Genomic DNA, 72,089 nt, shown 5'->3' on the forward strand with positions numbered 1-72,089 from the left:
ATGCTAGAGGGGGCGGAGCCAACTGCCGATCAAGCCAGACGCACACTGTGGGAGCTCCGGACCGATAGCCCTGCCAAAGGCTGTAATTGGCCGTCAGAAACACAACCGGTGCCCGGAGACAGGATTTACCTGCACCTCACACTATGGGGAAACGCTCCAAAAAACTTCGGGCAGATAGGAGCCCAGGAACCCGAGATGTCGGCATGTTCCTGCAGCAGCCGACCAGGCCCGCACCAGCAAAGATGGCACCGGCGGCGGCCTCCACCTCCGTCTCATCTGATGCAGAGAGCTTACCGGAGGAACTATCCACCTACCCAGAGGTACTTACTACCACCCACCAGCCCCCAAAAGAGGGAGATACTGCCCCCTCGACTAAAGCAGACATCAAAGCCCTTTTGCATGAGATAAGGGTCATGTTCCAAGCAGATGTGGCTGGGGTGAGGGAAGAAGTGGCCACCCTCACTGACAGGATTATCAGATTGGAGGATGACATGGACACGATGAAAGTGGCCCAAACAGCCACAGATGGTGCCCTAGGCTCACTGCGGAAGAGCAATGAGGACGTGCTCAACCGCCTGGCCAATATGGAGGACAGGATGAAAGCAAGTAACGTGAGAATTAGGGGAGTCCCTGAGACCATAACTGCGGGTGAACTGCCACATTTCATCCGGAGACTCCTTGCTACACTGCTCCCCCCAAAGCATGCGAAACAAGTTGTTATGGATCACTGCTTCCGCCTACCTAAGGCCCCCAGAGCCCCTCCAGAGTCAAAACAAGATATTCTTGTAAAGCTGGTCCGGGACTCAGACAGAGGTGCTATTCTAACAGCAACCAAAGATACCCCCAGCACTACCTTTGAGGGGCACCAACTGACATTTTATAGGGACATATCCCGCCATACCATCACATGGCGACGGTCACTACGCCAACTCACTCAGCACCTCCAGGAAAACAAAGTACCATATAAATGGGGAATACACAAGCTGACGGTAGAAAGAGGGGGCAAGACACACTCACTCACCTATCTGAATCCCACCGCTTCCTACGGGACCTGGGACTGCCCGTGAGCACCTTTCCCTTGCCGCAACAACCCTCCTGGTCAGTAGACCACATTACTCCGTTTGTCCCAGGAGAGGCCGCGACCCGCCACCATGAAGAGGACTAACGCAACAGCTCGTCCATCTCACCACACAAGCTCCTTGCGAGCTCACCTTCTCTCCAGGTGTTAGCATGGACACTGAATATTGTTTGTTGGTTTTATGGTTTTATGGTTGTTACATTTAAATTTTTTATCTATGCTTTTAAGATCTTAATCTAAATTGGCTCCGTTAGTAGTAGCTACACGAGTTCTGCAGAGTTGTATAACCCCCCCCCCACACTAACATACCCACCATGCCTAATACGACCAGTAGCTCCCACCAACAGGCAGACGCTGCGTGACACAGGCCGACAGCAACCACTTTTCATATTAGTTCTGATTTTGATTTTATTATTCATTACCAATGACGGCAGACTGAGGACGAGAATACAGTTATGACCACGGCAGTATATCATAGGTACCCCAAGCAATCCCCCTCCCCCCTCCCCTATTAACCCAGAAGTCTGTAGGTTTTAACACCCTTTGAATACGGCTGTCTACCCTTTCTGTACTGTACAAGTGAGATTATCATACACATTATAAAACGTGCTGTATAACTGATATGTTCTGTTACAATGCAATGACCAATGTTACACTGTTGATGACATGTCTTATGGCAAGTTGGGCACCTTACAAAGCACAACAAAAATAAAGAATTAAAAAAAAACATGTTTGGTCGGCCCTCCTACTTCAAATTTGGGGCACTGCGCGTGCAATCTAATGTGCCACCAGATAGGAGTGGTGTGTTAAGTAGTACTATTCTTATTAGTTTAATCCCTGTTACGTCCCCCCAGTATCTCCCTCTTTTGGGGACTGGTGGGTGGTAGTAAGTACCTCTGGGTAGGTGGATAGTTCCTCCGGTAAGCTCTCTGCATCAGATGAGACGGAGGTGGAGGCCGCCGCCGGCGCCATCTTTGCTGGTGCGGGCCTGGTCGGCTGCTGCAGGAACATGCCGATATCTCGGGTTCCTGGGCTCCTATCTGCCCGAAGTTTTTTGGAGCGTTTCTCCAACGCACACTCGTGAAGGAAACTGACTGCTATTATATTACAGTCCAAAACTTTTTTTTTTGTTAAATGCAAGCTATTGTGACACCAGTGAGTGAGTGGTGGCACTGGGCAAGTGGGCACAGTATACGCTGCGAGCTTGACACACACGCTGGCAGACAACTAACTGCTATTCAATCTATTACAGTCAAAAAAAAAATTTTGTGTACACTACTGTTACACCAGATATGAGTTGCACTGGTGTGACACTGTGCCCTGGCAGACCCTGAAACGCACACTAGTGAAGGAAACTGACTGCTATTATATTACAGTCCAAAAATGCAAGCTATTGTGACACCAGTGAGTGAGTGGTGGCCCTGGGCAGGCCCTGAAACGCACACTAGTAAAGGAAACTGACTGCTATTATACTACATTAAAAAAAAAGTTTTTTTTTTGTTTAAATGCAAGCTATTGTGACACCAGTGAGTGAGTGGTGGCACTGGGCAAATGGGCACAGTATATGCTGTGAGCCTGACACACAGGCTGGCTGGCAGGCAGGCAACTGCAATTACATTACACAAAAAAAAAAAAAAAGCAGACTGATGTTCTAGCCCTAAAAATGGCTTTTTGGGGTGCTGTCCTTACAGCAGAGATCAGATGAGTCCTTCAGGACTGTAGTGGACACTTAATACACTTAATACACTAGCCTAACTATCAATGTCCCTATCAAATCAGCAGCAGCTACACTGTCCCTAATCTCACTAAGAATGCAGCTTCAAAATGAATGTAAAAATGGATGCTGTCCAGGAGGTGGGAGGGTCTGGGAGGGAGGGTCTGCTGCTGATTGGCTGGAATGTGTCTGGTGACTGTGAGGTACAGGCAGGGTCAAAGTTTACTCAATGATGACGAATTATATATACACATACGGCTATATACATAGACTGTGACTAAGTGGCTTCTGAAAAAGACTGGACATAACCCATTATAAATACCCTGGGTAATTTTTATTCCTGGGCTGCCATACAGTCTCAAAGGCAACATAGGCCCGCAAACCAATCTGTCAAATTTCAATGTATAAAAACTGAAAAGGGGTAAGCTATTTATTTGACCCTGTAACTTTTTAAAACCACATAGAACCTGGACATAAGTGGTACTGTTTTATTTGTGAGACATTGCTGAAGAGAAATATGTGTATTTTATTGTAGCAAAAGGTAACAGTATTATGACATTCACAGTTAAAATACCATGCAGAACTAAGAAAATAACATTTCTCAATTTTTCAAACATTTTTATATTTTATTTATATTAAATTATGTTTCATAGCTAAATATTTGATGTTAAATGAAAGCCCTGTTTCCCCTGAAAAAAATGATATGTAATAAGTATGGGTGCCCTTAATATGAAAGAGGTAAATTATGATTGAACAGATATATAGCTCAAATTCCAGGTTTTGTTTTGGTCAGAACATGTTCAATTGCCTCTGTCCCTAAGCGATTAAACCCCCAATAGTGCAAGTTTCATATTTGGGGTTTTTCAGCTTGACATACAGGTGAAAGACGAACAAAAAGTAAATCTTAATAAACTCCTTTAGCCACAATATGGTACTAACAGTTGCCACTAGTTCTTTTTGGAATGTAGTAAATTCAAGAGATTGTGCTGAGGCTCAGATGTTTGCAAAGTGGACTCACTTGTGCAACCCTGCATATATTTGAAGAGTATAACACATAGCAAACATTTGATATATTTTGCATTGGAAAAGGCTGCTGTCCAAAATGTTTGCCTTTAGTTATGCTCTTTAAATAAATATAGGGCTCCATTAGAGAATCCACTTTGTAAACCATTTGCGCGTTTTCTCTTGAATTCATCATATTTACAGTACTGTTCTGTAACAAATTCCAGAGCATTTTCTGCAGCATTTAACAATTGTTTTACCTTTTAAATAATGTCTGTCAATTTCATGGGGAGTAAAAAAAACAAAAAACCCTTATTATCACAGCGAACAGAAACCCAGAATATTTTTTTCCATTAAATGGTGTTAACTTAATGAGTGAACAATATAATTGTTTTTACAAATGTTAGCTTTGTTTTTGTTTCCCAGTAGAACACAGTTTTCCTATGATAAATTTGATTATTTTTACAGCAATGTATATGAAAAGAACAAAACAGATGGTAATAAATAAGATGACGTCCAACAGAAATTGCTGGTACCACGGCTGTTGGAAAGAATAGGGGTGTAGGTGACTGCCTCCTCCAGACTGGATGATGTGCTCCACCCAACGCACTAATTTCTGGTCTGGGGGAAATGGTTGAGACTTGCGGATCACACTGAGCTTCATTGCTGAGGACTTGTAGCTGTTGATACATATGGAAATAAGATTAAATGAAAGAATGACTGTTACCGTGAAAATCATGTTTTCTATACTAAACTCTGTGTACCAACTAATAATATTTATTACTACCCATGAAAATATAATTTATCAATCCCTTTTGTAGTACGGACTTTATGTTTAATACAAAATTGTCAGAGGCATAGGGCCACGGTGCACACACATACATACAGACACACACATACATACAAACACACACACAGACATACATACACACACATACATACAAACACACACACAGACATACATACAATCACACACACATACAGACACACATACACACAGAGACACATATATACAGACAGACACACATACATACAGACACACACACACACACACACACAGAGACACATATATACAGACATACACACATACAGATACAGACACACATACAGACAGAGACACATACACAAACACACACACACACTTATACACACAGACACATACATACAGACACACACACACACATATAGAGACATACATACAGACACACATACACTAACACACACATGCAACATGTTTAAGTCACCCTCCTGTTTCCTACCTTTTAGGTGTAGGAGGGTGACTTTCCCTGGGGTCCAGTGGCTCAGGTTGCTGGGAGTCAGAGTTCCCACTCTGACTCCCTCCTCTCCTTCCTCCTCCCACACGGATCCCGGTGGTTGCGGGGAGAAAGTGACCGGGGCAGTCACTTTCTCCCTGCTCGCTGATGTCATCAAAGGGGCCCCGGTCGCGCTTTTAAAGTGCCACAGCGCTGACTGGGCCCCCTGGAAATTAATTTCCATCGGGTGGCCCGACAGGCTGAGACCCCTGCGACTAAGGTAGTTCTGCCACTGAACATTGTTAGATGGTGAGGCAATGACACCAAATCCTAAAACAACTCCTTAATCCAAAGTGACCTTAGTGTCATACAATTTCATGCATTTATGGGTTATTAATAGGAAATAAAATCTGCTTCCTACAAATCAGTAGGGGTACAATGATTCCAGATCACATTTAAGATCTCTTCTCACTTAGAGCGAGACCTGTCTATCAGAGCATTGTGATTGCTTGGCTTCTAAGCGCCTCTAGTCTAGGAAAGCAGTGCTAGAGATGTATTTCACCCTACAATAGAAACATTGCAATTTCTACAAAACTGCAATTTATTTATTTATACATATTTTGCATTGCAGGGTTAAAGCTACAGGGCCCTTGCACCCAGATCACTTCATTGAGATGAGATGCAGTTGGGATCCTTCAACTACAGGTTTTTATTTTCTTATTTTATAATATAGTTGATTTGTATTTTCTATCTATGTCTATAGTTATGGAGTGTAAAGAAGCTCAAGCGCTGTGCAATGAGTTCTAGAAAAAATAAAATCACTGAGTCGAGGCAACAACGATTTAAGAATTAAAAACCAAGGTGCTCCAATTCCCCAAGTTAAAGGGAATCTCCAGTGCCAGGAAAACAATCCGTTTTCCTGGCACTGTAGGTCCCCTTTCCCTCCCACCCCCCAATCCTCAGTTGCTGAAGGGGTGAGCGACATGTCCCACGTCGCTGCCTGCTCCTCCCCCGCCGCTCCTCCTTCTTACTCCGTCGGCCGGTGGGCGAGACTGATCCCGCCCACCGGCCGAGGAGACCTAATGCGCATGAGCGCACCCCATAGGAAAGCATTGAAAACGATTTTCAATGCTTTCCTATGGGGAATTGAGCAACGCTAGAGGTCCGCACACAGCGTGAGGACGTCCAGCAACGCTCTAACAAAGAAAATCTTTGCTATGGACCAGGAAGTGCCCTTTAGTGGCTGTCTAGTAGACAGCCAGTAGAGGTGGAGTTAACCCTGCAAGGTAATTATTGCAGTTTATAAAAAACTGCAATAATTACAGTTGCAGGGTTAAGGGTAGTGGGAGTTGGCACCCAGACGACTCCAATGGGCAGAAGTGGTCTGGGTGCCTGGAGTGTCCCTTTAACCCCTTAAGGACACATGACATGTGTGACATGTCATGATTCCATTTTATTCCAGAAGTTTGGTCCTTAAGGGGTTAAGCAGGAGCTCAAACTCATGTATCCTGACCCCAGGTTCTCAGTATACTGTGGTGATAAAGGAAAATATGTTGTATATTTGATCACTATTGTATTATTAATTTAACCCTTTGTGGTCCAATACATTTTCACTATGTTTTTAAGCAAGTCTTTATTTTTCGAAAAAAACAAAAAAAACTTATACTTTTATAAAACAGTTTTTTTTTGTTATAAATACAAACCAATTAAAAATTACTATTTTAAAACTTACAATTTTAGGTTAGTCTTTATATTTTTTCATTGCATTAAACTTTTTAAAACATACACCTAAGTGTTAGACAGGTTTTCTTGGGCAAGTTTCACAGTATTAGGCAGTTTCTCGTCTTTGACCTTTGATTTTTCTGTTATTATATACTGCACAATCTTTGGTACTATTTTTTTTTTATAATTTAGCCTGTGTTCAGTGTTTTGTGTTGATGGCCTTTCTGGTTTTCGTGAATTGGTATTTTGAACTTGCCAAAGAGCTGCTCAATCAATGCCATTCTAAATGTTTTGTGTGTTACTACTTTCGTTTTTCTGTGCTTTCGTTCTAGATTGTATAGCATAAAGCTGTTTACTATTGCTAAAAAAAAAACAATAAATTAAAATGGCGCAAATAATTAAAAAATAAATAAATGTTATCACCTTAAGGAAACTCTAAGCAACGGTATGTATGCAGCAACCCACAAGGAAACCTGATAGAATATCCCAAAAAAACGTAAAAAAAACAAAGATATGCAAGGAATATTTAAATTGTCAGTGCATAGAGAGTAGGATATACAATATATCAATATCCCAGAGATGTTTACAATTGCTACTTCAAGTAGTCAAAAGAACATTTTCCTCCACCATTTCACCAACTTTCGCAGATTGGCATAACGTCCGCAGTATTGGTCTGCTCTGTCTACAGCACCTATGTACTTGGTGTATTCAGAAAAAACAACTGACATTGGAATTGTTACTAATGTGCCTTTGGCAACTACTCGTTGAATTTCCTGTGTCTGCAGTGTACACCGTTGAACACATGGATACAATTCTTTTGTCTTTCTATTGAAGAGCAATTATTTTATTATCCTTCTGGTACGCATTGACCTTGTACACTTTTATTGTTTTGCTCTTCATTTCCTGTGGCAAACCTTTTCAGTTGGTCATAACAGTGCCAGTGGTGTGAATCCCAAGGATCAATAATTCTTTTTCAAAGTTGAGGTCCTGTGTAAAATTGGTCGGTAAACACATGATAACCTGTTCCTCGAGGTACTGAAAGTAACCTATCGCACAAATGAAGGACAATTTACTGGTAAATGGAAGGTCATGGTAAACTAACCTCTGTAGTAGTTTTGCCAAAATATGGAACAAATACTACTAGGTAACACGTTTCACTATACCATAAGCAGTAAACTCGACGTCCCCATTTGGTGGGCTTCTGTGGATTGTAACATTTCCACTGTACTCTGCCCTTGAATCCAACAGTGCTATCAGTCACCTATTGCTATATTCACCCCAGGTATAAATAGTTCACTGCACGTTTGCTTTATGTAGTCTGCCACACTTTTTATTTTACTCCTTCCAGGTCTAGCCATCATTGGCTGCTGCGGTGGTGGAGGGCATAAATGGAGCATGCAAAAAATGTGTAAGAATCTATTTCTTAGATTGAGCTACTTTTGGGAGAAAAAAACTCTTTAAACTCTGATTTTGAATTTAGAGACTTTCATTATAACGCCCAGAAAAGTTTTTATTTCAGTCAAAATCACCTCCTTCCCAAGTATTCTAATTGCAATATTGAGGCAGGGGAGTACATTTTTGTATTTTTTCCTGTCTCATATTTGTTCGTTTGGATGACAATTTGATTTAGTAACTGGTTAGTTCAAAACTGACAAAAAAAAAAACTATTTTCCTTTCACACCATTTCCGATTTGAATTCCTGGTTTGGGAACTGTAAAAGGGTGTGTTTGAAAATTAGGACCATTAGTAAGGTACCTTTCCCAATTATTTATTTTATTTGTCACATTTTCAGCAGGTACATGTTTATCCTCAACATGTTTATTTTCATCCGAAACATTTTCATCACTGAAATTTGTATCATATCTGTCCCTTGAATCCAAATTACTGGGGTTATAATCATCTTCATCATTGAAATCATTGTCAGAATTACTCTGTTCTAATATTCTGGCTAATTCTTCCTCAGAATAAAACTTTAGTTGAGTAATTTCTCTGACTTTCCATATTAATTCAGGTTTGCATGTGTGCTGTTCACCTCACTAATATTCCCTAGCATTTGCACTTGTGTGAATGCGAGTGATGCAAACAGGCACGTTCGAGCACTTTGGGCGCCCGGTGTTTGGCACTATCACGCACTTTCGGAGGTACTTTTCTGGGAAAATCCTGCGTTGAACCACAAGACGTAAAGTATGTTGTCAGATAATTCTGACATAGTACCGGAAAGGGTTAAACATACTCACATTTGTTAATATGAGGCTTAAACATGAAAGTAATAATTTTAGTTGAGATGTAGCTCTTAATAATTTTATCATATATGAACATCTATGAAAACATATATTTCACATATCTCATAATGCCACACACTAGATTTTCTCATGTGGTGATAACACAGGTAGTCTGAGTGCATGTTATAGAGCAGTGATGGTGAACCTTTTTGAGCCTGAGTGCCCAAACCGCAATACATGCCAATTTTTTTCCTTAAAGTGCCAACACAGCAATTAAACCTGAATATTGAGGTTTAAGTTTAGAAAAAACAACTCGTGCTGTTGTCCGAACTAATTAACAACTTTCGTTTTAAAAGAACACAACAACAGAGAATTCAATGATACAAATTTTAAATAATGATATAAATAGATACAATTAAGCTTATATGTATTAGTATCTCCAACAAATGCAATACATACACACACAGACTGTTGAATACATACACACAGTCTGCTGAAAACACACACACACACACACACAAGACTGCTGAATATAGAGACTGATGAATACACATACAGACAGTCTGCTGAATACACATACAGACAGTCTGCTGAGTACACACAGACAGACTGCTGAGTACACACACAGAGACTGCTGAATACATACACACACTGCTGAATACACACACACACACAGACTGCTGAATACACGCACACAGACTGCTGAATACACGCACACACACAGACTGCTGAATACACACACATACTGCATTGAGGGGTGTAGTGTATGTGTTTGTGTGAGGGGTGCTGTGTGTGTGTGTGAGGGTTGCTGTGTGTGAGGGTTGCTGTGTGGTAGGGGTGTTGTGTGTGAGGGGTGCTGTGTGTGTGTGAGGGGTGCTGTGTGTGTGGGGGGGTGCTGTGCTGTGTGTGAGGAGTGCTGTGCGTGTGTGTGAGGGGTGCTGTGTGTGTGGGGGGGTGCTGTGTGGGTGTGTGTGAGGAGTGCTGTGTGTGTGTATGAGGGGTGCTGTGTGTGTGTGTGAGGGGTGGTGTGTGTGAGGGGTGGAGTGTGTGTGAAGTGTGGTGTGTGTGTGTGTATGAGGGGTGCTGTGTGTGTGAGAGAGGGGTGCAGTGCTGTGTGGGGAGGTAGGGGTGCTGTGTGTGGGGGGTAGGGGTGCTGTGTGGGGGGGTAGAGGTGTTGTGTGGAGGGGTAGAGGTACTGTGTGTGGGGGGTAAGGGGGAGGGGAGGGATGCTGGGTGTGGGGGAGGGGAAGGGTGCTGTGTGGGGGGTAGGGGTACTGTGTGTGTGGGGGGTAGGGGTACTATGTGTGGGGGGTAGGGGTACTGTGTGTGGGGGGTAGGGGTACTGCTGGGGGGTAGGGGTACTGTTTGTGTGGGGGGAGGGGTACTGCTGGGGGGCAGTGCTGTGTGTGTGGGGGGGTAGGGGTACTGCTGGGGGGTAGGGGTGCTGTGTGTGGGGGGTAGGGGTACTGCTGGGGGGTAGGGATGCTGTGTGTGTGGGGATGGGGTGTGGGGGGGTAAACGTTTAAAAAAAAAAAAAAGTATATTAAATTATCTTCTCCCCCCACCCCCTTCTTACCTTTAATGAAGGAGGGGGGGGACACAGTCGTCCCTGGTGGTCCGGTGGTGGCAAGTACTGCTTCCGGTTCGGGAGGCAGGGGAGAGATCTTTGAAGCAGCTACCCTGTCCTACCGCGCGATGCTGTGTGGAGCGTTGCCATGGTAATGCGCGGCAACGCTCCACACAGCTTGCTCGCGGGAGGACAGGGGAGCTGCTTCAAAGATCCCTCCCCTGCCTCCCCCTGCCTCCCGAACCAGAAGCAGAGTAGGGCAGGCAGGTGCCTACTCTGCAGACTGCAGTGATGGCAAACCTATGGCCGCGTGCCCACAGAAAGGGCCCGGTGTGCCACCTGTGGCACGCGTGCCATAGGTTCGCCATCACTGTTATAGAGGAACAGACAGAGTTAATCACTAACCCAGAATTGTTGGTAATTGGTTGAGGAATTTCAATTGTTGGGCTAAAATAGCTGCAATAGAACATTATCCAACTCAAACATTTTCTTTCTTGACTTATTTCAATCTAAACTTTGAAATGAAAATACAGAGTCACAGCGTGTTACCCAAATGGATACCAAAAACACTCAAAACACCCGTGTGGTAACCTCTCTATCCACACTAAAAATCACAGCAAGTCATATACATACAGTGGGTGGAATGTTGCGGTTCAGGATTAAATATGATGGTATTGAGGTAGATGAAGTAAAATTTTGGAGGCAAGTCCTTTGTGTAAAGTCTTTAAAGTGCAAAATGCGTTTCACATCTACCAGTGGCTTCCTCAGTTGCAACTGAGGAAGCCACTGGACGATGTGAAACGCATTTTGCACTTTAAAGACTTTACACAAAGGACTTGCCTCCAAAATTTTACTTCATCTACCTCAATACCATCATATTTAATCCTGAACCACAACATTCCACCCACTGTATGTATATGACTAAACTTTGAAATGCACTGGTTAGACCTCATCAGTGTTTATAATCCATCACAAGAATAGATAGAGATTGGTATATTTCTGATTCAGCATTTTACATCATTAGGTCCATTCTAAGACAAACATATTCAGGGATCATCCTCCCAAATAATCATAAACCTACTCAATAAATTCCTCACACCTGGCATCATGACCCCTTAATCTCCATCATGCCAGTTTCAATACGTACTGAATAAACAAAGTACCATGTTGTATCATGAAGCAACTATCTTTTAAGTTTGTTGTGCAATTCATATTAAACCATACAGGGAAAGCTAAAACCGTTGATTTGTTGATTTGAATAAATTCACACAAAAGGAACAATGAGATGAATAAGATCAGAAGTTATATCAAGAGACCTACCTTGGGTTTTCTATTATATGTCTGATAGTGTTTGCCAAATGTTCTGCCTTAATTTCAATAACTGGAATAAAAGTTCCCATCTGTTTGGCCTTTACTCGAACCATATTATCAGACTGATCTCCAAAAAGAGGAATTCCCAACACCGGAACACCATGATATATAGCTTCCATCAAACTATTCATTCCTCCATGAGTTACCAGAAGACGTGCTTTAGGATGCCCTGTAAATGACCAGCAAAAGAAAAATTACTGGGTTGTTTAAACATCAAATGTAAGGACGCATTTGGCCACATATTTCATGTAGTTTATCTGATTCACTAAATGTTTTGTTTTCTGTATTTTGTAATATGACATTTAATATATAAAGCTTCACTCGCCCTCATTTATACTCTAAAAATAATATCAGAAGCCATTAGTCACTGATATATATCCTTCAAATTTGCTGAAAATGTCAGTTCACTCCCTGCTTCCAAACAGGACAGGAAGTTTCAATAAGTCATCTCATTCCTACAGTCAGGGAGGATGAGGAGTGAATGGACTATTTCACTGTTAGCATTACAATAGCATTCCAGAGATTATTAAAGATTACTGTTGTAGTTTCACATACCTTTACTTTACAAATATAAGATTTAACAGTGTTAACTGTAAGTGGCATTATGCATAAACATTCTTTTTACATTCTGTTGACATTTTTAGTATGTTGCACTGCTAGTAATTCCTTCAGGGTCCTTGCAAATGCCTAAAAGCAAGGTATATGACCATGTTTGCTTATTTTGTCTGTTGTCACCACTACTGTAAGTGACAAGGATGCAATTTTGCATTTATACTAACATTTCTGACCCTGTTTAAAATATTACAAGATAAGGAACATTGCATGCAGTCTAAAGCTTTTTATTTCCCTGCAATCAAACTTAATACAATTGTTTTATTTGTGTCCATTTCTTAATAATGTCCCACTCTGGATTACTGCAACATTCAATATGACAGGTATTCCTCTGAATTTCATACTTTGTTCAAACTAAGCTGTCCTGACATTCAAATCCTAACAGTGTTAAAGGAACACTCTGGGCACCATAACAACTTCATCAAAATTATGTCTCACCTTCAGGAGTTAAACCGTACTCGAAGGGTTTAACCCCAAAGTCTGTGTTCCATTGCCGAATCTCCCTGCCTCTCTGTCCTTCCATTTTGTCAAAATTGAAAAACCGGAGATTTCACACTGGAAGATAGACTTTTGGGTTAAACCATTCGAGTGTGGGGGCTTCAGAAAAGAGATCTACAGCTTCTGCAAACTGTTTTAGATACACCCCCAATGAAAAATGCATAATTAAATGCATGCATTGGGAGGGTAGCAACTAAACATTTATTTTTTTTATTTAGGCTGTGAAGTATCCCTTTAACCCCTTAAGGACCAAACTTCTGGAATAAAAGGGAATCATGACGTGTCACACATGTCATGTGTCCTTAAGGGGTTAAGGGACTCTATAGGCATTCCCATCACTTAGTCTGACAAGTACTAGAGGACCTTCTGCCCCAATAGCTAAGACAAATAGATGTTATCACAGAGACCATTTCATGCTCTCTCAGCATGACATTTTGACACTCATGTGACTAGCCGCTTAATGTTTCCCTATGGAGAAACATTGGATTGGCGGAAATAATCTACAGAGATGATATGGCATGGTGAGGGCTAAAAGGTATTAAAGCCATCACATATTATTTAAAGTCACTTATCTCAGGTAACCTGTATAAATAGATTTAAAGTTTGTCACATGAAGCTGCTTCTTAATGTGTTATGTTTGTGAATACACCCTGCATTTTCTTATACAAGAGATCCATAAAGTACTTTGATTTGTTGTGTTTTGTACAGTAATATTATTGTCTGCATTATTCCTCACCTACAAGATCGTTCTGGGAAATCCACTCCATGAGCTTAACATTTGGGGCAATTTCCAAGTCATTGGGCCACAGTGACTTTTTATATCTCCAAATAACTTTTTGAGGAATTCGCGCAAAACCTTTGTTCATTTCCTTTAAAAGTTCCTCCACCGGACATGAATCTAACATTGATCCCATGGACACAACAATAAAGCCAGATTCACCAGATTGGGAAATAAAGTCTTCCAATTCCTACAGAAAACATAAAAATAAGGAAAAACATGGAACCCATAAAATGCCTTAGGTTGCACAGAGCTTAATCTTTATTTATTTATATATTTATAATTCTTTATTTGGAATTTTAATTTGATATTGCATCCAAAAACATCATAAAGAAAACATAATGAAATAAGTACAAAGAGAAAGGGAAATGGCTCATAAAATCCCACCCGGTAAAGATAGTGAAATACAATAGGTCATCAGGTTAACAAACCATAAGTAATGATCACAGGTTTCAGGTCAAAAGTCCTGACCTGTGGTTACATAGAAGATAGGCTAAGGTTAATGAGTTTACCAGGTGAGTATGTAGGAGGGCATCATCCAGGAAAGGAAGGGGAAATACAAAGGAGGAGAAATACCACTAGACCTCTGCAGCAATAATAGAAGCTGAGTAAGTTCTAAGCATTGCTACATAATTAGGTATTTAAGGAAAACTGTGCCAAAACTGGGTGATGCCTGTCACCTATGCTTTACTATGCATCAATTTATTTTCCGGACACCTTTAATTGTACTATATTGTCATTGCAGTATAAAACAATAAGGCAGATTTAGAGTATTTTGAGGTTTGTCAAGCTTTTCTTGAGCTACAATGGCAGTAACAAATGAAGTCTAATTGCTAGTGTAAGGGACAATGTGTCAATAGGTAATAGTGATTTTTTTTGCCATTTGGGTTATTGCCAAATGTGTTTTTGGAAGTTACACAGACGCTATGCTCTTATAAGACTCCACTCTATCACATGCAATCTTTTTGTTTTGCCTCTAGGCGGTGAATTCTGCCAGTGGGCTGAAGGTGGCCATAGAAACATAGAATGTGACAGCAGATAAAAACCATTCTGCTCATCTAGTCTGCCCAATTTTCTAAATACGGTATTTCAATTAGTCCCTGGCCTTAGCTTGTATCTAGGGTAGCCTTATGCCTATCCCACGCATGTTTGAACTCCTTCACTGTGTTAACCTCTACCACTTCAGCTGGAAGGCTATTCCATGCATCCACTACTCTCTCAGAAAAGTAATACTTCCTGATATTATTTTTAAACCTTTGCCCCTCTAATTTAAGACTATGTCCTCTTGTTGTGGTAGTTTTTCTTCTTTTAAATATAGTCTCCTCCTTTACTGTGCTGATTCCCTTTATGTATTTAAATGTTTCTATCATATCCCCCCTGTCTCGTCTTTCCTCCAAGCTATACATGTTAAGATCCTTTAACCTTTCCTGGTAAGTTTTATCCTACAATCCATGAACTAGTTTAGTAGCCCTTCTCTGAACTCTCTCTAAGGTATCAATATCCTTCTGGAGATATGGTCTCCAGTACTACGTACAATACTCCAAGTGAGGTCTCACCATATATATTTAAATGTTTCTATCATATACTTTCTGGCTTGTATTTCCTCCAAGTTTTCCATGTTAAGATCCCTTAACTTTTCCTGGTAAGTTTTACCCATGAACCAGTTTTGTAGCCTGTAGTGGAGCTCTAGTCTTGACAAGGACTTTCAACACTGAATCCTTCACGAACTGGAACTCTGGAACAAGGCGCTGAAAAGTAAATAGCTCTATTCCTCCCCAGTAACTGGACGACACAGAGTTCTGGGAGTACAACTGATTTGAATGAGCCAAACTCAGCCTTTTATGCACAGACCCCAGCAGGGGGTCTCCATACAACATAATACAAGCCCCTCCCAGGCGTCTCTGTGACTGGAAGATAATCGAGTTAAGGATTGGAAAGTTAATTATCTCCCAGATACACACAGCCAAACATAAAAACATAACAGCAACCCGAAACATAATAAAAACATACAATAAGCCCACATGCCCTATATCCCCAAGCAGCCCTTATCTGAGGCACCCAAGTTGTCCAAATAGCGCTCAGATCCATGCAGTGTAGGGGAATTGCCACCAGGGCAAAGTTCTGGCTAGACGCACACATGGTCCTATGCCCAAAATAGTTCCAGAGCGATGTGTGCTTTGGCCAGTCAACTTTTGGGATCCGCTGTCCAAATATGGGGTGCTCCACCTGGCTCTCAGGGAGAGTTTGTTCCTCTTAGTCTCACCTTCCCTCCAAAAAGTGATCTCCTGGCGGGTCCACAAGTGGCTCAAACTAACTAAAACAAGATGACCAAGAACCATGAAGTCCTCATGCCTAAAAGAGTTCCATAGCGGTCACGGCTAAGTAACACTGGGGAACGTTAATGGGTTTGTTTGTGCGAACGGCCAACAGGGAGCTAGCGTTCTGTTCAATTCGGGAGAGGGAAAGTGCCGAACCAGGGACACAGTGGGAAAGTCGCTGGTGAGTGCTGGGCAGGTTAACTCCCAAACAGGGTCTCAGCACCTGAACCATAGTCGGTGGGAAGGAGGCCAGTTTTCACTCTCCTTCAAGAGTTTGTGGCAAACGTTTGTGGAGGACAGTGTTTGTCACATAGCCCTGCTCTGAACTTTTTCCATAGTATCAATATCCGTCTGGAGATACAATCTCCAGTACTGCGTACAATACTCCAAGTGAGGTCTCACCAGTGTACAGTGGCATGAGCACTTCCCTCTTTATATTGCTAAAACCTCTCCCTAGACAACCAAACATTCTTCTAGGATTTCCTGCTGCTCTATTACATTGTCTGCCAATCTTTAAGTCATCTTAAATAATTACTCCTAAACCCCTTTCTTTAGATGTTAAGGTTAGGGCTGTATCAAATATTCTATACTCTGCCCGTGGATTTTTACGCCCAAGATGCATTATCTTGCACCTATTGACATTAAATGTCAGTTGCCACAGCTCTTACCATTTTTCTAGATTATCTAAGTAATTTGCCATTTGGCTTATCCCTCCTGGAACGTCAACACTGCTGCAAATAACTTACCATTGAGATAATGATTGCCCCTGGTATTAAATAACTTTATAAACGGATAGTCTACACTTGATCTGCTACAGATAAATTAGCGACTCACCTGTGAAACTGGCTCTGCTGGTTTTGCCATCAAGCCACCAATGTAATGAACATGAGGCAGAAGCGGGCGTGCAAATTCAATGGTAAAATCCACATTGTAAAACCATAGCTCAGCTTTCAAGTATAGATCAGAAATAACCGGCCTGGATCCAACAGGAAAATGTTCATTAATGACATCCTCAAATATTGCTTCAATTTTTTTGTGAACCACATGAGAACCAAGAAACATGAAAATATTCTTAATACGTTGAAAGAAGTCCATGCGGTCACTGAGTTGAGACTGATATAAAGGAACGAAGGACAATGGAGTTGGCAATCCAACTTGTGGAGCATTGGCAAAAATTCCAGGGAAAAAAGCAATGTACGGTAGTCCTAACTTCTCTGAGATAAGAAATGTACATGGATTGAATGCATCTATTAAAGCAATATCAAACTTTTCATCCCTTAGTGATTTCATAATATTCAACTGGTTTAGTGAGAGTTTGCACTGATACGATAACTGTTCCATAAATTTTAAGTAATTCTGGATCCCACTCCTGAAAAAAAAATGGGACAACATATCACCAAGTATGAAAGCAGATATGCTATTAACATAAAAGATAAACAATTGTGTAAAATTATTCCATATTAAAAATCAATTTTAGAAAGACTAAAAAAAAAGAAACGACATAAACATACAGAATTCATTACCTTCCAAGACCCTAAGTCTACACAACACAAGTTAATAGTAAGTGTTAAGGAGCCCAATAATCTGGCTAAGTGCCTCCATCTGTATTACCTTCCTCCTGGAGAAAATCGTACATCAGTGATTATATCCCTTCACCAAACACTAGACAAAACATAGTGTAGGATACAACAACAACAGTTTATTTTCACCAAACAGCTGTAATAACAATAGGTTACAGCCCCGTCAGACACACACACACACAGAGACACACACACACACATACAGAGACACACACACACACACATGCATACAAATACACACACATACATACATACAGAGACACACACACATACATTAAGACACACACACACAATCACACATGAACAATGCTTTAGTCACCCTCCTGTTTCCTTCCTTTTAGGTGCAGTGGGGTGACTTCCCTGGGGTCCAATGGCTCAGGCTGATGGGAGTCAGAGTTCCCACTCTGACTCCCTCCTATCCTCCTCTTCCTTCCACGCGGGTTCTGTGTAAGCTGGGAGGAGTGACCAGGGCAGTCACTTCCTTCCAGCTCAGATTGACATCATCACAGGGGGCCCAGTAGTGCTGTTAAAGCGCCAGCATAAGCCACCTGATGGGCCCCTTAATGTGCAGCCCCAGCTCTACCACACGGGCCGGGCCACAACACATGGTCGGTTGGACAACGCAGTAGCAGAGGTCCACAGGGCAGCCGGGCCTGGTTGCAGCTACGACCCCTGCGACCGCGGTAGTTTCACCAGTGAATGTGTCCAATAAGTGCCCGGATTGGATGGGATGTACCTAGCCCAAGAAATCGGTGAGTGAAGTTTGATCCGACTAAGGTTACACCCTGATCCGACTCCAGGCTGCTACCGGTCAGCAAAAACGTCCCTTCTGGCTTATGAAAGAGGAATCCCCCTGGCTGGGGCTCCTCCTGGATTGTAGGCTGTCCTCTTCCCTACCTCCCCTCCAAAAAACACTCTCCGGTGTTTTAAAATGCAGATGTAGGAGCAGCCATTAGCTTCACTGAGCTGTCTCCTACAGCAGTCTCAGAGACTTGGAGAATGAGCGCTCAGCACAGTAAGGAAGTGGAGAGGGCAGGGAAAAGCCAGTAGGTAATTAACCCATTTGCAGATGTTATAAGTTAAGAGTCCTGCACCAGTTAATCCTGGTGCAGGCTCCGCCACAGTAAGAGACTAAGAATGGGCAAATAAACAGCCTTTGGGAAACAAAGCAGAAAGGACCACTTTTAATTTTAAAATATTATTTTAGTTTTATGGATTTATAAATTACCAAATAATGATCAATCATTCAGATTTTCAAAACATAGATTAAAATTGAAAGCCAAACCTGCCCGCGAAGAATTCTTGTATATGTTTCTTGTGAAAATCATTTAATTGTTTAAGATAGTCCTCATCCAGAGACCAAGTAGTGATTGGATATGGGCTTGACTGCTGCTTGTAACCTAAAAAAAAAATGTTATAAAAAATGTGTAAATAATGTGTGTGTGTGTGTGTGTGTGAGGGGTGCAATGTGTGTGAGGGGAACAATGTGTGTGTTAGGGGTGCAGTGTGTGTGAGGGATGCAGTTTGTGTGAGAGGTACAATGTGTGTGAGGGGTTCAGTGTGTGTGAGAGGTACAATGTGTGTGTGAGGGGCACAATGTGTGTGGGGGGTGCAGTGTGTGTGAAGGGTGCATTATGTGTGTAAGGGATGCAGTGTAAAGGGAACACTGTGTGTATAGGGGTACAATGTGTGTGTATAAGGGTACAATGTGTGCGTAAGAGATGCAATGTGTGTGTAAGAGATGCAATGTGTGTGTGAGGTGTACAATGTTGGTGTGGGATACAATGTGAGTGAAGTGTATATTGTAAGTCCTGGTGGTCTGGTGGTGAGTGAACTCTTGTCAGGGATACTCTGCTGTTTTAAACAGTACCCCTTCCTTACTCTGTGTTGGTGCTATTCAGCTGCTTTTAATGATCAGCTCCTTACTGTTGCCATGGTTATTCACCTGGTTGTTAGTAGCCAGCCCTGTTGCTAATTAGTGCCGCCTATTTAAGCAGCAAGTCCCAGAACCTCCTTGCCCTTGCGTGGTTTACTGTTTCGGAGAAGATTTCCTGTGTATTCCTGGTTCCTGACTTCTGGCCTGGTTCCTGACTCCGCTGCTCTCCGTTCTCCTGATTCCGGCTCATCTGACTACTCTATAAATACAAACCCTTCTCTTCTGGCCTGAGTCATCTATTAATATCCAGGCATTACTCGATTCTGGGTTTGCAGGCTTGTTCATAGACAGTGCCTTAGCATCGGAGCACTCTATACCCTTACAGCCTCCCACCTCTCTGCTAGCTTTCGAAGCCATGGATGGCAGACCACTACAGCCTACCCACATAACCCATAAGAATATACCCATATATTTGGCTGTAGGGGCTCAACTCCAGGTGATTTTCTCTCCATATTACCTGGTTGTTTTGGGATACCCATGGGTACAGAAGCATAACCACAAATTCAATTCGCACAAATCTGAGATATTATCTTGGTCTCAGCAATGTACATTTACTTGTTTCCGGAAACTGGTCAAAGTTTTGTGTACATCGTCGGCCTCTTTCTTGCACACTGAGTACCAAGAATTCCATGATGTATTTGGTCAGGCCAGCGTTCTGCCGCCACACCATCTTTATGACTGTGCTATTGAACTCCAACCTGATTACATTCCACCTCAAGGCCGGATTGACCCACTGTCTGTAGCAGAGAATCAAGCCATGGAGGAATCAAGCCAGCGGTTTGCCAGGAATTCATTAATGTTGTCCAGCGAGATATGCTGCAGCAATATGTGGTGGTTTATCTCAATGATATTCTAATCTATTTCACATATCTCGAGAACCATCACGCAGACATCTCTCGTGTCCTAGAGGGACTCAGAGAAAATAATCTCTTCTGTAAAATAGAGAAATGTGAGTTCAACCGCAAACAGGTTACATTTTTGGGCAAAATTTCTATGGCTGGATTCTCTATGGATCCAGAGAAACTTTCCACTATACTACAATGGACTCGACTTACGGGCCTTCGCTCTATACAGCGTTTTCTTGGATTTGACAATCATTGTAAGTTCATATGCAACTTTTCTTCCTTGGTTAAACTTCTCAAGGACATGACCAGGAGAGAAGGTAATCAACAACATTGGTCACAGAAGGCCATTACTGCCTTTGAATCTTTCAAAGTCGCCTTTGATGCAGCTCCGATACTGGCATACCCTAACCCTGCCTGACCATTCATTCTCAAAGTCGATGCGTCTGAGACAGGAGTAGGCTCCCTCCTGTCTCAACGTCCTAACCTCGAGAGCTCCATGCATCCGTGCGGGTATTTCTCAAAGAAATTGAACCTGGCGGAATGCAATTACCAAATTGGTGACAGAGAACTCCTAGCTATAATTAAAGCTCTCAAAGAACCTTCTTGAGGGTACTTTAGTGACAATTCTCATTCTCACGGACCACAAGAATCTTACATATCTCTCTGAAGCTAAACAACTTTCCCCTCGGCAAGCTAGATGGGCTCTATACCTACCCAGATTCAATTATGTGGTTTCTTATTTGCCTGGTACTAAAAACATCTATCTACAGAGGAGATAACTCCTGTGATTCCTCCGGACCGAATACTAGCCACTATCCGTATTAACCTCACCTCACCCCTAGGCGAGGAAATTCTGTCTGCACAAGTTAACTCTCCTCCAGAGAAACCTAGTGGTAGTTGCTTTGTACCTGTTCATCTCCACACTAAATTATAAGGTACATATCACAACTCCAAAGCAGTCGGACATCCAGGCAAAAAACTGTTAATCTGGTCAGTCTCTCGACAATTTGATGGCATAGTCTCCGTACGGATGTGACTGCTTTTGTCGCTGCCTGTCCTGTGTGCACTTAAAATAAAACACCACTCCACCTCTCCAGTGGGTTTCCTGCAAACTATACCTAATGGTGAATGACCCTGAACTCACTTGTTCATGGATTTTATTGTAGATCTTCCGCTCCGTGTTCCCTCACAAAATCCGGCACCCGCTACGTTGGACCATTTTGTATACGTCGAAGGGTTAACTCTGTAGCTTATGGACTTGACCTTCCTCCTGGCATGTGCATCTCTAACGTATGCCATGTTTCCCTCTTGAAACCCTTAGTGTGTAATCGCTACACCACCTTGGTGCCACATCCATATCCTGTTCTGGTTGATAATCATGTGGAATATGAAATAGGCAGCATCACTGATTCATGAGTGTTCAGAGGACAGATCCAATACTTGGTGCACTGTGAAGAGTACAGTCCAGAGGAACACTCCTGGGTTTCAGCCTCTGATGTCCATGCCCCATCCCTCCTTTGTTCCTTTCAGCCTGTCAGAGCATTGCCATGGTAACCTCAGCAACACTCCAAGTTCGCGAGAGGAACTTCCCAGACCGAGCGGAACTGCAGGTCAGAACCCCCAGGTCCTTTCCACTCTTCGGATTTAAGTTCCAATGGGTTGGCGAGGGAGATCATTGATCTCCCCATGAGCACTCATGACACACAGCAGGGCCGGCGCTGGGATAGTGCTAATCCAGCATGGGCCAGCAAGGGAGATCCTCTGATCTGCCCTGTTGGCCTCAGAACATGGCCATCGCGGCACAACTGACCTTTGCCCGATGGCAAGTCTGAGCCTGCTTAACTACAGTATTTCCTCATAGCAATGGACTCTTTTGTAGAATAATTCATCCTGCCACACTGCAAACATTGTTCAGGAAGGGCTTGAAGAACATGTTAAAGAGTTCAAGGTGTTTCGTTGGCCTCCAAATTCCCCAAAACTGAATCCAAGTGAGCATCTGTAGGATGGAATAACAAATCCAATACATGGAGACCCCACTTTGCATCTTGCAGTACTCAAAGGATCTGCTGCTAATGCCTTGGTGACAGATGCCACAGGACACGTTCAGAGGTCTGGTGGGGTCCTTTCCTCAATGCATCAGAGCTGTTATGGCAAAATGAAGGGGGCCTACATGTTGATATTAATGTTGTGGGTGATCATTAAATATTTAAACTTACAGAGATCCTTTAACATCCTTTTACAACCCTACAAAACAATAGACTAGCAGGTTGCCCACCCTCACATACTGGGCATATCCTTGCCCCCAATATTTTGCAGTTAATCATTATGTATTAATCCCATATTGGGGTTACATTTATAAGCCTGGGAGACTGAGCATCTCCTGGGTCCGGTTGTGCTTACTGTTTACTGAACATTGGGTGAAAGATGGAGGAGGGGGTAACTCACTGGGCCCCTAATTGGTATTATTTTTTTATTTTATTTTTTTAATTTAAAGGGACACTATAGTCACCAGAACAACTACAGCTTATTGAATTTGTTCTGGTGAGTAGAATTATTACCTTCAGGCTTTTTACTGTGAACACTGTCTTTTCAGAGAAAATGCAGTGTTTACATTACAGTCTGGTGATAACTTCACTGGCCACTCCTCAAATAGCTGTTAGAGATCCCTCCTGGGTCATGGCTGCCAAAAATGCATCCAAACATTCAGTGTCTCTTCCCTCTGCATGCAGACACTGAAATTTCCTCATAGAGATTCATTATTATTATTATTATTATGTTATTTATATAGCGCAATCAAATTCCGCAGCGCTTGGGTGGACGAACAGACATGTAGTTGTAACCAAACAAGTTGGACGCACAGGAACAGAGGGGTTGAGGGCCCTGCTCAATGAGCTTTCATGCTAGAGGGAGTGGGGTAAAATGACACAAAAAGGTAAGGAAAGCATTTGACTAGTGACAGTTGTAGAAGAGGAATCAGACAGGAGCTATTAACAGTTTAATTGATACGCTTTTATGAAGAAGTGGGTTTTTAACGATTTTTTGAAGGAGTGGAGACTGGGTGAGCATCTAACAGAAGAGGGAAGCAAGTTCCACAGGAACGGTGCAGCCCTCGAGAAATCTTGAAGGCGAGCATCAGAGGTGGGAGTACGGACAGAAGATAGACGCAAGTCTTCAGCAGATCATAAGGGCCTAGACAGGACATACTTGTGTATAAGGGAGGATAGATAGGTGGGAGCAGCATTATGTGGAGATTTGAAAGCAAGAACCAGAATTTTTAATTGAGCTCTATATCTTATAGGAAGTTAATGTAGGGACTGACAGAAGGGTGAGGCATGGGAGGTGCGGGCGGACAGGATGAGCCGCGCCCCCCCGCATTAATTATGGACTGTAATGGCGCAAGTTGGGAGCATGTAAGACCACTGAGAAGCGGATTACAGTAGTCAAGGCGAGAAAGGACAGTGGAATGGACCAGCACCTTAGTCACATCTGGGATTAAGTAGGGGTGGATGCCTCATAGAGATGAATTGATTCAATTCATCTCTATGAGGAGATGCTGATTGGCCAGGGGTGTGTTTGAATCATGCTGGCTCTGCCCCTGATCTGCCTCTTTGTCAGTCTCAGCTAAACGCGGTCAGCGGTGTTTTGCCGTCGAGTTCATGGAACTAAAATCGGATACTCGACGGCACGAACACCGCTGAAGTTTTACCTTCTTTTGGAACTCTTATACTTCGAATAGAGTCGAACAGTGTTCGACAATTCAAACACCACATTAACATTGCTATTTTCACGAATGGCACCCGTTCGTGCATTCGAATGATATTTGAACTGGGATGAATAGAACTGCCGCACAGCCCAAATCTTTGGAACTGTTTTGGGCATGAAAGTGTGCGTGCGGTCAGTCAAAAAAAAGGACTTCCCGCTAACTCCCGAACGGCTGAATTGATTCGAATGAATTTTGGATATGTTGTTCCCATTTTATGCAAATGTGATGTATAGTTTTAAAGTTATGGAAAATGTGTAAAAAGTATATTTTTTTGCCTGTGGTAATTACATTAGTCCATTGTGTTGAGGTAGTTGTATCACAGGCAGAGGGGAGGGTTTGTGTGCATTAGCTGGGAGTGTCTGACTGCACTGTACGTTGTTGATTGGCTGTTGCAACTTTATGTCCTGTATTCCACAAGGTTCACATGGGTGGTAACCTTGTGGAGAAATGTGTATAAAAGAAACAATGAAGCCCCAGCTCAGTCTGTTCCTGCTTACACTCCAAAACTGTGTGTCGTCCTGTTATTGGAGGGAAAGAAGGCTTGCTCCTGTGTCTGCTGTTCCAGCTTGCAGGAGATTCAACGGGGAAAGTCCTTGTAAGGACTAGAGCTAATTCCCCATTCAGCTACAGGAAGGAGCGGTTCCAGGGCCCCAGTGCAGCCACAGCGACTGTGGGCAGAAGTGCTGCCGTTTGTCCCCTGTTCCAGCTAGGAAGCGGTACTTTGGCGGGAGCTCCGCTACAAGTGGTGGCAGCGGTGGATCGGCTTCCTAGCCCTGGGACAGACAGCACTACTGCAGTATGGAAGGCAATTACTGCCGGGCAGTATCCAGCATCGACGCCAGGCTCCAGCAGCAACTTCAGGATGTGTGGCGCAGTATGGCGCACCCTCTCCCAGAGGATGGAGAGACAGAGTGGAGGGTGATGCTTCGCATTGATCTCTGGAAAGAGGACCTCGACAAAATTCGACGCTTCCAGAGATGGGAAATCTTGACCACCAACCAGAGCCAAGCCGAACAGCTAGAACTGCGAATGTCATTCCTGGGAAACCAGCCCTCAGCGGAATGGCTAAGAGAATTGGAGAACCTTGTCATGACTGAAGTATATTTGGATGACTCATACCAGGCCTTGCAGTGGCATGCATCCCTCTGTTACCCGGAGCAGGTCTATCTCCAACGGATCAAAGGAGAAGACTACGATGGCCCTGGTCTTTTGTGGGAGGTTTTTGAAGATGGTATAGCGTTAGGACACCCTGACAGTTCCCGCTTCTGGTGCAGGAAGATAGCTTGGGCCTTATGGAGATAGCAGAAATGCAACCAGAGTTGTCTTATCTAGGCAACCAAGAATGAGAGCTCGAGCAGGACTATGCTCGCCTATTTAGCCGGGTGGCGCCGCCTGCCTCTGACCTGATGAGCCTGTATACTATGCCTCTGACCTTATGGACTGTATACCATCGGGAGCGTTGAGTTTCGTCCCTCCTCCCCAGCAACTAAGCCTGTCATCAGGGGACCTGGGTACTGTACCACCTACGTTCTAACCAGCTACAGAGATGGAAGACCTTATTGACTTGTCCTGGGAAGACACCCAGCTGGCAGGTGGAGATGGGACCGAGGTCTCTTCACCGGCCCTACAGGGATGCTGGGCAGCCGGCACAGAACTCCAACCCCAGATGGATATGTTAGGAGTGGGGACAGTCGGTCCCTCTCCACAGCGGCAGTATGCATCACAGGGAGAGAAGTGTGTCGTCCTTCCCCCTCAGTGGCAGAGAATATCATTTGGAGAGGAGAAAGTCGCTCTCCCTCCCAGCAGCCAAGTGTGTTACAGGGAGTGGAGACAATCAGTCTCACTCCCCAGTGGCAGAGTGAATCCCAGGGAGCTGAAGGTGTCGTCCTTCCTCCCCAGCAGCAGTGTGTATCCTTGGGAGAGGAGACAGTCGGTCTCTCTCCCCAGCAGCCAAGTGTGTTACAGGGAGTGGAGGGTGTCGTCCTTCCTCCCCAGTGGCAGAGTGAGTTTCAGGGAGAGGAGACAACGGGTCTCTCTCCCCAGTGGCAGTGTGCAGCCCAGGGAGCTGATGGTGTCATCCTTCCTCTCCAGCAGCAGTGTAAAGGGCAGGGAGAGACAGAGTGGAGGGTGATGCTTCGCACTGATCTCTGGAAAGAGGACCTCGACAAAATTCGATGCTTCCAGAGAGGGTAAATCTTGACCACCAACCAGAGCCAAGCCGAACAGCTAGAACTGCGAATGCCATTCCTGGGAAACCAGCCCTCAGCGGAATGGGTAAGAGAATTGGAGAACCTTGTCATGACTGAAGTATATTTGGATGACTCTTACCGGGCCTTGCAGCTGGCCTCCCTCCCCAGCGGCAGTGTCCCCTACAAGGAGTGGAGACAATCGGTCTCACTCCCCAGCAGCAAAGTGAGTTTCAGGGAGAGGTGACAACCGGTCTCTCTCCCCAGCAGCATTGTGCACCCCAGGGGGCCAAAGGTGTAGTCCTTCCGCACTATTTACACATTATTCAGATGTCTTTATTCGTCATGGTTTATATTGCGCATGCGCTATGTGGCGCATGCGCGATACAATCATGCCCCATTGCGCTTGCGCGGCATTGTGATGCCCGGCTACGAATGCGTTGTCTCACACTTTTATGGCTTGATGGGATATGACTTCATGTGACTTACGGGATGGGATATGACTTCATGTGACTTACGCAGTCAATCGCGTTTTATACGCTAGATGTGATCAAATGGTTAAATCCATGTGACTAAACCCGGAAATGTGAGTACTCAATCTTTCTTCTTTTTCTCTAACCTCATTAATAGTAATTCGAAACAAGTAATGTATAATTAAACAATTTTATATAATTATTATTGAACTCAGTTCCTATTGGCTGTGTTATCCTGTGCTTTCTAACACCCCCTATATGTGAGATTATGATTGGAGAGACTATCATGTTTTTACTATTGGATTGATTATGTTACTAATTAATTGTAATTAAATAACATGTTTTTCCATTTTGTAATGGTTACATACACCTATATTGTTTGTACTGTGTGTGCATTATCAGCTTGACAAAGGCCCTTAGGGGTTAAAAAACGTTGCTTTTTGGTTTCTTGTTCCAATAAAAATTGCCTCTATTTTGGAATTCACTGGAGTGCCTGGATTATTTTCTATATTCAATTCTACAATTGGTCCTTTTTGTTACTGGGACTTATCCATGGAGCACCCTGAATCCCATGACGAAGGATTGAGTGCACTTCTATGACCTACATAGACCCACAAATACAATCACAGACCTACACAAACAATCACATACATAAACAAACATAATCACAACACACACACTTAACCACAGAGATTCACACACAATCATCAAATACATACACACATTTAATAAGAGGTCCTCCCAACCTTCCTACCTTGATCTGGGAGGGCTGGAGTGGAGGGCTGGTGGTCAGTGGTTGCTGCTCGGATCTCTGTGCTCTTCCTGCACAGGTCCCTCGCATGCACTGTAATGACACCAATGCAGGGGTGATGTCATGACAGTCACAGGCAGTCACAGGCAGACACTCACACACACAGTCACACATACAGTCACAGGTAGACAGTTACACATACAGTCACACATACACAGTGACAGGCAGACAGTCACGCACACACACACACACACACAGTCACACAGGGCCGTCTTTAACATTGATTGGACCCTGGGCAAGCATTTTCTTGGGGACCCTGAATCCTTCACTCCCCACCCTCTCCCTACACATCCACCCCCTGGCATGCACTCATGCCCTCCACCCCAACACAGGTGGCAGAAATAATGTAGAAAGGGCTCTGGTGCAAGAAATTTGTTGGGCCTCCCCTCTAGTGCAAGAGTGGAAAAAAGGTAGATCCTTATCTGTCGTACAACTTCCACGATACTAATCCAGCTGGGGATCTACCATTTGGCCATTCTTGTGGGGCTGTATTTGAGAGCAGCGGGTTTGTGCTTATGAATGTGAGCACGTTTTTGTATAGAGTATGTGTGTGCATGTAGGGTGTAGTATTGGTGTTTGAGTAAAGTTTCTGTATTTATATATACTTTTTAAGTTTGAATTCAGGGGTATGTCTGTATGTAATGTTTGTGTTTGCAGGGGTGTGTTTGCATGTTGTGTTTGATTGCTGAGATGTATGCACATTAGCACGTAGATACACACAAACACACTGATGCACGAACACACCTGGACACATGAACACACTGACACAAATACATTGGCGTATACACACACTAGCACCTACACATACACTCAGATACACACAGATACAGACACATACACACACACACACTTTGATACACAGACTGGTGCACACACACAGAGATAAAAACACTGGCACATCCACACACAGAGATACACACTTTTATACTTTATGTCTTTTATACTTTATGCACATCTTTCTACATTTCATTCTGGATGCATTTTATTTTCCATGTAATTGAGATCTGGAAGACCAGACATTGGAAGCAAGGAATTGCCTGAGATCTACATTGATTTCTGATATGCCCTGTTCTAACAGTTAAAGTGTGAGTGACCCATTGGCACATATCATCATTATACCAGTATTATACGGAGTTGCACTATGTTATTTTTTATTTCCCTCTAGTTGGACCCTATTATTTGTATCTATGTATTTGTGGAAGATTCGAGGAGATCTTTGGGTTTAGATCTACAACTAAAAGGGAAGTTCTTATATATATACCATTTGTGGTCTATCAAACACTCAATATTCACCTAAACACTGTGATAGAGTGAAAGAATTTGCACTTTAATTTATATTAATATTGTTTTTGTATTTTATTGTACCCTATTGTATCAATGCAATGCTTTGTGGGCACAGGACATACTTGAAAACGAGAGAAATCTCAATGTATCCTTCCAGGTAAAATATTTCATAAATAAATAAGAAGCAGGTACAGTGCCTACAGTGTCCCTTTAGGTCCCTGCTTTTGAGAATGTGTGCACCTTCAACACAGGTTACATGCCTGGTAGTAGTCCTTCTCCCATTTGAAGGAACATTCTCACTTCATGGCCATTTCTGTGCAGGATGCGAGAAACCTCATCCATCAGGAGGTAATGACTTCCACCTAATAAAGATAAAATCAATAGGATAGTTCAGGAAATTACTTTAAATAAAAAACGTCCACATTAAATGCATGCTGGTCTCTGCTTTAACTGTTGTTTGTAACTTTTTTAATATAACAACGTTACTTAAACACAGTTATTGACATTGGTTTGTCATTATGATTATACATTTCAGTGTATCTTGTACTTAATGCTCTGTATATTTTGTTGTTTTCAATATACTTTAAACTCGCAGGTCACTGGAATGTAGTATGACATTTAGAAGAAAAGCTGCAAAGGTATGAACATTGACTGCTTTGTAACTTAAAGGAGCAGGCCCCTGGGCATTCCTTGTATCATAACCACGACAACATGCTTGGAGTGGTCCTTTAAAGATTTTGTTTCAGATAGTGTCTTTATTAAAAGCTGATATAGACCTAAATCAGGTGATATGCATGAGGTAGAGTATGGGCTCCAGATCCTTCAAGTCACTATAATAAGTTTGCTCAGTACATGCACACTCCATTAGCAAAGCAAGTTGTCCTTACTGTTTCCATACAGCTAACTTTGTCAAATTTCACAATTTTCTATTGAAAACGAATTATACCATGTTTATTGGTAGTCTGTAAAAAGATTACTCCAACCATCTGACAGGTGCCAATAGGCAATGTCACACACAAATCAATCAGACAATCAAGCTGTGATACATTGTATATAATTACTTATACAATTTTCTACATTTCAGTTCCTGTCTGATACTTAGCCAATTTTAACTGTTGTGGTGGATTTTTGTAATAATTCCCCATACCATATTTTTCCTATTGTTACCCTATTAAAGATTTATAATTTTTTCATTCATTTTTGTAGTGACTTATGCCAATTGGCACCTGTCAGACACTATTGTAAGTTGGTTGTTTTTGCAAATCAGGTACCCCATTATGTAAGCCTCTTATTAGTTCTCACTTTGGTAGAACTTTTTCTATATGTCAACCTGTGACAGAACCATCTGTCTATGGATTACTTTTATTTTCCCTCCATTCGTCTGTTTGTTCGGCTATTTCCCTGTCTGTACAGTCCCCCTGTTATTCCCTTGTTTCTACCGAACAAACTACCGAAAGACAGGCCACCTAGCAGGGAAGTGTGCTGCTTGTTGTTGACCTCTTGGCCCCATCAGAACGTTGAGGTTAACCGCAGACACTTTCTAATTATCAAGAGCAGACCGGGTGGTCATCGTTCGTATGCCGACCACTAGGAGGCGGCCATCTTGACTATACGAATGATCAGCGGTGTTCTTCGATGAGTTCATGGAACTAAAAACGGATACTATTTCTCCTGAACATCGCGGAAGCTGCCGACCTCCCTTCTTCTGACTTCCAACATACGAACGTCGGTCCGTTCGGCACTTTCTCCACAAATGGACTTACCCCAGATAGCCATCCCATGGAGCCCCTTCTTATACCGAAAGACAATGTGAAAGACTTTGGTTCCATGGCGATTGAACTGTGGGTATAGGATCTGAGCACCATTCGGTAATAATGTGCGCTCAGATCTAAGCTATCTGGGGATACGTTAATTGCATATAATCCATTCAGTATCTATTATGTATTTTTATGTCTTTTTATTATCCCATTTAAAATGGCGTTTTGCCTCTATCCTTGGAGATAATTGGATTACTTCCCAATTATCTCCAGGATAGAGAGGAGGGTCTACCTGGTGTAAAGGGGAGTGTTTATAGCCAAAGTGTGCACATTGGCTACTGTATTACTTTTGTCCCAGTCTTCCATCTGGTCCCCTCGGGGAGTGTCCACCAGATGGGAGACCGGCATAAATACCGGGCAGGTAGCCCACATTAAACCAGATTCCTGTTTTACCCTCAATACTGAGCCTCGTCTCGTACTTGGGGGGGAATTGCTACTGTGGATTATTCTTTTACCTGTTCCAGGAGAGAAGGATTTCGTATGTTTCCAGTTCGGTGGGTTTGAGTGTTCGTGAGTTGCTGCTCCCTTCGAAAGGTGAATCTCCCGAACGGTATTAACCCTTACTACACCGGGTTATACCGTAACACAACCATCATAGCAACCATTATACAATGGTTCCTCTCTTACCTCAGTCACCACCGGGCTCTGGGACTCCTGTTTAGCTGGCTTGTGATATCCGACTTCTGTAGAACTGCACAAGCTGGATACCGATTCCACTGGCCATTCATTGGGTGAGAGCATCAGCGTCGCTCTTAGCCAATGAATGCTCCTCTGTGCATAGAAATATGTACAGGAACTCTAGCTACAGGCTGCCTAATGATTCCCCAATGATGGTAGCAAAGGTGTGAGTTACGCTGCAAAGGGGTTACACTCAGGCACCATGACAACTTCAAATCACTTAAGAGGACATGGTAATTTGAATTACCCTTGAATTTGTCTTTACCAGCTCCCCCCCCCCCCCCCCCCCCCCAGGTTTGTGTTATGGAAAATGTCTGCTTTGATAAAAGCTGACAAAAGGCAGAACTACCGCTGTGCAGATTTGTCACTTACCCCAGCCTTCGCTAAAGATGGCTGTAGGAAAAGGACATTATCCTGCTCATTGTGAGATAATATCTATGGAGGCTTCTACAGTCCTGTGGGATCCTCCATAGACAGCAGTGTTGTACACTCTGGCTCCTGGCAGTCGCAGTACTAATAGAGTAGTGTACCTTTAAGAGATCACAAAGAATGAATGACAGATTCAAGTGTTTAGATAGTTATCCAGTTCAGGAATGCTGCAAATATGTCCTGGATGAACTTAGCGTGACAAGTTACCTACTGAGCTGGGTCTATAGGTGTGGTTACTAGAGAGACTGTCACGCACATACAGGCTGCCTCAGTGGGTAATAAGTAACATGTGTAGTTATTATTGTTATTACTAGAATGAGTTGAATAGCCCTTGGTTGAAAGAGAGCCATAAGTTCTTCCTGTAAAACTGGATGTACCATTTGTGTATCAATCACCTCACTGAATGCTAGCGAGCTAAAACACGAGTTACACAATGTAAGCAAAAAGTGCAAACTACAAATTCTCCAACTCTGTTATAGTCACAGCTTGGACTTTTTTTTTGTGTGAACTTTGCAGCTCAGATTACAATTTACTGCAATTGTTAATAAACAACAAAAATATTTTACCATATCATGACTTTTCAAAGTTTTCCATTATTCTCGTTTTCAAATTAATTTATTCACTATTCAGACTGCCCCTGTTTATAATATCTGAACTACATCCTGGCGGTCAGCTCTGGATCCGCATGTCCATACTTAACCCTTTCAGTGCCGTACGAAGGGAGTGCGAGTAATATGTGCAAAAGCCAATACAATAAGAGGGTTAAACGTACACAGAAGTCATGATATGGTAAAATCTTTTTGTTGTTTATTAACAATTGCAGTAAATTGTAATCTGAGCTGCAAAGTTCACACACAAAAAAAAGTCCAAGCTGTGACTATAACAGAGTTGGAGAATTTGTAGTTTGCACTTTTTGCTTACATTGTGTAACTCGTGTTTTAGCTCGCTAGCATTCAGTGAGGTGATTGATACACAAATGGTACATCCAGTTTTACAGGAAGAACTTATGGCTCTCTTTCAAACCAATGTATGATGTTTGTGTATTTTACGAAGCTAATATCCTTAGAAACCCATTTGTAATTTGTTTAAAGGGGGCATTCAAAGAAATACTTTCTGAAGGAATAGTATAGTTATCTCTGAATATTCCACTTTTGCACTGTCTGGGGGATTCTCCATACACTTACATTAATGAATGATCATTCCTTTTACAGAGAGGAAGTGGTCATCACATTCCAATACTGTATTCCTTTAATTCATAATCTCATGTGAATGGTGAAACCATGGGAATTATAGGTTGTATTGTGCATTCGCTAGCCTGTTAATCTATCACCCTATTTTATTTATTTATTTATTTATTTAGCAGGAAAAACAATCCATGTGGCATCAGATAAAAATCATATTTTTCACAAGTATCCTGTAAAGGTATTTCCAGTGATTACAAACCAAAAATCATTGTGCTCTCAGAATCATGGTTAACAACTAAAATACCAGACTCTTCCATTGCAATACAGGGTTATTCGTGTTTTAGAAATGACAGAGCTAAGAGAGGAGGAGGCATTGTTATTTATGTTGACAATTCCGTAAAGTTCACCCCCTTACAAAACTTTAGTCCTCCTGACACCTTTGATTTCCTTTCTGGCACAATTGAGATCCCGTGCAGTAAATCAATCATTGTTGCAGGAATCTACCGCCCACCTAGCTCCCCTGTGCATTCCCTGTCTGACATAGCCCATCTCCTTAGTGAAACCATAGCTCAAAACCCAAAAAGTGAACTGTTGGTCTTTGGAGATTTTAATATTGATTGGCTGAATCCTAAAAATAATAGTTCTTGCTCGCTGTATAAAACTTTGCTGCTAACGCAATTAATCTTCTCCCCAACTCGCAACATTAAAAGCTATAACCATACCCTGCTTGATTGGATTCTCTCCACTTCTCCTGATAGAATCCAGGAGGCTGGTGTTCTCCCTAACAGTTTCAGTGATCACTGCTTAGTGTACTGCGTGCGCAAAATAAAGGCTACTAAATCTTCTCCCAAGGTTAAAATCACCAGGTCCTTTAAAAAAATGTAATCTTGAATCCTTTCTTAATGACATCAAGAACCTCCCATGGCACAGATTATCTAGACTGTGCAGGTGAGTTCAGTCTGAACTCCTATAAGTTTGGAATTTGCATGCCCCGCTACGTAAGGTGAGAGTAAAAGGGGCACATATGAACTGGATCACAGCTGATCTCATCCAAATGTACCAGTTTCGGGATCCATTGTGGCCAAAGTTCAGGCGTACTGGCTCTATGAACGATCACTGCGCATATAGACAATGGTGAAATATATGCAAAAAACAAGGCCCAATATTTCTGTGAAAATCTGAACAATAACCTATCAAACCCTAGAAACTTTTGGAAAGTCATAAATAAATTACAAACTCCCCCAATCCACCTTCCACTATCAAAGTGGATAACCAAACCCTGCAACTTCCCTTAGATGTAGCAAATGCCTTTAACAATGATTTTGTCGGATTCTCCACTACCCCGATTACCAAGCTAATACATGACACACATCCTGAAACTACATATGTGGATCAGGCCCCACTAAATTTGCAAAGACCTAATATAGACAAGTTCATTTTTAGACCTGTCCCTATTAGTGTCATTAAGAAACACCTTAATAATCTAAAAATGAAAAACCAGTCTGGACCTGATCAAATCCCAGCAATGCTGTTGAAGCTCAGTGCACCGGCAATTGATAAACCTGTCACAACCCTAATAAACTAATCCTTGGTGTCTGGATACATACCCAAACTTTGGAAGACTGCAAGAGTAGTCCCTATCCATAAAAGTGATGTCACTACTTTGGTTTCTAACTATCGCCCAATATCATTGCTCCCAGTATTGTCAAAAATCTTAGAAAAATGCGTCCATATGCAACTATGTGAGTATTACCAACAATCTAACTATCACCTGATCAATCGGGTTTTCGCCCGAATCCCTGCACTACAACTGCCCTCTTAAAAGTTTGCAATGACATCCAAACTAACATGGATCAAGGAGACCTAACTGGAGCTATTTTCCTTGATTTTGCAAAGGCCTTTGACACAGTAGACCACGGCATTCTACTGCACAAACTCAAAAACTCAGGTATTGGTGATCATTCACTAAACTGGTTTCGATCGTATGTATCGGATCAATTAAAACAAAAAGTGTAAGGATTGGTTAAAACAGTAAAAAACATAGGTGGTACAATCACCTATGTGGGTCACTTCACCACATACAAGTGCAATACAATAAAATAAAACAAATTGGTTAGTGCACACTAAAAGACATGCATATTACCAATGTATATGAAACAATCCTGTAGGTAAAACAAAACAGGAAACAAACATAGGGTAATAAAGTTTTGGCTATGTGAAAACTAAAATTAAATCCGTCTCACTCACATGGTGCTGAGCCACCTAACAAAAGCTGGCTCAGACTAAGGATATTGAATGGATAAGTGTAGATAGTCTCAAGGTGTAAAACTGCTGCTTTCTTGTTGTACTTATAGCTCCTTCACAGATACTCCAGGATGCAGGATATCAGGAATAAAGAATGTATTGAACAATACATACATAAAAAGACAGCTAAGTATAACCAAATATAAGAGTCCACTACAAAATAAAAAAGTACTTGACGCTTACAATATATATCCATTTCTGACAGCGAATTCCTCCCTCTCCCAGTCACGTGTGGTGTTCCCCAAGGTTCCATTCGCGGCCCCCTACTATTCACATTATTTATAAATGATCTGCCTAATGTTTGTAAATCTTCAAATGTACACATGTACGCAGATGACACAGTAATCTATTCAAGCAAATCCAATCTACCGCAGCTTGAGGCTGTGCTCCAAGACCAGTTTACAGAGGTAGAAAAGTGGATCGCAAAAAACAAACCCTTCCTAAACACTGACAAAACTATCACAATGATCTTTGGAACAGTACCTAAATTACACAAATTACACAATTGCCACCTATCCATCAAAATTAATTCAAATAGCACACTGGCCGCAGTCCACTCTTTCAAATATTTGGTTATGTTGTTAGACCTCAATCTATCTTTTGGAAAACACATAGAAAGACTTGCATCTAAACTTTATCCAAAACTAGGTGCCCTGTACAGAAACAAATGCTGCCTAAGCCCTACAGTAAAGGAAAAGATTGTACAGCAAATGCTGATGCCAATCATTGATTATGGGGATGTAGTATATGCACCTGCACCGCAATCCCACATTAATAAACTCAGTGCATTGTATAACTCGTTCTGCCTATTTGTGCTACAATGTAATTACAGGACCCACCATTGTGACATGCTAAAAGAACTAAACTGGTTGTCGCTGGAATCCAGACGCACCCTTCATCTTTCCAGCCTTGTGTTTAAGAGCTTTTCTGGGAAGCTCCCACCCTACCTGAGCAGAATGCTCTCCCCGGCTGGTCCCACCTCCTATAAACTCCGATCCAGTACCAGCACTTTATATAGTCTACCTCAATACAAAAAGAGAGGAGCCCGATCCTCCTTTTCCTACAGAGCACCGCAATTATGGAACGACCTCCCGCACACTTTCAAATCTTCCCCAAGCCTAACGTCCTTTAAGAGATCCCTCTCCACATACCTCAAAACAGAATGCACGTGTCATGGTTGATTATATATTTCCTACCTGTTCCATGTTAAATATTGTGTATTAATATTGTTTTTGTATTTTATTGTACCCTAATGTAATAATGCAATGATTTGTGGACCCAGGACATACTTGAAAACGAGAGAAATCTCAATGTATCTTTCCAGGTAAAATATTTTATAAATCATCATAATAATAATATGTAAACAATAGTCGGGACCTATTCACTAACTGCAGTGAAATGAAATCATAATGGCAAAATCCAGGTTACTACATCCAGTCAGTGACTGTAGCTACATTGTAGATATTGTTTTCAAATCTGATATTATTTATGGTTAGATTTTACCATTCAAATGTTTAATTCGGTATAATTCAGAGTTTAGTGAATAAATCCATTTGTTTTTAAAAGCTACACCATCATCACTGGGTGGATCTTACTTAGCTTCTCACATCACTAGATTTCCTGGGGTTATACGTCCCCTCCATCTCCCCCACTTCCTACACTGTTGCTGGAAGCAGCTATCATGGGATGTGCAGTGTGTACTGGAAACATTTCCCTTTACCAAGGGAACATCTCAGGTTTCCAATTTAGTGAAAAACTAAGAATAGGAAAAGAAAATGAATTACCGAGTTCATTAAAACAAGGACATAAAACAAGGACTTACCCATAAAGCACATAGTGAGAATCTTGGCTCCATGTAACAGGAGAAACTGTTGTATGAAAAAGACAAAAATGATGGACTTTCTGCATGCAGCCATTCTGGTACAATGTGTGCTGTAACTAGTTACAATCACTCATAGAGCCCACAGTGGGAGTGTGTAATAGAATAACCTATGATCAGCTCCCTGGTTGCAAACAGTGGGAGGTCAGACAAGTTAAAGGAACACTGCAGACACATGCACTAAGTGCTGATCTCAATAGAAAATTTCACTTTTTAAATGTGAGGACTGAAACACCCCCCGATTGTCACTCAGAAAGTCAGGAAAGTTTTCTTCTGCTTCCATTAGCGTCAGCCATGACTAGTTACGTACAGCATTTGCTATTTATCTAAATAAAGCCTTTGTGGCTGAATGGGGCAAATTCTTGTAGAAATGTTCCACTTTCAACTGAATAGCTTCCCGTAAAAGTGAAAAGTACTTCATAAAAGCAAATCAATTCATATAAGTGACCGTGATTGTTATATGAGATATTTACTGACAAGGGGTACACGTACTTCTGCCCATGTTGTTTATTCCTCTTTCCATTTTTTTATTAAAGATGAATAAATAATAAAATAAAACACATCTTTGGTCATCTGTAAGAATCGGTTATTTGTTGAATCCACAGCCAGAGACGACCTCTTCATCTCTAATTCTGTAACAGTCTATAATGAATTCTGCGACAAGGCTTCTCTTCCAGTCCATTTGGGGGACACTTAGGACTAGGAAAGTTAGAGGGAGGTGAGGCTATGAGAGAGCCACTTCTAGTTTTCCTTCAGGACACTGATTATTTGAAAAGTGTTTTTCATTTTCAAATCATCAATATATTATGATAGTCTATATATAAAATTGACTTTAACACCCCTCTGCAGGACTGGCCGTCCATTGGCCCCAGTGGGTCAATGACTCCAGGCGACACTTTTACAGGGGTGGCCTTTTGCCACCCCTGTGCCCTTTAGGATGCCTGTTGTGGGGCTTGGGATGCCTATGCATATATGCAGTGGGACCTCGATTTACAAACGACTCGGTTAACATAATTTTTGGTTTACAAATGAAAATCCATTGAAAATAATGCCTCAGTTTACAATTTTTTTTTGCAATACAAAGCAACTTTCCCCAGGATGCATTGCACCTGGGAGGTTTATAGCACCGCCCCCTGCATGCAGGAGCCTATAGGTAGCACGTGGCGTCGAGTGTGGAGATGTTGGAGCGACTTTTGCATCGAGTTTTGGAGCCATTCTGCAAATTGTTTGCAGTTGTTTTGGGACTTTTTGGTGCATTTCTCAAGATGTGGAAAGGTAGGGAGCTGAGCTTTGTCGTTTGCATGCCTTTTACTGTGTGTTCTGCATTGTGGCTTGGTTTCCATGCCAGCTCATTTTGACTTTTTTTCTGACCTCCAGAACGGATTAATTGGTTTTCAATGCATTCCAATGGAAAACCGCGTTTCGGTTTACAAATTTGTCACAATAGAAAACGTCCCGAAGAATGCATTAAATTCGTAAACCGAGGTCCCACTGTATATATATATATAGCTATTACCACTATACACGTATGCAGTTCTGGGACCCCGCTACCTTGTCCTGTAGAGAGGAAGCCCAGAAGTCTGATCTTCCCCTCCTTCAGCTTCCTATCTGCTACTGTCGCAAACCGCAAGAGCGATGCTGCGGTTTGCCAAGGCAATTCTCTGGCATGCATTAGGTGCAGTGTGGAGCATTGCCATAGCAAACCACAGAAACACTTCCGCAGCTTGCGATAGGAGAAGACATGAAGCTGCAGGAGGTGCAGATCAGTTTTCTAGGCTACCTCTCCACAGGATACAGCATCATGTGCCATTGGACCACCATGGATACAAGTGCCCCCCCTCCCTGACCACAGGTAAGAGGCAGGGAAGGGGAAATACACTTAATTATAAATTAAATTTAAAAAATGCTCGCCCTCACAGCCCCACTTCACACACTGCACACACTACATGCACTACACGTAGACACTGCATTCACTACACACACTACATCCACTGTACACAGACACTGCATCCACCGCACACAGACACTGCATCCACCGCACACACACACACTGCATCCACCACACACACACACACACTGCATCCACACACACACACACTGCATCCACTACACACACTGCATCCACTACACACACTGCATCCACCACACACACTACATCCACCACACACACTACATGCAATACAGAAACTACATCCACTGCACACTCTACATCCACCACACACACTACATGCAATACAGAAACTACATCCACTGCACACTCTACATCCACTGCACACTCTACACACACTACATCCACTACACACACTAAAATTACTCTGGTTTCACTCCATACAGTACAACCACTGCAAACACCAAAAATAATCTGCATCCGCTGCACACACCAAACATACTCTGCATCCACTACACACTACATCCACTGCACACAACAAACATACTCTGCATCCACTACACAAACACACACACTCTCTACATCCTCTACACAAACACAGCACCCACTACACAGACACTGTGCCCACTGCACTGCATCCACTACACAAACACTGCACCCACTATATTTACTATACTGCATCCACTACATAGACACTGCACTTACTACACTGCATCCACTGCATCCACTACACACTCACTACATCCTCTACACAAACACACACACACTCTGTACCCATGCACACAATGCATTCATTATACACATTATTCATTATACACACTGCATACAATACACACACTGCATCTCCTACACAGACACTGCATAACATAATGAAGGTGCACGAGATTTTGGGGCAGGGAGAGGTGAGCAGTATTTATTTATTTTTTTATCCCTGGTATATTCATTAAACTTACATTTTATGAATTTACCAGGAATCTGTCACAGAGGTGTTGCTAGGTTGCAGAAGCACCTTGGTTTTCAGTCCAAAGTAAAACTCAATGATGCTTATTCTCTCTGTGCTCTTAATGAAAGCATAGCCAGAAAGAAGCACAGGCTCTGGTCAGTGGCGTACATACCAGGGTCGCAGGGGTCGCGGCTGCGACCGGGCCCGGCCCACCGGGGGGCCCGGCCGCCCCTGCGACCCGGTATGTATGTCACTTGGCCAGCCTCTTCTCCTGGGGGGCCCAGGAGCCGGCCACCTCCGGGCCCCCCGAGGCTGGCCCTGCTGTCACCCGGCTGGCCGGTCCTGCGGGCGCGCGAGGGAGCACTCTCCCCTGAGTGCTTCCTCTTCAGCTCCCTCGCGCACCGCACTGATACCGGAGCCGGAAGATGACGTGCACTACACATGGTATGTACGCCACTGACCCTGGTATGTACGTCACTGACCAGGTGCCCGCCGCCATGTGTTGCGGCCCGGGCCCGCGCAGAGTAAGCGTGCGGGGGGGGGGGCCCACGGATCAATTTTTGCACCTCGGCCCCATAGGTCATGTGTACGCCACTGGCTCTGGTATTATATGTGATCCCGCCACTCTCCCTAGAGGTGGACAGCAAGTTTCTGTTCCCAGCATCTGCTTTGCCTCAGTAGCCTTTTGGAGCACTATACTAGTAATATCTGTACCTCTATCAACAGTTGTATTGCTGGTCCTTAAAGGTGGCAGGGCTTAAACTTTTTAACAGAAACAGGAATGTCAAGAACAGGAAAATGTCAAGAGATCTAGAGATCTAAAAAAAAAAAAAAAAAAAAAACACAGACAATCTAAGGTCAGGATAGAAGAAATCAGGATCGTCAAAAAAACAAGACAAGGTCAAATTCTAGAATAAGCAAATGCAGATTACACGTGCTGTCGTGCTACAAGAGACCACCACATAGGAGGACTGTGTTTAAATAGCCCTAGCATCTAATATTATCTGGGCCATGCCAGCTCCTTCCCTGCCTCGCTACTCCATCTCTCACCAACAGCCCCTCTCCCTCACAGCACTAGAACCCGTGCCCTAGGTAAGAGGCTGGCAGTAACTGCTTGCTCCAGTGTGGATCTCAATAATGGCTGGAGGCACTGCTGCAACGTGAAGTGCTCGCAGCTGATCTGCCTCTCTGTGCTCTCCACGGCCGCGCTGCCTGACTGGTCTTATTAAGGAAGGCACCTGATATGTGAAGCGGTGCCAACCTTAATACCTAACAATTCCCTAACCCAGGTAATTGCCATGTGGATATTAAAGCATATATGTTGTGAATCCATTGCAATGTCCTTGCTCATATATGCCAATAGCCTGGATTTGCTGAGACAGTCCCATTTTGGGGGGATACAATCCATAGAAAATGCAGGATGGGACTGGGAATTACTATTACTGTATTGGATCAAAAAGTTAAACAAAATAAGACTTCACATTACGCCTTTCCCCTCGTCCCTTATGTGCCTAATAAGTTTTAATATCTGTACATCATTAATTGGAGGAATACATTAATGTATGGGAACTGCATTAGGATTGAATGCACTGTTGTATTAGGCAATATAAACCAGACATACTGTACTATTCAGCAATTACAATTAAAAGTTGGTGACTTGTAAAACACTTAGTATTTGTAACTATTTAGTAGCCATTATTGACACTCTGATTCGAATAAGGTGTGAAGTTATTCTGTGACACACCTTGCCTTTAGGTACATACTATTTGGCTTAGAACTCCCCCTACTGGAATAAATTCTAGTTGAATTAGCCAAATATACAGTTGTAATCAAAATGATTTAACCCCCATTGAAAAAACAGGTTTGTTATCAAAATTTACACTTTCAACTGTTTGAAATCAACAAATATACTAAAAGTTGAAATACCTAAACAAAACAAATGCTTCCCCAATTTCAACTGAACATTCAACTCATAATGACTTTTCCAATCTCAAAATTCAGATTTAACCCATTCCTGGGCTGCCATATGGTCTCAAAGTCAACACAGGCACAGCAAACCAACCTGGCAAATTTCAATGTATAAAAAATGAAATAGACAAGTTTTTTTTTTTTTTAAATGCAAACTAATGAAGGTGCAAAAGTGTTATGTGTAATGTCTTAAAAACTCTGATTATATACAAATATATCAATACAATAATTTAACAATAAAATGCTGCTACCACACTGTGATATGCAATCTCCCACAACACACAAAAAAAATCCAAGTACAATAAATAAATACAGTGTAGCGCTATCATTTAAATACCTTACAATTTTTAGGTTGTGATCCTATAATTCTACTGTGTGTGGGGTAACTTAAGACGCCCGGATATAAAATCTTGGTGGTGGCAGTAAAGTGTTTACTAAGTTTTTAGCGTAGAAGGGATTGCAGGGGTTAATTTAGTGGTTGCTGGTACTAGCAACAGGTAACCAGGGATCTGGTGTCATTAACCCTTTCACTTCCACACTCTCCCCACTGTCTCGACTGGGCCAATAGCCCATGCTCGTGACATAGGTGCACTTAACATGAAAGAGGTAAATTATGGTTGAACAGCCATATAGTAAAAGTCTAGGCTTGGTTTTGGTCAGAACATGTACAATTGCCTCAGTCCTTATGGGGTTATTGCAACCAACAGTGCATTGTTTTCTGTTTTTTTTTTAGCTTTGCATTTAAGGGGTAAGACAAGCTTTGGAGCTGTGTCCTTAAGTGGTTAAAGCAACATTCCTATACTTACCAAGCACTGTAAATTACATAGTTACATAGACTGAAAAGAGACATTTGCCCATCAAGTTCAGCCTTTCTCACATTTGTTTTTTGCTGTTGATCCAAAAGGCAAAAAAAAAACAGTTTGAAGCACTTCCAATTTTGCAACAAGCTAGGAAAAATGTCTTCTTGATCCCAGAATGGCAGTCAGGCTTATCCTTGGGTTTATGCTTGGTAAATGTCCATCCCACTTCTGTCACCCTAATTGTAGAACCAAATCCCTACTAAGTGGTACACCTAATTAACCTGTTGGCCAACATACACATGGGTCTGAGCAAGACAGGTCACGGAGGGCTTTGACAGGCAGCTAGCTGGGAGAACAAATGAGTTCACACGGACATCATGTCAGTATGCAAAATCAAGTGTTCTCGTTTATTCACCAAAAATTATTTATTTATATATATATATATATATATATATATATATATATATATATATATAGTATCCAATTGTACCCAGCACACACACTCACAGATTGTCAAAAAAGGCCGGGTGCATTCCAGCTATAGCCAAAACATATGTAAAAATATCAAAAAATAAAGGCTTGCACTCACGGTCTGTTGTTAGAATTAAAATACTTCTTCTTTATTCAAAATTGCTTAAAACATAGTTGCTGTCATTAAGATGACAGCAACTATGTTTTAAGCAATTTTGAATAAAGAAGAAGTGTTTTAATTCTAACAACAGACCGTGAGTGCAAGCCTTTATTTTTTGATATTTTTATATATATATATATATATATATATATATTTATATATAATCCAAAATGCTTGCACACCAGGTATATAATAACTTTTATGCCTGGTGCAGATCCAGCAAAACATCGTAGGTATCCAACATCCAACAAATGTAATGCACTCCAGGGACTTTAAAGTATAAATAAAATATAACTTTTAATTCATATTTACTATGTTATATTTGCCATCCTGAAGAAGGCTCCAGATGTGAGCCGAAACATTGATGTTCATTTTTTAATTTTGAATATGAATTAAAAGTTACATATATAAATAGTTATTATCAACCTAATAATACATATCCTAATGGTTATTTACTACGTTTACGTAACTAAAAACATAATTATTAAGTGTTTCTGGATGCTTGCCTCTAAGCAGATGGTAATTTTGAAGACAAGATACTAGGGCAAACACATCGTAGTCTAGGGTGTAGCAGAACCAAAGTAGCAGGGCAGGATAAACCTGTGGGTCAAGCCAAGCTAGAATTACCGTATATACTTGAGTATAAGAAGAGTTTTTCAGCACATTTTTTGTGCTGGAAAACCCCCACTCGTCTTATACCCGAGTCAGTGTCTGTATTATGGCAACTTACATTGTCATAATACAGACAAGGACCGCTGGGCTCGTTACAAGCCCGGCGGTCCTGTTGGGGGCTGGCAGAGAGCTGTAACTTACCTTTCCTGCAGCTCCTGTCAGCTCCCTTCTCCTCCATGCCGGTCAGCTCCCCTGTCAGCTCCACTGTAAATCTCGCGAGAGCTGCGGGGTCAGAGCGTTGCTACGGGTTACCATGGCAACGCTCCACGCGGCAGTCACACCGCAAGACTTACAATGGAGGAGAAGGGAGCTGACCGGAACGCAGGAGAAGGGAGCTGACAGGAGCTGAAGGAAAGGTAAGTTACAGCTCTCTGCCAGCCCCCTACTACACAGCCCATCCACTGGACCACCAGGGAATGAGAGCCCACCTCCCTGGCCAGCTAACAAGCAGGGAGGGGGGACGAAAAAAATATAAATAAAAAAATTAGATAATATTAAAATAAAAAAATATTAATAATATAAATAAAAAAAAAAAATAATAATAATTAAAAAAAATAATAAAAATGCCCACCCCCCACCAAGGCTCTGCATCACATACACACACTGCATTCATATACACACACACACTGCATTTATTATATACACACACACTGTAAATAAATATTCAATTAATATAATTTTTGGGGGATCTAATTTTATTTAGAAATTTACCAGTAGCTGCTGCATTTCCCACCCTAGTCTTATACTCGAGTCAATAAGTTTTCCCATTTTTGGGGGGTAAAATTAGGGGTCTCGACTTATATTCGGGTCGACTTATACTCGAGTATATACGGTACTTTGTTAAACATTCTGCAAACCATTATTTGGTAACTCTGCTGTTTAGCTAAATTTAAATATATAATCTATAAGCAAGATGACGTTTTATATCAAAGATGACTAATGGTCTATGTTTTTTTTACCCTGAACACACAGACTGATCTCTAAACACATTTATTGTAGTTTAAATACACATTACTTGGAGTTTTATTGCTTTGGAACTCTGTTATACCATCAAACACAACAATAATAAGGAGCTCCTAGGAAAGAGGGACATTGGGAAAAAACGAGGGACAGAGGGATTTGGGCCCAAAATAGGGACTGTTCCTCCTGGGGGTGAAGCTTAACTGAGGAAGCGGGCGATCGCATGGCCGTTGAGCTCCTGACCATTATAGCCAAACACTACTGCTTTTAACGCTCTGACACAAGCCAAACCCACCACAGGGAGACCCCAAGACTCACCCTGGACCCATGGGTCGGAAAACCAAGAAACAAAAGCCGGATAAGCCCCGGCTAGGAGCTCGGGCGGCAGGCCCACGACGCCACCGGCTCCAAGATGGCGTCCCACCACAGAGGCTGCTTGGACTTTTATGACAGGACATCAGATGAGGCAGAGGGGTACTTATCATTGGCCCCAATGCTGCCACCACCGGACCAGGCACAGATCCAGCCACCCGCAACAACCCCCACACCGGTGACTATGGAGGCCATAGGTGAGCTCACCATAGGAAAATCTTGGCCGATGTGGCAAAGATCCGGGATAATCTGAGGGGCTTGACAGGTCAGCTTGGGGCGGTGGAGGGTACCTTCAGCAACCACATATGCCAGATAACAAAGCTTCAGACAGCAATCCACGAACTGCAGAATGTGCTCCATGAACAGCGATTTGCCTCGCAGAAAGACAAATGTCCTCAAAAAACCCTAAAAGTTGGAGGTGTCATCGACTCCATCCCATACTTTACCAGGTGGCTCCTTACCGCACTACTGACCCCGAAAACGGCCAAGCGGTTACACTGGATGGAATATTCCGCATACCGAGACCAACAAAGGCGCAACCCACTGCTCCAGGGGACATAGTGCTCCAGTTCCAGAACCTAAGGGACAAAGCAGCAGTTCTGGTGGCCACCAGAGGTCAGCCGACATACCCCTTTGAAGGGATGATCCTGTCATTCTACTCTGATCTCTCAGGCAGAAACTGGTGTGGAGAATGTCTCTGCGACAATTCACTTCACTCCTGAGAATGCAACACATCAAGTATTGCTGGGGTCCAGTTCATGCTCTGCACATCAACAAAGGAGACACATCGCATGTCATACGTTAAATGCAGGAGGCCACAAGGGCTCTGGGCCTGGTAGATCTCCCCCCAAACTCACTTAATCCATCGGTGCCATCAGCAGTGCCCACACACTCCTTCTGACGAGACGCAGCCAGCACTCAGGAGTTCGTGCCGTGGCGGCCTCCCGCAGAACCCTATGCCGCAGCCACGACTTGAATCAGTTTACCAGGACACTCTCCCACCATATACAGATAATTTCACACATACTGTACAAATGTTAAGACTTTACTTTTTAATTTGGGTTACAATTCTCACACCAGACCAAAGCCACCGACATGCAGGCCTAGGCCCAGACCTGCCAGCTTACTATTACCCCCACCCCTCTGGACCTCAGAGTAACTCAGGCGCATACTACTACTGCAGCACGACAGCTCAGCCTAGCAAGGGGCTCATGTAACCCTCTCTTAACGTCCCACCCACAGGACACACTGAGCCCCGGCTCACCCACTCCTCCCTCCTGTTTAACGCACTCATGGTTTTAATTTCTTTGAGGATCATCAGTTACAATTTTATTTTATACTAGCTAAGTTCCCGCACAATACAGCTTAGGTGACTGCAGTGAAGGGTTCCCACCCCTAAGATGATGCAGCTGACTGCACGCACCTTCACTATCACCCCACTTACTAAACAAAAACAAATGTGCACTGACACCCATGTCGAAATGTTATACAATGCTTACCTGCATATCCCCAAAGAAAACATGGATGTATTTGTGTCGGCATGTTTTCTATGGGGGTATATGAAAAAACAGCATGCAAAATCTGCCTATCTGTGTCTGTGCCATGGTATAATCCAATTAGAGGCTTCTCTTTGAGAAGCCTCTGCTCTACAGCCCTTAACATGCATAGTGAATGCTTCTCAATGAGCTGTACTACTCTGCTAACTGTCGCCGAGTGCGGAGTTATCGTGTAAATGTTTTTCACTAAATTTGAAACCAGAGATAGTTAGTAAAGGGAAATGTTTCCAGTGCACATCCCATGATAGCTACTTCCAGTATGAGTAAAGGAAGCAGGGGAGATGGAGGGGACATATCACCCCCAGGAAATCTAGCGATGTGAGAAGAAAAGTAAGATCCACTCAGTGATGATGGTGTAGCTTTTAAAATCAAATTGAGTTTATTCACCAAACTCTGAATTGTACCGAATTTAAATTTGAATGGTAAAATCTAACCAGAAATAATATCAGATTTGAAAACAATATTTACAATGTAGCTATTGTCACACATTGTCAGGATCGGGGCAGGGATCCAACACGCAGAGTACAAACAGGTACAGGATACGTATACCGGACCTTAGAATGGCCGGACTAACGTACGGAGAATATAGAGAATAGTCAAAGACAAGCCGAGGTCGAGGGAACGAGAAGACAGTTAAGCGAGGAACAAGCCGGGTCAAGGGTAACAGAGATAAACAGAGTAAGTCAAACAAGCCGGGTCAGAACCAAAGGGATAACAGAAATACAAGAGCACTGTGTGACTAGGCAGACTAGAACCACGACAGGGCAATGAGCAAATGGGAGAAGCAAGTTTAAATACCCTGGCTCGGAAGGGTAGACACGCCTCCGACGAGTCCTGATTAGTCTCTGAAGGATTGAGTGACAGGTCGTTCCGGGTTGGCGTCATGACGTCGGTTTCCGGACGTCATGCTAGAAAAGGAAGTGAGTCCCTCGCGGCCGGCGTTTACGTGACCGGATGGACCGCGAGGAACAGAGGAAACAGCCCGTCCGGACGGATGAACGTCTAAGTCTCTACCTCTCTCGGAGGTAGAGACTTCAGGTACCCTGACAGTACCCCCCCTCTCAGATACGCCCACCGGGCGGAAGGAACCGGGACGAGATGGGAAGCGGGAGTGAAACGCCCTGCGGAGACGAGGAGCATGAACATCCTCCTGAGGTACCCAACTCCTCTCCTCAGGACCATATCCCTTCCAATCGACCAGATATTGTACTCTCCCCCGGGAGATTCGAGAATCGATAATAGAGTTAACCTCATACTCCTCCTGACCCTCCACCTGAACAGAGCGAGGAGGGGATGATGTGGAGGAAAATCTGTTACAGACTAGTGGTTTCAACAATGAAACATGAAATGAGTTAGGGATGCGTAAGGCAGTTGGAAGAGCTAAACGATACGCAACTGGGTTAATGCGAGTTAGCACCCTGTAAGGTCCAATATAACGAGGAGCGAACTTCATGGAAGGCACTTTTAAACGGATGTTTCTTGTACTCAACCATACTCTATCACCTGGAACAAACACCGGAGCCGCCCTTCTACGTTTATCAGCGTGTTTCTTAACCAGCATAGAATTGTGCAGAAGAATCTGTCGAGTCTGATCCCACAACTTCCTCAAATTGGCAACATGAACATCAACCGACGGCACCCCCTGGGAAGAAGAAGCCGAAGGGAGAATAGATGGATGAAAGCCATAATTCATGAAGAAGGGGCTTGAACAAGTAGAATCACAAACGAGATTGTTATGTGCAAACTCCGCCCAAGGAATCAAACCAACCCAATCGTCCTGGTGTTCGGAAACAAAACAACGTAAATATTGTTCAATCCTTTGGTTGGTGCGTTCAGCAGCTCCGTTGGACTGAGGATGATAGGCAGAAGAGAAATTAAATTTGATACCCAGTTGAGAGCAGAAGGACGTCCAAAAACGGGAAACAAATTGGGAACCTCTGTCAGATACAATTTGGGAGGGGATCCCATGTAATCGAAAAATCTCCCTTGCGAATATCTCCGCCAATTCGGGAGAAGACGGAAGTTTAGGCAGAGGAACGAAGTGAGCCATCTTGGTGAATCTGTCAACCACGGTGAGGATAACAGTCTGTTTTTTAGAGATAGGTAAATCGACAATAAAGTCCATAGCCAAACAGGACCATGGCTTCTCCGGAACCTCTAAGGGGTGTAGAAATCCACAGGGAAGGGTATGAGGTTGCTTGGTCTTAGTACAAACCTCACATGCACCGATGAAATCTTTAATATCCTTCCGTAAATCAGGCCACCAGAAGTCCTTAGAGATCAAAGCACATGTCTTGCGAATACCAGGATGTCCAGCCACCTTGCTGTTGTGGAAACATTGCAACAGTTCCAGTTGTAGAGCAGGAGGAACGAAACGTCGACCTTCAGGAGTCTGTTTAGGAGCTAGATGTTGCAGTTTAATGATCTCGGCAAGTAACGGAGAGTGAATCCTGAGATTCGTGTTGGCGATAATATTGCATTTCGGAACTATAGAGGAAAGAACCGGTTCAGATATAGTAGAAGGTTCATATTGGCGAGACAAAGCATCGGCTTTGGAGTTCTTAGAACCAGGTCTATAAGTAAGCACATAATTGAAGTGGGTCAGGAATAAGGACCAACGAGCTTGTCTGGCGGACAGTCGTTTAGCTTCCCCAATATAAGACAAGTTCTTGTGATCCGTCAAAATAGTAACAGGATGTAAGGTCCCCTCCAATAAATGTCTCCACTCCTTTAAGGCCATAGTGACCGCTAAGAGTTCCCTGTCGCCAATGTCATATCTACTTTCAGGGCCAGACAGTTTCTTAGAAAAAAAACCACAAGGGTGTAGTGGTTTATCCACCCCTAACCTTTGCGACAGAACAGCCCCTACGCCAGTCTCAGAGGCATCGACCTCGAGTAGGAACGGCAGAGTCGTATCAGGATGGACTAGAATTGGAGCAGAAGCAAAAAGATCCTTGAGAGTCTTGAAAGCAGCGAGAGCTTCATTAGACCAAGTCTTAGTGTCAGCCCCCTGTCTGGTCATATTGGTAATAGGTGCAATAATGGAAGAATATCCCTTAATGAAGCGCCTATAATAATTGGAGAAACCAATAAACCTCTGAATAGCCTTGAGTCCCTTAGGCAAAGGCCACTCTAAAATGGACTGGAGTTTGTCAGGATCCATCTTAAAGCCTTCCCCAGAAATCACGTATCCAAGAAAGTCTATCTGAGACTGGTCAAAGCTACATTTCTCCAATTTACAGTATAAGCCATGTTGCAGGAGTTTGTGTAATACCTTTCTGACCTGCCTGTGGTGGGTCTCAACCTCTCTAGAGTGTATCAGTATGTCATCCAGGTATACAATAACACAATCATGTTGAAATTCCCTAAGAACCCCATTAATCAAATCCTGAAAAACTGCAGGTGCGTTACAAAGACCAAAAGGCATGACCGTGTATTCATAATGCCCATAACGGGTATTGAACGCTGTCATCCACTCGTGTCCTTGCTGGATTCTCACCAAGTTATATGCCCCTCTGAGGTCCAACTTGGTGAAAATTTTAGAGCCTTTCAGACGATCAAACAGCTCGGTAATCAAGGGAAGGTCTTAGTGAACCATCCTTCTTTTTAACAAAAAAAAAAACAGCCCCGGCAGGAGAAGAAGATCTCCTAATGAATCCCTTGTCTAGATTCTCCCGAATATACTCCTCTAGAACTGAATTCTCCTTAGTGGATAGGGGGTATACATTGCCCCTCGGAGGCATGGTACCAGGTAGTAAGTTAATTTTACAATCAAAGGTCCTGTGTGGAGGTAGAGTATCAGCATTCTTTTTGTCGAATACTGCTTTTAAGTCTAGGTACAGGGGCGGTATCTGTATCTCTGTAGACTGGGCAGAACTACCTGGTGTGTTAATTACACCCAATGGGGAAACCCTCCGTAAACAATTCTCCTGGCAACCCTGGCCCCATGAGAGTATCTCCCCTAACTCCCAATCAATAATAGGGTTATGTCTTTTTAACCATGGGTAACCCAGGACTATGGGAACAGAAGGAGATGAAATAAGCATAAGCGATAAGTTTTCCTCGTGTAAGATACCAACAGTTAAGCTAACTGGGATGGTCTCACGAGAGATAAGAGGCTCAAGTAAAGGTCTACCATCTATGGCCTCAACGGCCAAGGGTGTATCCCTTAACTGGGATGGGATAGTGTGTTTAGTAGCAAAGGCTTGATCGATAAAATTCTCAGCAGCACCGGAATCTATCAAAGCCATGGTCCTTAGTACTCCCCTCTCCCAAGTTAAAGAAACTGGTAGCAGAAGCCTGTGATCTTTATAATTATGCGTAGAGGACAAAATAGAAACACCCAAGGCCTGTCCTCTAGAGAAACTTAGGTGCGAGCGTTTCCCGAACGATTAGGACAATTCAGGCGTAGGTGACCTCTGACTCCACAATACATGCATAATCCCTCCCTTCTCCTGTACTGCCTCTCCTCCTCTGAGAGGCGAGTATTGCCTATCTGCATAGGTTCAGGACATAGTGAGGTAGTGGAATCAGGACTTTGAAATGCGGGAGCTAATTTAAATGAAGGTCTAAGGTTCCTCTCTCGAGTGTTCTGTCTCTCTCTTAAACGCTCATCAATACGAGAAATTAATGAAATTAAATCCTCCACATTTTCAGGAAGCTCTCTAGTAGCAACCTCGTCGAGGATTACATCTGATAGCCCATTCAAAAATACATCTATATATGCCTGCTCGTTCCACTTAACTTCTGCCGCCAAAGACCTGACTTCTAGTGCATAATCCACAAGAGTTTGGTTCTCTTGTCTCAGGCGCAACAGTAATCTAGCTGCATTGACCTTTCTACCAGGAGGGTCAAAAGTTCTTCTAAAGGCAGCTACAAAGGCATTATAATTATATACCAACGGGTTATCATTCTCCCATAATGGGTTGGCCCATCTCAGAGCTTTCTCAATGAGTAAGGTGATAATAAATCCAACCTTCGCCCTATCTGTAGGATAGGAGCGAGGTTGTAATTCAAAGTGGATACTGATCTGGTTAAGGAAACCACGACACTTCTCAGGTGAGCCACCATAACGTACTGGTGGTGTAATACGGGAAGAGGCACCTACAGTGGCTACCTCTAGGCCTGAGCTCACAGGAGAAATAGAAGTAGTACGCGTCTCCTCTGGCAGGTTATTAGCACGAGACAATAACGCCTGTAGTGCTAGCGCCATCTGATCCATTCTGTGCTCCATGGCTTCGAACCTAGGATCAGAAGGACCAAGCTGACTGTTTGTACTTGCAGGATCCATTGGCCCTGTCGTAATGTCAGGATCGGGGCAGGGATCCAACACGCAGAGTACAAACAGGTACAGGATACGTATACCGGACCTTAGAATGGCCGGACTAACGTACGGAGAATATAGAGAATAGTCAAAGACAAGCCGAGGTCGAGGGAACGAGAAGACAGGTAAGTGAGGAACAAGCCGGGTCAAGGGTAACAGAGATAAACAGAGTAAGTCAAACAAGCCGGGTCAGAACCAAAGGGATAACAGAAATACAAGAGCACTGTGTGACTAGGCAGACTAGAACCACGACAGGGCAATGAGCAAATGGGAGAAGCAAGTTTAAATACCCTGGCTCGGAAGGGTAGACACGCCTCCGACGAGTCCCGATTAGTCTCTGAAGGATTGAGTGACAGGTCGTTCCGGGTTGGCGTCATGACGTCGGTTTCCGGACGTCATGCTAGAAAAGGAAGTGAGTCCCTCGCGGCCGGCGTTTACGTGACCGGATGGACCGCGAGGAACAGAGGAAATAGCCCGTCCGGACGGATGAACGTCTAAGTCTCTACCTCTCTCGGAGGTAGAGACTTCAGGTATCCTGACACACATTTGATGTATTATCCTGGATTTTGCCATTCAGATTTAATTTCACTACAATTTGGAGTTTAGCAACGTCCTGACTGTCATCTCCACATAGCTAGTAAAACAATTACCTATATTTAAACAATATGTTCATATATCACTGGAGGCACATATCTAAACTGTTGTAATTCCTACACCGTTCACCTGATTTGGATGTAAATACCCTCAAATTAAAGCTGAAAGTCTGCGGTTAAAGCACATCTTGTTTGTTTCATTTCAAACCCATTGTGTTGGTGTATAGAGCCAAAAAGATTAGAATTGTGTCGATGTCCCAATATTTATGGACCTGACTGTATATATGTATATATGTATATATATATATATATATATATATATATATATATATATATATATATATATAGATATAGATATAGATATATATGTAAAGGCGGAGCCTGGAGTTGTAGGAGGATCGTGTCCATCAGTATTTTATTAAACACGTTTGTTAAATGAGTGTGACGTCACTTCCAGGTAACAGAGAGTGGAGAGACACGAGGTCCAGTCCAACAAGAATGCCTAGCTATCCGACTGAGTTTGCCTGCAGTAGTACAGTGAGTGCACCAGCACCACAACGGTGCTATTACAAGGGGGCACCCCACCCCCCATCCACAAACGCTTTGATAACCGAACGCAGGGTCACGGTGGGGAAGATTCCTCTTTTCATGCTTGCCGCATACCGGCGTGTTCATTTCAGGCAAACCGCTCACTTAGCTTAACCCTTTCACCCACGGTACACACACTGAATCTTCGTAGGCAAACTCCCTTCTATACTTTTTGCGGGGAAACATATTGCTACGTTTTTTTTTATCTGGGTACAATGTTAATACCGTGTTACTGCCGCATACCGGCGTTTTCATGTCCTATGCAAACCGCTCACTTACGTTAACCCCTTACCCACGGTGCATGTCTACCTATGCAAACTCCCTTTCGATACCTCTTGCTGGGAACGTATTGCCACATTGTGGCTGGATACATGTCGTTGATACTATGTTACTGGTTGACAGGGGCAGTTTCTTATGGAAGCTTTCTTTAAGTCAGAAGGAGGGTGGTAGAGGCATGTCAAACACTATAGCTCCTGCAACTTCTCTCATCTCCCTGTAAACCCCTTTATTCCTTTTCTGTTGCTAGGCTCTAGGTTGCAGCTCATGAATTTAGCCAATCAGCAGTCCAAGTGTATTTTGTCTACTTATTAAAGTGGTACGTGTACGATAACAATACGTTCAACTACAACTGGCACGCACTCACGTTACAATGTTTAAAAGTCGATGATATAGATGAGGAGTTTGACATTAAATGGTTATTATATTGGTGATGGTTACATACTCCCCTTTCCCTTACTAACAAGCATATCGTATTCACCCCAAGATATCGTATTATTTACTAATATTCAATTCTCTAGCAATACAGAGGGGCTACATATACTTGTATATTGTTAAAGTATAAGTATAAACATCACAGTGGCTACACTAGGGTGATAAATTGAACATCACGGTTTTCAAGCTAGCTCCTAGGGGAAGCATGGGATTGACTTACAAGCAGTATTTTGTACTGATAACGACAAGTCTTGGAGTCACCATAGGGGTAGGAGCATAAGTCATATTACATGTTGTCACTTCTCTGTTGTTATTACAGATTTCTTATAGTATGTCTCCTTACGGTATTTTATTGAGGCATAAATTACTGGCTATCAGGGAAACACGTGCCATAGTTAGCTTTCTACAGGCCTTCTACGCCTTATACTTATACGCCGTATATAGTGGTCCCGCGAGGCCAACTCCCATCCTCATAATCTGAGGTACTCGGCCCTTGGTCCAACGCATAGCTAGCCACCTCGCAAGTTACATAGAGAGTACCTCACCGGTCATGGACAAATTCTATTTTCTTTTAAACGTCACAGAGAGGCCAACATCCAGGGCTCGAGTCCTGCAGGAACGCGTGGGAACGGCGTTCCTGCACTTTTTTTTTTTTAGCAGGAATGCCATTCCCGCTGTTGCTGCAGGACTCATGCCGCCCCCAAATAAGACCTATGCTTATGGGAACCTATTGGTAGTCCTCAAAGCCAGAGATCCCAGACTCAGTAAAAAATCCCCATCCCCGAGTTCGTACTGGCGTTTGGGATCTATAGAGACGTAGTATGTATGAATTTGCCTCAGAGGAGAGAAGAATTGGATACATACATGCACAAGCTGGTTGACTTGGAGCACAATATGGCGTATATGCTTTCTATGATTATCATAGATCATTTTCAGCTAAGGCGGCAGCAACTCTGGCCCAGTTTAATACTGTTGTTAACTGGAGTAAGCTGGATACAGAGTTGTTTTGCAGGCATTTCGCCGGCCTCAGGACAGCAGCTTGTGCTTTATGTTCTTCAACCTCCTACAGTACTAATCTCTGTCCCACTGACACCTCAGTCGCAGTCCAGCAAAACCCTGGGTTGCCAGCAAGGCCTGAGAAGGTTATAAATGATAAGCTTGGCAGGCCTATTGTATTCCTTGGCAAATCTCAGATTTGTAATAATTTGAATGCAGGGGCCTGCGGGTTTAGTGCCTGTAGACCTTTTACATATATGTACCCTATGTTTCCGGGCTCATTCCAAGACAATGTGCCCTAATAAACTGCATTCCAAACAGTATTTCACATCTGTAAATGTCATTCAGTTGTCTCAACTTTTAGCAACTCACCCTTCTCCACAGTTCACTGACTTCTTGGTTTCAGGGTTTTCTGAGGGCTTCCACACGGGTATCATAGCGTTACCTACCGGTATCACAGAAAGTAAAAACCTATAGTCAGTTGTCAACGACCCAGGTTCAGTTGACTCACTGTTATTGCAGGAACTGAATCAAGGGTTCATCATAGGCCCCTTTTCCACACACCCCTTTTCTAATTGGCGTACAAACCCGATAGGCATTGTAACTGGGAAACACTCTTTAAAAAAATAGACTGATTATTGATCTTTTAGCACCTCACTCCTCCACCATTCCCAGTTTGAATTCATTGATTCCATTGGAAGAATTCTCCTTACAGTACACCATGATAGATAACGCCGTTCAAACCATCATATCAGCGGGTGTGGGGGCATGGTTAAGATAGATATTGTAAATGCCTTTAAGCTGCTTCCAATTCACCCTTCTTCATGGCATCTACATGGTATTAAGTGGAGAAACCAGTATTACTTTTTCAACAGGCTAACATTTGGGTAAAAAAGTAGCCCGAAAATATTCAATACCTTTGCAGAGGCCTTATGCTGGTTAATCTTAAACTCTGTAGATGTCCATCAGTACTGCACTATCTGGATGATTTTCTCTTCATAGAAAGTAATCATAACCCACCACAAATGCCAGACAGCTGTTTGGGAGGTTGGGAGTCCCAATTTCCTCCTCAAAAAACTGAAGGTCCCGGCACTATAGTCAATTTTCTGGGCATTGAACTTGACTCAGTAACTATGAAAACCAACTTACCACATGATAAAATTGGGCATATCCTAGCAAGTATTAGTGATTACTTACGACTGGGTTACTGTAGTCATAAGGAGTTACAGTCATTGCTGGGGTCGTTAAATTTTGTTATGAGAATCATCCCGCAGGGCAGGTCTTTCGTTTCTAGGCTTCTATGTTTAATGCATCTTGGACGTAAAAAACCCAAGGGCAGAGTACAGAATATTTGATAGAGTCCTAACCTCAACATCTGAGGAAAGGGATTTAGGGGTGATTATTTCTGAGGACTTAAAGGTAGGCAGACAATGTAATAGAGCAGCAGGAAATGCTAGCAGAATGCTTGGTTGTATAGGGAGAGGTATTAGCAGTAGAAAGAGGGAAGTGCTCATGCCATTGTACAGAACACTGGTGAGACCTCACTTGGAGTACTGTACAAAGTACTGGAGACCATATCTTCAGAAGGATATTGATACCTTAGAGAGAGTTCAAAGAAGGGCTACTAAACTGGTTCATGGATTGCAGGATAAAACTTACCAGGAAAGGTTAAAGGATCTTAACATGTATAGCTTGGTGGAAAGACGAGACAGGGGGGATATGATAGAAACATTTAAACACATAAAGGGAATCAACACAGTAAAGGAGGAGACTATATTTAAAATAAGAAAAACTACCACAACAAGAGGACATAGTCTTAAATTAGAGGGACAAAGGTTTAAAAATAATATCAGGAATTATTACTTTACTGAGAGGGTAGTGGATGCATGGAATAGACTTCCAGCTGAAGTGGTAGAGGTTAACACAGTAAAGGAGTTTAAGCATGCGTGGGATAGGTATAAGGCTATCCTAACTATAAGATAATGCCAGGGACTAATGAAAGTATTTAGAAAACTGGGCAGACTAGATGGGCCGAATGGTTCTTATCTGCCGTCACATTCTATGTTTCTATGTTTCTATGTCTATTGGCTAGCCTGCCCTAGGAGGACAGTGAGGTTTCTCTGGATTCTCAGGCAACAGCAGATTTACGCATGTGGCAGAATTTCTTATGTCAGTGGAATGGGAAGTCCATGTTCATACCTCCACTGTCCCCCGATTCCCCAATGCTGTGGTCAGATGCAGCGGCTTCTACCTGTTTTGCGGCCATCTGTGGTGAACAGTGGTTGTGGGGCAGTTGGCCGCCCGAGACCAGAACATTGGAGGCCTTTGATCAGACTTCAGCATTGCTGGAGATTTACCCTATAGTGGCAGCGGCAGCAACATGGGGACACTACTGGTCAGGACATTGTTTTTCATACAATCAAGCAACTTGTCATATCATCAACAAAGGCCAGTCCCCCTCTCTACCCATTATGAGTTTCGTTAGACTATTAACTTGGCTCGCGGCATCAGTTCTTTATATGTTGCACACACGTGCCTGGTGTTCACAACACAGCAGCTGACCATTTGTACCGCTTCTATTTTCAGGAATTCCGCCTACTACCTCCTAATGCCTCCACGGTAGCAACTGCGGCCCCTCAGCTTCAGCTTGGATTATGCCAACTCTTAGCACATGGAGAATGCTGTTGCAATGCGCTTTGTCCGAAAACACCAAGCGGGCATACAAACAAGCTCTCAATATTTTTGTAAAATTACTAGGGACTTCCAGCTGGTAGATATGCTCACAATGGAATCTTTGGTGGCTTTCGCTTCCTTTTGCCACCTCAATTTACATCTGTCATACAACACAATCAAACTTTACCTCACAGGGTTACAACACCACATGCTGACCCTATTCCCAAACAAACAGACCTTCATATCATCCTACCAAATCAAGACCTTATTAAAAGGAATCCAGAGGTGCAGTACGACACAAACACCACAAAGATTACCTATTAATGGGAGCTTGTTCAGGTCACTGTCAGAACTTTTGGATAACTCCCCATTTGAACCCAAGACCAATCAGACCTTAAAAGTTGCGATATATTTAGCTTTTTACAGGTACCGATTTAAGGTCCTGTATTAAAGTTGCCCATATAATCAAACATGAAGACCACTATTTACTCTCACTACTACATACCAAGACAAGTCCACCTGGGCAAACCATCATAATTCCCTATTACCCCACATTTAATAGATGGTGTCCAGTAAAGACTTTAGATGCCTATCTGAATAACTTGCAGGCACCAACTGTAAAGGATTTCCCTGTATTTACCTGTATCCATTCGGTTATTTCCTCTCCCTGCTATTTAAGTGACTTTGAAGTATTCGTTTTATTTCTGTGTTCAGGACATTTATTCGTTCTACTGAACTTGCCACTTACACGTGGCGAGAACAAAGGATGGCGGCCATGTTAATTCTCCCGAACGCGGCCAGCGGGACTTACTCGTGGATTGCCTGGAACCGTTTTTGGCATGGCAATCACACGAACACCCGGTCTTCATGGAAGTCTCGTCTAACCTATTTCCACTCACAGTATCAGACTGGCGTTCGGGAGTTTCAATCAACCGAATGAGGTGAGCATTCACAAGTAACCAGATACTGTATAACTATGGTGGTTTTCGTGTAATTCTGCACGAACGGAGACCGGCTCTTGCTACCAATTTCATGGAACTCTAACTCGGATACAACCACATGGCAAGCAGGTCAAACTTCCACACGATGTGAAACGGAAACTACCAAACGGATTTTCGTGCAATTTGGATATGTTACTCCCAGTATCCTCAGCTACCCAGGGATGTTTTTATTTCCTATGTCATGTAGAAAGTATATTACCAAAAATGTTGAAAATTGTTAATGTTTCTGGCCAGCAGATAATTCAGTTTAGTATGTTGCTGAAACTCATGGATTATTTGGCGATACCAGCGTTATTTTACCCTGTGGATTATTGTTGTTATTCTGCTTTAGGAAAAAGGGAATACTAGACGGTGATACAAATCACTACCGTCACACCAACGAATCACCCTTTACTTACCTTACAAGGCAGCATCCTCACTACAAGCAAATTCATGCTTTTTGTTAGAATCATGTTGCTGAGATTAGACCTCAACCCCTCACACTACTCTGGACATTCATTTAGGATTTGGGCAGCCTCAGCAGCCTCCTACAGGAACATCCCTACCCATATTATTAAGTCATTGGGGTGCTGGAAATCTACAGCATACTGTAGGTACATTCCACAACCCGAGAAAGAAATTAGACAGGCATTATGATATTATGTTGTAATAAGTTGTTGATTGAATACATTATTTTTGGGATACAGCCCTTTTTATTTACAGGTCTACCAATATGTCGGTTTCGTAACACCTCAACCGATATATAAATATTCACAATTGGCACTAGACTCCTCCTAGGCATCATTCCGTTCTGAGTCCCTCCCACCACTCCACCTTTTAAATTATTATTTTCTTTAATTACCTTTCTTGGTGGGCGCACTTTATTTACAGATATACCAATACGTCGGTTTCGGCACACCTCAACCAAATTTTATATATACCTCTACTAGTATGATAAGGTATCAATACACATATGGCTTTATTGTCCTGAGCACAAATATATAAATATATCGGTGTTTAGTAGATATAATCCCAATGAAAATGTATGAATTTAATTAAACATCTTTTCATTGGGATGATAGCTAAAAAAAAGTTTGTCTACAGCCTTTGCAAACCCTCCTCTTCTAAGCCAGCCCAGACTTTCTGTGGCTGTCAAATCACAGACTCAATGACAGGTCTTTGCAAGGCTGGTGCTCTGGGCAGTTACCTGACTCATGGGTTGGCTCCTCTGAGCAAAACAACTAGGAAACAATAGGACTAGTTGTCTGATCGACAGTCAATGTGTAACAGGGTCCATTTATAAAAGTGGCAACTTTTATTGAAACCTGCACTTTTTGTAAAATGGAAAAAGAGGATACATTCCCTCTGAAGGACCAGTTTTGGCACCATAACAATATAATTGAAATTAAGGTCCATGGTGCCGGCTCACCTTAAGGGGTAAACTTTTTTTGAATAGTTAAACCCCAAAGCCTGTTTTCCAGTGCCAAATCTCTTTGCCCTCTGGCCTTCAATTTTTTCGAAACTGGTAAATTGGATGGCATAGGAGCTTGGTTTTTGGAAAATGGAAGGAAAGAGAGGCAGAAAATTCAGAGCTGGAACACAGACTTTGGGGTTAAAGTTATTTCCTTAAGAGTTCCTCCAATTCCTGGACTCTCAGCTCATGTAAGTCACAGCTCCTAGTCACTCTGTTCAGATGTGTTTCACTGCTTCAAGGGCTTTGTCAATGAAATCGGTAATTGGAAGTTCTTTTAAAGAAGTCACTTTATACCAATACAACCCAGCATCTGCAGGAACGCTGAACAAAAGGGACTCCATTGGTTACTCCCTGATACGAGTGATATGCCGATAAAACTGAGAGACCGCCATTACTTTTTATTGTTTGAGTTAATATAGCCCGCTTTTGTTTTTGCTCCCTACTTCCTTATTGCTTATATGAGAAGAAACAAAGGTGTGGAAACTGTCAACTTAGTGAATGCTTTCAGACTGTTGCCAGGAGTACACGTATTCTAAATTCCCTTATGGGATTATCCCTAAAACAAGTCGTTGAAGAGTCAACTCATAAGGTCATACTAGATAGTGTTAACAAATGGAGATTTGGTATCAGATAATACTGTAGGTGAAAGTTTAGGATCTAGTGATCACCGGTCGGTGTGGTTTAATATAAGAACAGTGACTGAGTCACACCACACAAAAACAAAAGTTTTAGAATTTAGAAAAACAGATTTGGAATATGCTTAAAGGAGACATTATCAGACTGGGGCAATTTAAATGGAGTCCAGGAGTAATGGAATCATCATTTAGTAGAGTTGCGCTACTGAAGACCACAGAAAATTGCATTAGGCTTGTCAGTAAGCGCAAATAATTGAAGAAACCACCGTAGTACTCCGCTGAAGAGGCCAAACCTGTAAAAAACTAAATGTTAGCATTTAGTAATTATAAAAAAACTGAGTGAGGAAGATAGACAGATCTATAAGATTAGGCAGAAAGAGGCAAAGCAAGTAATAAGAGCCTCCAAAGCACACACAGAAGAGAAAATAGCCCATTCAGTAAAAGAGGGGGATAAAGCATTTTTTAGATTTAAAATGAAAAAAGCTAAGTAAAATAAGGCTTAGTAAGACAAAACCAAAAGAGGTAAGGTATATAGAAGAGGATAAAGGTCTAGCTGATTGCCTTAATGAATATTTTTGTTCAGTTTTTACAGATGAAAATTAAGTAAAGGGGCCTCAGTTAGGAAAAGACATTTGTTACATGTGAGTTTACAGAGGAAAAGGTTCTATTTCAGCTGTCTAAGGTAAAGACAAATGAGTTGATGGGGCCTGATGGAATACACACAAAGGTATGCAAAGAATGTAGTGATGTAAAAGTTTAGATGCAAGTTTTTCTATGTGGAGGCCAAAAGATAGATTGGGGTCTAACATCATACCCAAGTATCTGAAAGAGTGGACTGTGGTCAGTGTGCCATTTAGATTTGTTTTGATGAATAGGTGGGAATTGTGCAATTTAGATACTGTTCCAAAGATCATTGGGACAGTTTTGTCAGTGTTTAGGAAGAGTTTGTTTTTTGCGATCCACTTTTCTACCTCTGAAAACTGGTCTTGGAGCACAGCCTCAAGCTGCGGTAGATTGGATTTGCTCGCATAGATTACTGTGTCATCTGCGTACATTTGAGGATTTTCAGACATTAGGCAGATCATTTATAAATAATGTAAATAGTAGGGGCCGAGAATGGAACCTTGGGGAACACCACACGTGACTGAGAGAGGGAGGGTCGCTGTCAGAAATGGACACATATTGCGAGCGATCCGATACATCCGATCGAAACCAGGTTAGCGAACAATCACCAATACCTGAGTTTTTGATTTTGTGCAGTAGAATGTCGTGGTCTACTGTGTCAAAGGCCTTTGCAAAATCAAGGAAAATAGCTCCAGTTAGGTCTCCTTGTTCCATGCCAGTTTGGATGTCATTGCAAACTTTTAAGAGGGCAGTTATAGTGGAGTGATTCAGGCGAAAGCCCGATTGATCAGGGGTCAGATAGTTTGATTGTTGGTAGTACTCACATAGTTGCGTATGGACACATTTTTCTAAGATTTTTGACAATAGAGTGAGGTTTGATAGGTTATTGCTATTTTCTATTTTTTCTATGTACTGCAGTAACCCTTCCCTCAGCTATATACTGGTCAATCTTTAATCTTGAATTTCCTCGTTTCTAAAAGGAACCAGTGGCAACTGTTAGGACCATATTGTAGCTAAAGAGATTGATTACGATTTACTTTTTGTTTGTCTTTTACCTGCTTGTAATTGAAGATTATATTAGCTTTAGTGTACTAATAATCGTTATTTTAATAATGACAGAGGCAAATATTTGCATATATATATTTACTGAAATCTCCAGCAGTATAGAAACAGAACAACCAATCAGAAAAAGTCAGAATGCATACAAAAGGCCCTGTCTATGACATCACTTCCTCTTTCTTTGAAGCGAAAAACAACAGGCAATAATAAACATATTTAACGTAAACATAATAAAATTCCAACAGTTCAATAAAACTGTAGTGTTCCAATCTCAAGCAGATCCTTGATGTAGAGACACGGGAAATTAATCTTTGTCTTGAGAATAAGCCATTTACGCTGAAAGAAAAAGAAAAAAAGTAGGCATGTGCATGGGGAAAACTTTCAGTTCGGTTCAGCATTCCGAAATTCTGGACTTTTGCAATTCGGGACCTCGGCACTTTAACACTTCGGAAATTCGGCAACTTCGGGACCTCTTTTGCAGCCGCTTAGTAGATAACTCCCTAATTCCACGGTATTAGGGAGTTATCTACCAAAAGGCTGAAAGACCTAAATTGGTCTTTCAGCCAAATTTACTAATACTAAGTAAAAATTACTTAGTATTAGTAAATTTTGCCCCTACTCGCTATACCGCGAGTAGGGGCATGTCTAGTAAACAGTGAGCAGCCTGTGGCTGCTCACTGTTAAAAAATAAATAAAAATAAAAATGGGGTGCCCCCTTTAATCTAAAGGGGGTTCCTATTTCCCTCCCCGGCACCCACCCCTGAGTGGCGGGTGGGGGCCTGACAGTAAAATAAGGGGGGGGGACCTAATGTCCTCCCCCCTGGCCACCACCCCTGAGCGGTGGCTGGGGGCCCTAAATACAAATAAAGGGGGGGACCTAATGTCCTCCCCCCTGCCCCCCCCCCCCGAGCGGTGTGTGGGGGCCCTACAGTAAAAAGCCACAGGCTTTTTACTGTTTAATAGACATGCCCCTGCTCGCGGTATAGCGAGTAGGGGCATAATTTACTAATACTAAGTATTTTTTACTTAGTATTAGTAAATTTGGCTGAAAGACCAATTCAGGTCTTTCAGCCTTTTAGTAGATAGCTCCCTAATACCGTGGGAATTAGGGAGTTATCTACTTATTCATCCCTGTCACTACATTGAATATCTAAGTAACTTACATTTTATATTAATGTATGTTACTTGATTGCTGTAAGTGTTGCAAATGCTTACAGCTGAATCCTGGCTATGTTTGTATCCTTTTTATTTAAAATTGTATACAATGTAACATTCTTCTTCTTTCGCTGGGTAAGTATATTAGTACTTAGGCAATACTGTGCTTCAGAACTTCAGCAACTTCGGCACTTCAGCACTTCGGTCATTTCGGAACTTCGGGACCTAGGCAATTCGGACATTCGGAAGTACCCAAATGTCCGAATTTTCCTGAAATTTGTCCAAATTCATATACGGACCGAAACGAATTGCACATGTCTAGAAAAAAGTGAAAGGTCTCTGAAGTGGCAAGTTGCCCGCATATAATGAACATTATGATCATGAAATAACACCGCATGCATATGCTGCTAAGTAACCAAGAGATACCAATTCTTAGAATATGTGCTGAACTATACAACAATATACAGATATAGTCTTCCTGAACACAAAGGATGTCATCTATTCTAACGTAATCTACAATATGGGAGGGCCCAGTAGTGTGGGAAATATTCGCCTCCTGTCATTATTAAAATTAAGATTATTAGTACACTAAAGCTAATTTAATCTTACATTTTACAACATGACAGGAGGCTTCATATTTGCATTTTTAAAGCTTAGAATTAATCAATGTGAAGGAAGCATGAGACGTCTGACGAAAATAAAACATCCTGAACGTACTCTCTCGTGTCCAATCCGCACGACGCATAATATCAGCCAGAGAGGCTCCTGCCGATAAAACTTGTGAGGTGGCCACCCCTCTGACCGAGTGAGCCCTGAAGCAAGGTTCAACGCCAGCTAACGATAATAGCCAGCGGACCCATCTGGCCAGTGTCTTGGAAACACACGTCCGTGAGGCTTTACATGTGAAATCAGAAGCTGACCTGCCGAAATAGTTCAGAGGGGAACTGAGATTTTGGTATATCTCAACAGTGCCCTGACTACATATAACTTGTGGTCTGTCACAAAATATGGGTAGAAAACCGAAGAGAAGTCTGACTTAGTCCGACGCGATATGGAAAGGTAAGCCCTTCTGGTGTGAGGGAGAACCCATCCACATCGAACGCTCTAACATCTGCCACCCGTCGAAACGAGATATAGCAAGAGGGTCAGTTTGGCTGAAAGTTGTTTCAGCGAGAGGAAAGGGTTGACCGGCCATTCTCAAAGGAAACTCAGCACTGCATCCACATGCCATAGGCGTGAATATTACGGTGCTGGAGGCCTTGTCAGTTTGGCACTCCGCAGTAGCTGGCAAAACCAGTGGAACTTGACCCACTGGGATGCCTAGTACCGGGGCGTGTGCAGTCGACATGTCTGATCTGACCATGTTGAGGGATCGGTATGATCGACCCAACGAAAACAGATGAGACAGATAGTTGAGGATTAGTGGGATAGGGGCAGTAAAGGGATCGGGGTCCCTTTCCAGACACCAATTACTCCAGGCTGACCATGCGGAAATATAGCATTTCCTGGTGCCAGTAGCCCATGAGTCCCATGGGAGGTATTTAGCAGATTGTGATAGGCCGTGGACTGACCAGGATCCCTTGAAATCGTCCAGGCCACTAGGTCTAGCTTTCCTTCCAGGACGAGGGTGTGGGTTTCCCCTCGTGGTCCCGTCAGAAGAAGTAGAGGGAAGGTTGGTAGTAGAATCAGGGTCTCGTGAGACATCTCCAGAAGGTCCGGAAACCAGGCTTGACTCTGCCAGAGAGGTGTTACGAGAAGGAGTGATATCCTGTGGGTGCGTGTGTACCGAAGCACCCTTGCTTTCGTCGAGAATGGCTGGGCCACGTTTGATGGGATGCATCCACTGCTTCACAGTTCGGATCCGGAGGAAGAGCCAAAGATCGCTTTGCCAATCCAAGCTTGTATGTGAAGTAACCACCATCGAAGTTCCGTCCTCACTTCTGCTGACAGTGGGATCCAGTGGTCCTATGAGTGTGGTATCTCGCCTTCAGTCGTTGCAAGGCCCTGTAGTGTAGTGGGCCCGGGAATATCGCTTGTATGGAGGAGGAGAGGAACCCACAATCCGGGTGAGTATCCTGAGAGGAATCATATCCAACCTTAGAGCGCATCTGATATATTTCCTTATAGAGGCTATCTTTGCAGTGGGCAGATGCAGAACGCAATTCTCCAAATCGATGTCGAAACCGAGGAACTGGCCCGACTGGGAGGGAGAGAGAAGCGATTTTTATCTGTTCACTACGAAACCCATGGATTCCAGAAAGTGAACGACAAATTTAGTCTGCAATTGTAGCCTGGATTCGCAAAGGATTAGCAAGTCTTCCAGGTATACGAGACATCGCACGCCCAAATTTTCGGATGCGTGCCCTCACTGGTTTCAGCAGCTTCGTGAGCACCACAGAGCCAAACTGAGGCCGAATGGCAGGCATGTAAACTGCCATGTTTGTCCTCTCCACTGGAATTGGAGGAAACGTCGGCAGCCTAGAGCAACGGATACCGACAGGTATGCGTCCGTGAGGTCCAGATATGTAAACCAGTCGTTATCGATGAGGAGGTCTTGTAGAAGATGAATATCCTCCATCTTGAAGTGTCTGTATACCATGTAGGAGTTAAATTGACATAGTCTCCTGGCTTCTTCTTGACCAGGACAATATTGCTGAGGAAGCCTTCCCCTCCGGTGCATATTGAATTGCGCCCTTCTTGAAGAGGGTGCGGATTTACTCATCCACTAGGCGTTCCGCCGACATGCGTATTGGAGGTGAAGGGGCGACCTGAACGGGCTGTGAGAAAAAAACTCTGACGTAACCTTGTACCGTCTAGAGAACCCAAGCGTCTTTGGAAATCGTCTCCCAATTCTGTAAAACAGAGACAGGCTGCCGGCCATAAAATTGGAAACAGTTAGGTATGTAGGTCGACTCATCAGTAGAGAAGCGGCTCCGACCTTTGAAGCCTCTGGTTCTATCCGGGCCTCTGTAGGATGAGGTCCTTTGTGTAGTAGATGGGATGTGGAAGACTTGTTTTAGTGAGGTTTGGGCTTTATTTAGTGTGGTGAATAAATTAATGTGTTTCTTGAGTTCTGCAATGAACGCTTCGCCAAATAGTAGGCCTTGTGCTTTTGGGATGAATTCTTTCCTTCCTAAGCAAAAGAGTGTGTTGTCAATGCGGACCAGTGCAGATTTGCGTCTTTCGGCGCATAGTACGGCATTTGCGTTGCCCAGGAGGCATATCGAGCATTGAGCCCATTCTCTGATGGCGTTAGGGTTGAGTTGTATACCCTGGTTGAGCGCCAGATACGCAAAATAGAGCATCTTTGCAATTAGGCCTGGTAAATCAAGTACTTTATTGTGTGTCGACCTCAGGCCTTTAACCCCACCATTGCGGGGGTTTCGTCCTGAGCGTGCAATGAAGACTACCACAGTGTTGTTGAACTCGGGCGTAACTGCCACTTTGTCTGGTAGCAGTGGTCTGGGGTATTCGGCCTTGAGGTGTGCGCATACTTCCATCTCCAGAGGGTTGCGCAGCCAATAGTGCACAAAATGTGCTAGGTGGTCCGGGAGGCTCCTTGTTCATTCAGGAACGTTCCGTCTTCGGCTACTCTGGTTTAGTGCCACTAGTGCTATCTCTGCCTCAGCCGTCGTCGCCGAGTATGGTTTCCCTAACATACTTCGAGGAAGTGTGGCGTAGGTCTTGCCATTCCTCTTCCTCAGACGGCAAGTCGTCTTCGTGCCACTCATCTACCATGTCCAAAGTGCGTGGTGGGTAATAGTCTTCCTCGTTGGAAGATTGTGGTGGACGTGGTTTGGATTCCCGGTGCTCCTTCCACTTGGTCCGTTTGATGGGCGTCTTGCCCTTGACCTTAGTGGCAGGGGGGCTGGAGCCCTTCCATTGCCGTTTTGACTTGGTGACTCCTGGGCCTGAGGACTCAATCAAGTCGGAGGGGTATGCGTCATCCTGAGTTTGGGGCAGAGCTCGTAACAAAGCCTTCTCCACGGAGGCCGCTACTGCGGCGTTTATCATCGCCTGGAAATCTTGGGGAGGTTGAGAATGTCCTCCATGACTCGTTCCCGTCCTGTTGGGAGATAGTGACAGTCAGTGTTGGAGGGTCAGCACATAGGGGTGCTAGACTCCTGGTAGAACTGGGGATCACCCAGGTTAAACGGCTTGAATTGCCTGCTTTAGATTGTCTGAGTGTATGAATACTTGTGCCAAGTGTAGAGGGGTCACCTCTATTAGTTTAATCTGGCTACTGAGAGCCGTGGTGCAGGCGTGACTGACTGGTAGTGGTGTTGGTCTGGTTAGCCGGGTTCACTACAGATGTACATCAGAGCTGTATGCACAGTTTTTAACAATCAGGCTTATAATAGAAGCGTGTGGGGCCTGTCTCCTTAAGGTCTGCAGCCGCAGGACCCTTGTGCATTCGGCTGGGGTTCATCCCAGGTGGTGTGCCATGGTAACCCAGAGGACACCCACGTTATAATTATTGGCACATTACAAGCATTGTATGCATATCTGGGGTCACCCCAGGTGGTGTGCCATGAAAAATTACCCAGAAGACACCCACGTTCAATATGTACACTAGGTACAGTAAATATATATATATATATCCCTGTGAAGGGTACTCTGCAATACACTCAGTTTCCTTAATGATCCTGCATGCAAATCGTATCCAGCAAGTGGACAGGTACTGTTGCTTTAAAGGGACTCTCCAGGGAGCCCCTGTTTACTCACCTGGTTCCAGCGCCGGGAGCCTCGTGAAGCCGCGCCCCCTATTTCGTCAAAATGACAAAATAGGCGGGCGCGAGCAGGGAGCAATCAGACGCTTCCATTTGGAAGCGTCATTGCTCCCTTGTGCGCATGCGCGGCTTCGCCACACATGCTCACATACTTCAGAGGGTGGCATTCATGCCGCCCTCTGAAGTCCTCAGCGCACTACCGCGCATGCGCGCGGTGTGAGCGCCCGCGAGCTGACTGACAGCTCAGCTCGCGGTCTTTGCCCGCCCACCTCCTCTGCTGACAGGCTGGAGAGAGAAGGCACGCACACAGTGCCTTCTCTCTCCAGCACACGTCAGACGTATTTTCAAACATCTGACGTGTACAGGGCCTTTTTAGGGCCCTGCATGATAGGAAGTGCCTCTGGTGGCCGTCTGAGTGACGGCCACTGGAGGTATTCCTATCAATCAATGTAAACACTGTATTTTCTCTGAAAATACAGTGTTTACATGAGAAAGGCTGCAGGGAGCTATAGATCTCACCTGAACAAATACATTAAGCTGTAGTTGTTCAGGTGACTATAGTGTCCCTTTAATGTAAAACTGACAGGCAGTGTTTAACCCCTTAAGGACACATGGCATGTGTGACATGTCATGATTCCCTTTTATTCCAGAAGTTTGGTCCTTAAGGAGTTAAACATCCATATGTATGTGGAGATCAGTTTGAGCTGAGCTAATTCACTGTGGAGGCAATCCAGAGAAAGGAAACCAATGCTAAGGTGCAGATCGAGTGGTGTGCCATGAAAAAATACCCAGAGGACACCCACATTTAGAATGTACACTAGGTACAGTAAATATAGATGTATCCCTGTGCAGGGCAATCTTTAATACACTCAGTCTCCTTTAATGATTTGCATGCTCAAATATCCAGTAAGTGGATTGGTAATTAGTTCATATATTTGAAACTGACAGGCAGTGTAAACCACTCATCACCAGTATATGGAGCTGTTTGATATAGTGAGAGCAATCCTGAGGGAAAGTGTATTGGAAAACTGACAGGTAGTGTTACACATTCATCATAAGTATATTTGGTGATGTTAGATTTATAACAGTGAGTAGCAATCCTGAGGAAAAGGCAACACTAAAGGTGCAGATCGAGTGATTCTCGATCTGTAAAGCAAGAGGGAAGGCGGCCGTCGTGGATCTCGCGAGACGTGAGATCCAAGATGGCCGCCGTTCGCGCGCAAATATCCACAACGGACTCTCTCATCGCAGGTCCGTTGCGCAAATAAACGCCCCGGCCTCCCTCCACCCGTCCCCACTCAGTCCCAACCAGTGCCGGTAAATGAAATACGAGAAGAACAGGTCCGCAGCGCGGGTGCGGCACGGGCAGCCGTGACGCCTGCAGGCCGAGCAAGGGAAAGAACACTGCTACAGGTAATGCACCAGTATACCAGGGGACAGTGAGAAAACAGTCATGGATGCAGTATAAGTCTAGGAGGGACAGGTATAGGAGAGCCAGGAGTTTATTAGCAAGAAGTATGAAAGGAAAAACGAATACAAAATAGTCTGTAAAAATGAGGTTACACAGGAGAGGCAAAATACTCTGACCTGTGTAGGCTGGAGCAGCAAAGAAAGAGGATGTCATAGACATGGCCTTTTGTATGCATTCTGACTTTTTTCTGATTGGTTGTTCTGTTACTATGCTGCTGGAGATTTCAGTTAAGAAATATATGCAAATATGAAGCCTCCTGTCATGTTGTAAAATTCCTATTAATAGTAGACAGCGGACTAGGAAGTATTTGACCGCTGTTTGCTAAGCTTTGCTTTTCCTTCTTCCACAAATACAAATGGCCCTTTGCAAATCTATATGAATAGCAACTGCTACTATAATTAGATACATAAGAAGCATTAAAACAAGGAAAGCTGAACAAAACATCTCACTTTCCTTCGCCTTCCATTTAGTTTAAATCAAAATGTTAAAAACATAGTAGAGTGTGGAAAGATTATTCACAGAAATTTAAATAATTATAATAAACATGCACTTAATAGACTGTTATTAATGTATTAGTGAGATACTCTTTTTAATGTGGAGAAGGCACGATGGTTTTTGGGATAGGGATACCATGGAACAATTGAGCAGGTCTTCTCCTACCTCACCCTCAGGCACTCAATACTTTTGAAAAGTATCAAATGGAAAAAGAGAAATATTCAGGCACACCTGAGGTTTCTTCTAAAAGGCAGTCTTTTTCTTTGAAACAAGGAAGTTGTTTCTGAGCCTTTATCAAGACTGTGCTCTGCCAATGGATCATCAGCTATAGACCTCAATGCTGTACTCTAGTGCATTCCATAGGGTACAGAAGTGACATCGGCTCCTGGCACTTCAGCTGAAGAGGATCCACCAGAAGATGTTGGTGCGTGTAAGGGACAGCTTCAGGTAACAAGCCCTGCCCCCCGGACCGTTGCAAATTCCGCAAAATCCCCAGACGGCGACAGTGCCACTTTATGGTGGTTTAGCAAGGTGAACTTCTGTCTATGTAATTTTTTTTGTCTACTGTTGCACACAAAATGTCTTGAGTTATTTTTTTATATAAAACCAAAAAGAAAACCCAACTACTGAATATGTAGATAACCAGTTACTTTGGTGTGTGTGTGTGTGTGTGTGTGTGATCTGAATACAAAACAGACACAAAAAGCACTCCATATGAAAATACTATACATACATGTATTTTTATTTCATGCACACAAAATAATTATACACTAACTTGACATTTGGTTAAACAATAAAGACATATGATAACACAAACACCAAATAATTTAAACCAGTTTACAGAAACACCTAAATAAATAGTCCAGTATCCTTCACAAAAGCATGTAAATTAAGGCAAAGGAGAAAATCCTATAACAAGATGTAATATTTATTCTGAAGATTGAATGTTCCGGCTTCAGAGTCCAAAAAGAAAGTCATTCTGAGAGTTTTTATAAGGCGCTAATATTTGTAAAAGACTGATCTATAACAATGTAGGTACTTAAAATACTTAATTTCTGTAATTGAATATTAAGAAAATAAAAATAATTTCCCATATTTAAAAAAGCTAAAACAAACGCAAACAGTAACAAATTTACAGTAGCCAAATAAAGATGTGGGATTTAACGAATTGGTATCAAGAACAGCCCACGCTATCGTGACAATATAGTAATGTCTGAAGCATTTGTAAGCCCTCCCCTACTAACTCCACCCAGACTTTCTTTGGCTGTGCAATCACAGACTTTCCAACACAATTCAATGAAAAGTCTTTGCAAGGCTGGTGCACTGGCAATTGATGCCTCTTGAGTTAAGCACCACTGAGCTAACCATACCATGAAGCAACAGGATCGGCTGTCTGATTAACAGCCTGGGGGGATGTTACAAGGTTAATTGAGAAAAGTGCCAATATCTACTGAAATCTATACTTTTGGAAAAATGCAACAGAGGACA

General features: G+C 43.0%; 1 protein-coding gene across 1 annotated transcript; it reads right to left on the bottom strand.

The window, feature by feature from the left end:
* Positions 1-4,144: 4,144 nt before the first annotated feature.
* Positions 4,145-37,347, bottom strand: LOC134612483 (UDP-glucuronosyltransferase 3A1-like). Its single transcript, XM_063456854.1, has 8 exons — positions 37,248-37,347; positions 29,274-29,375; positions 21,405-21,412; positions 19,001-19,107; positions 16,970-17,504; positions 13,776-14,007; positions 11,879-12,098; positions 4,145-4,474 (listed from the first exon to the last, which is right to left on the bottom strand). The coding sequence occupies exons 1-8, from the start codon at positions 37,339-37,341 to the stop codon at positions 4,198-4,200; spliced, it is 1,575 nt and encodes a 524-aa protein (XP_063312924.1). The 5' UTR covers positions 37,342-37,347; the 3' UTR covers positions 4,145-4,197.
* Positions 37,348-72,089: the final 34,742 nt, after the last annotated feature.

This window comes from Pelobates fuscus, chromosome 5 (assembly GCF_036172605.1).
Source record: "Pelobates fuscus isolate aPelFus1 chromosome 5, aPelFus1.pri, whole genome shotgun sequence".
Classification (NCBI taxonomy): domain Eukaryota; kingdom Metazoa; phylum Chordata; class Amphibia; order Anura; family Pelobatidae; genus Pelobates; species Pelobates fuscus.

What these genes read in the sequence shown, in the direction of transcription:
- LOC134612483 (XM_063456854.1), bottom strand. Translation starts at nt 37,341, where the DNA reads ATGGCTGCATGCAGAAAGTCCATCATTTTTGTCTTTTTCATACAACAG. An exon ending in CAGCAGAGCCAGTTTCACAG is followed by an intron (nt 14,008 to 16,969) that starts GTGAGTCGCTAA and finishes TGTTTTCTGTAG; the next exon opens with GAATTGGAAGACTTTATTTC. An exon ending in CATATAATAGAAAACCCAAG is followed by an intron (nt 4,475 to 11,878) that starts GTAGGTCTCTTG and finishes ATGTATCAACAG; the next exon opens with CTACAAGTCCTCAGCAATGA.